Here is a 61,259-nt window from a genome sequence, read left to right as displayed (position 1 = left end):
TCACTTTAATGAAACAATATTCTCAGCCTTAGGGGGAGAGAAAGTGGACCTACATAAGAAAGAAATAGAAATTACTTAGAATGCAACACAACTGTTGATGCTAGACCCACGAACAAATATGTGTGAACAAGAAGTCAAGAAAATTGTTCATTTACAAAGTGTTGCAAATCAATTGCCTGATGCATTTGTAGACACAAAGAAGGTGACAAAATCACATATACCAGCAGAAAATGCCCATGCACGTATTGAAATCCCAACTGGTAATAAGGCCATAGAAAATGAATCTCAAGCACGCAGAAAGCGTGGGAGACCACTTGGTTCAAAAGATTCTAAGCCAAGGAAATTGAAAAGATTGGATAAAATAGAAAATGAGACTAATGATGTTCCCTCAGAAGGTCAAGAAAGACCAAATGTGGATGAAAGTAAAGAAAATGATGATAATCCAAAAGGGCACGAACAAGAAGACAACCCTACGGGGAATGAACAAGACGTTCAAAACATCGATAACGATGAAATTTCAATGAATTACGTCTCTACCAAGACTCAGTGGAATAGGAAAGATGTTATCGTGGATGAAATATTTGCAAATTCCATCGAAATCGACATTGTGTCTGATGGAAATGATGTTGAACCAAGAACAGTAGAAGAATGTCGACGTAGGAGTGATCGGCCAAAGTGGAAGGAGGCAATGCTGGCTGAGTTAAAGTCACTTGAAAAACGAGAAGTTTTTGGAAAAATAACCCTTACACCAGCAGGTGTAAACACCGTTGGATACAAATGGGTATTTGTGAGAAAACGTAATGAGAAAAAATGAGATAGATACAAGGCAAGACTCAGCCTAAGGATTTTCTCAAATTCCAGGGATTGATTATGAAGAAACATATTCTCCATTAGTTGATGCAACTACATTAAGATTTCTGGTAAGTTTGACAGTCACAAAAGAACTGCAAATGCGATTAATGGATGTAGTGACTGCGTATTTGTATGGGTCACTCGATGCAAAAATTTACATGAAAGTCCCCGAAGGACTAAAACTACTAAACAACCACAAGCCTAGACAACTGCTTTCCATAAAACTAAAAAGGTCACTTTATAGATTGAAACAATTTGGAAGGATGTGGTATAACCGTCTCAGTGAATACCTTATGAGAGAAGGATTCAAGAACAACCAAGTTAAATCCTGTGTTTTCATAAAGCGATCACAATCAGGATTCGCTATCATTGCAGTTTATGTTGATGATTTGAATATCATTGGAACCCCAAATGAACTCGAGAAAATTGCAAAATACTTTATGAAAGAATTTGAGATGAAAGACCTTGGGAAAACTAAATTTTGCCTTGGACTGCAAATTGAGCACTTGAGTCATGGTATTTTTGTCCATCAATAAATCTATACAAAAAGAGTTTTGAAAAGATTCTTCATGGACAAAGCAACTCCAACCAACTTCCCAATGGTTGTTCGTTCTTTAAATATGAAAAATGATCCATTCAGACCTCGAGAAGAAAATGAAAATATTCTGGGTCCAGAAGTACCATACTTAAGTGCAATTGGAGCCTTAATGTACTTAGCTAACAACACTAGACCCGACATAGCTTTCTCTGTGAACTTGTTAGCCAGGAACAACAATGCACCAACATATAGGCATTGGAAGGGAGTTCGACACTTACTCTAGTACTTACGAGGGACACAAAACCTTGGTTTATATTATCAATCGAAATAAGATGCTGCTCTCATTGTGTACGCAGACGCTGGATACTTATCGGATCCTCAAAATGCCAAGTCACAAAATGGATATGTGTTCACTTATTGCGGCACTGCTATATCATGGAAATCAACAAAGTAGACATTGACCGCGACATCCTCAAATCATGCAGAATTGATAGCCCTCTATGAAGCAGGACGAGAGTGTGTATGGCTGAGGTCGATGATCATTAATATCCAAAAGGAGTGTGGAATGAACGCAATAACAGAAAACTCAACCATCATATTTGAAGACAATATAGCATGCATTGCTCAAGTAACTGAAGGATATATTAAGGGAGATAAAACAAAACATATTGCCCCAAAACTATTCTTCACACATGATTTGCAAAAGGACGAGGAAATAGATATCCAGCAAATTCAGTCTTGTGACAATCTTGCCGACTTATTCACCAAATCACTTCCTTCGAAGAAATTTGAGCACTCAGTTCACAAAATCGGAATGCGACATTTTCGCGAACTATGCTGAAGTCAGGGGGAGTATTATATGTACTGCACTCTTTTTCCCTTCGATCAGGTTTTTATCCCACTAGGTTTTTCCTGACAAGGTTTTTAACGAGGTAGTATACCAAAACATATAATACAATATCGTTGTACTCTTTTTCCCTAGCTATGGTTTTTATCCCATAGGATTTTACCTAGCGAGGTTTTTAATGAGGCCCGTACCCCATTCCATATGAACGTTCAAAGGGGGAGTGTTGAGAAAAATACAAACATGATTGAAGTTCACATGAGGTTTTAACCGGTTATTTTAAGTTTACCAAGTACAATAATTTACATGTAATACAATAATGTATACAATAATTTGGCTATATATAAACAAGTTCACGTATTGTGACGTGGTTGCAAGAACAAAATCTTTCTATCATACTATTACTTGCTTTCTATCTTTATCTCTTCACAAATAAATCTCTTATCATTGGTAATATTTAACACTTGTTAAGTTTTTATTACCTTGGTTTTATATTATTTTCCATTTGTATCGTTGTTAATTCTTACTTTTGCATTGCAAAATTACCATTGGTAAGTTGAAAAAAAAAAAGTGGTAGGAAGAAGAAACTAGAAAACACAGGGAAGGGTCTAGCTCCGCGCCCACTGCACCACACCACATCGCACCGCAGTACGCTGCTCTGCGGCGTCTGCGCATCTAAATTTGTAATACAGGCAATAGGAGAGCGAAATTTAGAGAGAGAAAATAAGCCATGGATTCCGACGAAGAAGACTTGGTGTTCTTCGGAACTCCCATTGAAAGAGAAGAAGACCTCACTACTCGCAAGAAGAAGGCCCTTGCAGAAGCTTCTTCTCAACTTCGCACCCTTCCTTCTTGGAAACAAGAGGTTTTCCTTTTTCCTTTTTTTGGATTTTTGTTCGATATTTTCATCTTCTTTTGGATTTCATCATCTGATTATTCGTCGAATTAATTTGTTGTGCTCAAATTTATTTAATCTTAATTTTAATTTTTTTTAAACTAATTTTTAATTTTAATTTCAATTTCATGTTGTATCATTTGGTTGATTGAAAAGTCTGGAAAAATCTTATTGCGTTTGCAATTTGATTTTTGGAGTCATTGTTATTAAAAATTTGGCAAAATAGTCGATAAACCTTTAATTCTTTGGTCATAAGTTTAGTATTGTTCATTGCATCGAAGGTAGCTTTTGTAAAATTCAGTATATAAGCGGAATGTAATTTGATGCACTAAAGTTTGATGTTGTCTACGACATTTGCAAAATTCGCTTCGAGTTGTTAAAATTGGACATTGAGGTATCTTATACGAAGAATTGTGAAAAGTGAAAGTTGAAACAATTTTCGAGTATCTTATACGAAGTATTAGTTGTGGAAAGTGTGGAGTATTAAAGATCTAAAGATGAAACTGCATTCGATATCTCATTAGTCAGAATACAATGGCCTGCACATGTGTTGATAGTACTCTCTTTAGGATCAACCATGCTATATAGACGAACCAATTGTGTGACTCAGCTTTAGGAATGAAATTAGCATATTGTAAGCGTATTGCTGTGCTTTTAGGCACACATTCAGTTTGCGTAACAATGATTTCTTCTTTCTTATGTGTTTGATTTGTTCTGTGTTGGGTTTAATAGTCTGTAACTGATGTGAAGTTGTAACCTTTTCTACAATCATCAACAACATTGATAGTTTTTCTGAGCTTTGGAGTTCTGTCGTGGTCTGATCCAGCTTGATCCGATTTGATATGTGTGTAGAATTTTTTATTTTGTTTTTGTTGTTTGGCCTGATATGGGTCTTTACTAGTCCTGTATGCCCCGTTTGATGTAATGTGGTTTAGATATAAATAAGTAACGAGTATTGAACAAGGTAATAAGAATAACAGAACAATAGAACATAGCCTTAATCCATTACCTTTTCCTATATTGAAAGTGAACCTATAGAAACCTTCTTATGTGAGCTTTTCATTTACCTTTTTTTCTTTCTCTTCCATAGTTTCCATGTATATATAAATTAAATAGCATAAAATAGAATAGGCATGTATAAATTGTGAAGGTTAGAAAGGGCAGTCAACAACCACTAGTGCTTTCTTCTACTTTGTTGCTTAGAAGTGATTATGTTGCTCTTAGGTCAGAGATGAAGAAGGAAGGAGAAGATTTCATGGAGCATTCACTGGAGGGTATTCTGCTGGATTTTACAATACAGTGGGTTCAAAAGAGGGTATGTGCTGCTGCTGATGACCTTAATCAATTTTTTTTTTGGTTTTTTTTTTTTTTTTTTTTTTTTTTTTTTTGGTAGATAGATTTAATATTTTTTGTGTGAGTTGCTGTGCAGGTTGGGCTCCACAGTCATTCACATCTTCTCGGAAGAACAGAGCTGAAGCTAAAAAGCAGAGTATTTTGGACTTCCTGGATGATGATGAAAAAGATGTATGTGATATGCTTATATTATTCCTTATCTAGAATGTTTCTACTACTTATTAGCTATTACTTGCTGGATATTTTTCTTTGTTCGTTGGTTGAGTATGTGTCTAATGTTTACTATTGCATGTCTACTTTATGCATAGTAGCATTTGTTTATTGATGTTATTAACATAGAAATGCTGGACGGACAATGGATTATGTGAATCAAAATACATTAGCATTGGAGTAGATGCATAGCTTATCAATGAAGTATAATATATACTGAAAAATAAACATCATTAGGGGTGAAAGTTCGGTGTTCGGTTTGGATTATGTCCCAAACCGAAACCAAACCGAAATAATTTGGGTTTAGTTTTTTCAATCCAAATCCAAACCGAATTAAAATTCGATCCAATCCAAATTGATCCGAATTTTTAATTCTTAAACCGAATCCAGTACATAAATCGAATTTAAGTTCAGTTCAATCAATCCAAACCAAATTTCTTATTCTAAAACCGAATTTATTCCATAAACCAAAATTTCCTTCTTTTTTTTTAGATCTGCAATATTTCTAAGCAAATGTTAATAGTTTTAATTAATTATGAAATATCAAGATCTAACCAATAATCTCATGAATAAGATTAATTGACATACATAACACATGATAAAATTCATATCTTGTGCTACCTCGTATATAACTATGAAATTCAGACTTCCACCATCACCCAAAAAAAAAAAAAAAAAAAAAAAAAAAAAAAAAACTCTTGCTGTGATAAAACAACCAAGGTTGATGTTAAGTGCCAAATTTCAGTTATCAACTTATCAAAACTGCAATCATCAGAATATTGAGAAGGCAGAGGAGATGAAAAAAGGGTGATGTGCTAAAAACCCCTCATTTATGTGTAGCTTGTACTTACTCCCTTTGTAGTATGAAAACTACGTTTAAGAGAGTGAGATATTGAAAATTTAAGCTAGAAGACAAAATGAGAAAGAAATCAAAGGACAAGAATCAAGATGAGAGAGGGAAATGAAGAAGAAAAGGGGCGTATGAAGGAGTGAGAAAGACTGAAAGGGAAATTAGGGTTTTATTAGTTACATATATATATGAGGGAAGCTATGGGCTTTATTGGGCTTAGTTTACAGATTGGGCATGCATACATCTAATGTAAGTAGCAAATTTCGGTTTGGATCGGTTTTTTCGGTTTTGAGAAGTCCAAAACCGAATCCAAACCGAAAAACCGAATTTGTAATTTTTTCAATCCAATCCAAACCGAATTTACAATAAATCCAATCCGATATTCCGAATTAATAATTCGGTTTGGTTCAGTTCGGTTTGCGGTTTTAATCCGTATTACTTTCACCCCTAAACATCATGCTATAGCATAAGTTGTTCAAGATATGCATTTTGCACAGATCAATGCTCTTGAACGTCAGATATCTTCATAATAACATACCCATTTATAATGTTAGTTCCTATTAAATTTTCTTTGATAATTTTAGCTGAGCAGGCAATGCAATAATGCAATTTCACATAGATACTCTTTGTTTTGCCTTGCTTCACTTTTGATCCAAAACTACAGCAGTATCATTGCTATTACATGTCATTGTTATTGTTAATTCATGATCTGTTTTATTCAGGGTTTGATTCTCTTGTTTAAAAGCATGTTAAAATTTTGTAGTAACAAGTACGCAAATGCATGCGGCCTAAACAATATGGGAAATAACATAGAATGATACTGAGGAGGTAAATTGATGCAACTCATGCAAGTAGAATAGAAGAAAGAGAGGAAAGGCAGTACACTGCAGGTAGACAATTTTGCTGGGAAAGTTGGGTATGGTTAGAGAGGTTTTAAGAGGAGAGAAAATAAGAAGAGGATGTAAGAATAAATGATGGGAAAAAGGTCTGTGGGTAAGAAACTGGAGTATATCTTGCTTTGGTTTAATACTCTTTAAATTGTAGATTTTGGTTCAGGTGTCTTTGAATGCAATGTTCTTCCATTTGTCTGGGTTCAATTCATGCAATCTTTCTTTTAACATCTTTAAATAAAGCTCTAATCATGACTTTGAGAGTGATATACGTCTTTCAACTTACTAGGAAATGGGAGGCCAAGTTTTGGGAACATCATCACAATTTGATACGTTTGGATTTACTGCTGCAGAGCTTTCTCGCAAACAAGCTGAGAAGGAGCAGAAGCAGAGGTGAGTTTTCCTTGGTTCCCTTGTTAATTGCTCCATAATTATGGGTGTTCTTGAAGTTGCCTTTTTTTATTTTTTTATTTTATATATTAATCAAGTGTTTGAGATCCAAATTATGGTGTTGTGAAAGTTAGGAACTTATTTGCTTAGTTTGTTTGATTGCTAATTTAATTGAGAAATGTTGATGATTCTTCTTTTTTCAAATGCCTCAGTTATTTTGGGAAATGGTAGCTGGGTGTTTTTCCTTCTTTTTTTTTTTCTGTGGTGTAATTCTAAGGGAAATATGATTTTCTTGTATAAAGATACTTTGTTGGAACGGCAATGAATAACACTAGTAACTAATTGTTTTTGTGTTGCAGGCCATCAATTATTCCGGGTCCTGTTCCTGATGAATTAGTTATTCCTGCTACAGAATCCATTGGTTTGTTTTCTGATGCTGGTAATTTAGTTTCAAAGAAAATCTTGTACAGTCACTTAAAGCTTCTCTGTGTCATTTCTTAGGTGTAAAGTTGCTGTTAAAGATGGGATGGCGCCATGGTCGATCAATAAAGGATTCTTCTATTAATTCTCTCCATGGTATGTTTTTTAAGTTTGGATAGCTTGTTGAAGTATCTTTCATAGTCATTTTAGTTTACAAGTTTGTTTATGTTGTTATAGACCCCATTGAAAAAGAATTAATTTTTTTCACCTTGCATTTGTTACTGTATAGAAACCAATTCTAAAAAATTTAGGAAATTGCGAACTAGATATTGTAAATGAGCATTGGTCTTTCTTCCTAAATCGTGCTCACCACTGACTCACTGAGTTGAAGGCTTGTATGAAAAGTTTAATTTTATCAACTTTTGATAAATAACTAGACATAAATTATACAGACTTGTCTGTTAAATCGAGTTTGAGGTTGGTCTCCAGGTCATTGGATATCCGGGTAGGGTCGGTTCGGGTTACAAGTGTAAAAGTACTCAACCTAAGTTTCAGGTTTGGGTCAATTCAATGGGTTTAGCTTATATTGTTATTTTTTTTTTCAATGGTAAAAAGTTGAGTTTCCAAGTGTTAATTTTTCTAAAATAAATTTTCCATCAGGAAAAGATACTTATATCCTTTGGACCGTTATAAAGTGATTGAAAATTAGCTGTTTTCTACATTGCCCATGCACAGCTAGGTGACTAGGTTGATAGGGCTCTTGTAAATTAGAAATTCCATCAGGCTAGTCCATAGTTTGAGCCAAGCCTGGTAAATCAGATTAAAGGCAAACGTGCTATATCTCATATTATAAAAGGTTGCCTTAACTTTGCTTTCATTGGGTTCGTTGAAAAAGATACTTGATCAATATTATGGGGTGTCTAGCACTGCACATCATATATCAAAGGTTGGCATATGAGGGTAGAAATGTGGAGAGGTATCCCTGATTGTGTTTGAGGAAGATATATAGGGAATTGATTTGCTTCAAAGCATTGGCCTTAGATCTATTACAACTCATTTTCCTATTATAAACGAATTCATGTCTTCTGGGGCCCTCCCTCATCTAGGTTTGAAAAATATGTGAACTTCTCAACACGATCTTAGAAGAAAGTTCAAAGAATAGTGGGATAAGTGGGAAATATGAACTTGGGACTTAGTTGGGGTAAAAGTCTTTGGAAGTTAATTAAATAAAAATAAAGTCATCAAGAAGTTAAATTATGTAAAAAAATAATAATGGTGTGAGTTCATTGAATATTTGATGATGTTAGGGGAAATTAAGGAGAGACTTTTTTAAAGATTGAGCTACTGGAGGAAAAGTATATAGAGTAGAAAATTTTGTAGTTAATATTTTATGTAGAATGAAAAATTTACTGTCTAAAGGAGGAGATATCGTTCTGAATGTGTTTTCAAAGATTGTGATTAGTAGGCATTTCATGAGAAAATGCTTTAAGGGAGAATTAGGTCTTGAAAGACAATTAGGTTATTTCTCTTCATGCAAATTTCAATAGGGACTTATTGAGGATGATATTATTTCTTGATGATGGTTTGTAATGGAATTTTATTTATTATATGGTCAATAATTTGTTGCAATGCTCTTTTGAAGAGCATGAAACTAGGGTGGAAAATATTTGTTTGGAAAATTTACTGGTGCGCTATAAGGCATGTTGGGATACAATTAGAAGTGATATCAAGGATTTTCAACAAGTCTGTTATGTTGGAAGCATCGGCAAGTGTGAGCTTCAAATTTTATTTTCTTCTTAAAAAAGACTGATCTTGAAATGTGAGGGGATAAACTTTCTCATAGTTTGGCTAGCTAGTTCATTGTGCTTTCTAGTGCACTTTGTTTGATGCTAAGTGCTTTTGTAGATTGCTATTGAATTGATAACAGATATTAGTATTAGAGACGGGAAAGGTAATATTCTTAAAATTGGATTTTGTGGAAACATACGGTAGGGTTAGTCAGTTTTCTTGTTAGAATTTTAGGGCATTAGATATGAGAATTGTGGGAGGTAATGTATTTTGGGATATTTTCAAATGCTTGATTTTATAGGAAGACTAGTGCAGATGAACTCTAATACTACGTATGACAGAACACAGAAGTTAGGTACTTCTTTAACCATAATCTGGAATTAAAAGCTGCTTAGAGTCGTAAGGAAACTTCAAAATTAAGGCCTTCGGAACACATTTTAGATTTAGACCTCTTAATGGATCCATTGTTGTAATATTTTGCAACCAAGGACTCAGGAGCACGTTTTAAAGGTATTAATGTTGATGTATGGGAATAAACAACTAGACAAATCTCTGTTGAATTTCGTTAAAGTGGGCTTGACCTTAGATTGCACCACCATGCCGCTAACGCGAGTGGTCACCCTTGCATGCAAAATTTAACTTTGACGAGCGGTACAATAGAGCTTTTGTTTGAGGTGTGCAATTTACTGTTTGAAACTATTTTCAGTAGGAGACATAATGTGAACAGTGCAAGGTGTTGGTTCAATATTTTAGGAAATGACTCTTGGGATCATTTACTGTTTGGAATCATCATCTGTGTGGCTGTGTGTGTGTGTCTCTGTCTGTGTCTGTGTGTCTGTGTCTGTCTCTGTGTGTGTGTGTGCGCGCGCGCGTGCAGGCGGGCAGGTGCTCATGCGTGCGGGCGGCCGTGTGTCCAATAAGACATTTATTTAAATGTTTACAGATTTTAAACCATAAAGGCATGTACTATTGTTTACTTAATCTTTTTATTTATTTATTTATTTTTGACACTTTTTGAGTTGCAAGCTTGTAGGTTTCTCCATTGGGAATATACAACTTATATGGGACATGGGTAGATATAGACATCTAGATTTAGGTGTTTGTTTGGGTCTTCTTGGGGTCTTAAACGAGGTGACCTACTGTCTTCTTCCTTATTTAGTCGGTTTATTCAGTAAACTCCTTGTGAGACATTGCTCTAGCAAATAATGAGGTCTTAAGATGAAGGGATAGGGCTAAATTTCTCTCATTCACTATTTGTTGATGACTTTTCCTTGTGGATGCTTTTGACTATTTCTGAAAATAACCTTACTAAGTCTGGTTCTTATTTTCTAATCTCAACTTCTGTTCATATGTCCTTGGCCTTCTTGCTTCCTTGGCTGGTTGAGTGATTTAGAGTCTTCTTATTATAATCTTGAAATTACATTAAGGATTTATCCTTGAATGTTCTCCTTTTGGGATCTGGTGATTGAGAATGTCTCTAAGGTATAGGATTGATGGAAGCTGGTTTTTTACTCCTATGGGAGTAGGATGGCTCTTATTAAATGATGTCTTTTAATATTGCTCTTTATCACCTTTTCTTTTCTTCTAAATCTATTTACAAATAACTGCAACATTTTCCAACTTCATTTTAAGTTGAGGCCTTGAGGGTTTCAATAATGGTTATACACTTGTACCTTACGCGTGAGCTGTGGGAAGCCAGGTGGAAAGATTAAACTGTCTTGATATTTTGCGGAGCAGTGGCCAAAAAGAGCTTTGACCTATGTTTGTATAGTGTATTTTATGGATGGAAACTGATGTGGGGGAAATAAATGAATTTTAAGCAAAGATAAATATGTGATTCACTTATTAAAAAAGTTTAATGAAATCAAGGTTCTCAATCTTCAATTTCATGCAAAGTTTGATGTAATTAATGCAATCACAAACATTGATATGCTCACAAAGATGCAATAGGAGAGAAAATTTTATTGATTGATAATAAGCAAAACTTGTTCTTGAAAAATATCTCTCCTTCTTTATAGGTGGCTACCAATACCCTTTGATTGGTCAACTTTTAATAAGAGCCCTAAGCTTACATGTGAATGGTCAAGATCAACTGGTTAAATACAGAATAGGTTGTAAAATATCCATAGAAGTCTCACCGCAGGCATTTGTGGAAATTGAAAGCTGAAAGAAGTCGTTCCCTAGAGTGCTTGAGCATGGGGCAGGTCCCCCGAACAATCAGGGCAGGATTTCCTCGGCAGGGCAACCGAATTGACCAGGGGGGAAACTCTAGACTGCTTAACTTGAAACGCTTGTAAACTCTTTTCTCACTCATATTAGCTTTGGTTTATAACCTATTGATGGAAAGCCTTTGAATTCAATCCATATCTTCAAGTGGAATTACCTTGAATCTATTTGTAACAAAGATGATATTGCTATCCAAAATTGATAAACCCATAACGAATAACAACCGAGCACGTATACCTTTGTACATAATTTCACCTTTGCTTCTATTTTTTTAATGACTGACCATCACACAAAAAGTCTCTTATACCTAAGCCATGTCGTAAAGTTGGGTAACCATCCAAACAGTCGTTCTGGGCGAATAAAATACACCATTTCTAAACTTAGTCAAACATCCATATGTAATTCATGGGCATCATGGATGTTCCATCCTAAGCCATGTCGTAAAGTTGGGTAACCATCCAAACAGTCGTTCTGGGCGAATAAAATACACCATTTCTAAACTTAGTCAAACATCCATATGTAATTCATGGGCATCATGGATGTTCCCACATCATAAAGACTCAACTGAAGAGTGGCTGTGTGAAGGGCTATTTATGTGTCAGTAACTGAAATAATTAAGTAGTTTTGTTGTTAAGTTTGTCATTCTCTTTTAGATAATTTATTTACTACGTATTTATTTCTTAATGGATTCTTATCTGACTGAGCGGAGGGAGGAGGTTGTTTTCTTATATTGACATTTATCTATATGTACTGTCTTGTTGAAAGAGGCTCGCCGAGAAGCTAGAAAAGCATTTATGGCCCTTTCTTCTGCCGACAAATCTTCTGATACAGCTGGCTCTGAGCCTCATAAGAATGGTTCTGATGACCTTATGGAGGAGCTAGCTACTGATGATGATCAGTCCACCCGGAGCACACCAGTAAGTTTATAATTTGCAGTATTATTTGAATTGTCACCTCAAAGGAATTGGGCAAATTTATAACTATTTTGTGATTCACTGTTAGGTTACTTGGTCCTCTTGTTATATTTCTCTCTTTGTGAATCAATTAAATATTTTTCTTAGCATGTATATAAGAATGTAAGATATATGTCCATTATATATGGTGATTAGAGAATACTTCTATGTATTTTTGCTTATTTGCTGTTTTAAAGACAAGATGTCAACATTCAAACTTGATCATAATTGTTTTTTTTAATAAATCAAATCTGAACTAGTGAAAATAAACTGCTAACAGTCTTAAAACAAACTCTGTGCTTCTTAAGTGGTGAAGGCCATTAGCCTTTTTGACTTTTTAAAAACAGAGTCAAAGATGCTGACTTGTCTTCTGTTTCATTTCTGCACAAATTGCAGAATACCTGCGCTTAAAACAATGTAGAATCTAATCTGGTTGTGTTAAGATTTACTCAAAGAAAATATAACAGAATACAACTGTTTCTTTCAAGAGGTATACTGTCATAAAAAAAAGGTTATAGGCTAGGTTCTTTCTGCTAATGTTTCAAGGCATCTTTATATCTGAATTTTGTGCTTACTGTATCATGGAAACTTCACTGTTTGTAGCAATTTAATGATTGATGCTACATATTTATGGGAGAATGCAAAAAATGACAAGTATCAATATTTGTTGGAGTTGAATATTAACTGGCTTCATGGTTTGATAAATGTGCCCCTATCTAACATGTTTTGCTTGTTTTAGGTATATGTACGTCAGCCAAAGCAGGATTTGTATGGTCTAGGTTATGATCCATACAAGCATGCTCCTGAATTTCGAGGTATGTGATATGATTTTTCTTGTCTGTGTTCTTATCCAAGTCACGGTATTTACTGTCATGCTTGATGTGGGAAATCTGAAGTGTTTGGATATATTTTCAGAAATGAAAAGATCACGCTTATCAGGGAATAATGAAATTGGATATAGAAAAATTTCATCATCAAGACAAGAACCTCTTATTGCCAAATGTAATATTTCCCTTCGCCTATAGACTACTTTCCATGCTTTAAATCTTGTTAGACATTAAGAAAATGAAGTAACTAACTGCTACTTCTTACTTACAGCAGGAAAGCTTGCTTCTGGTTTTGGCATTGGTGCCCTGGAGGAATATGATGTCGAGGATGAGGATATCTACTCATCTGGTTAGTCTTATGTTAAAGATAAACACTATATGGGATTGGTGCTTAGATTTATGAGTTTTTCCCAATTTTTAAAAGATCTGGTTTTGTGGGATGGTTTTGACTTTGTAGATTACTTCTGTGATTGGAAATTGTAAATTTACATAGTTTAGAGTGGTGGAAACCATCATCTAAAGGTTAGATCATTTCCTTTGAAGAGTTAATATAATTTCTTGCTTACTTACCAAAATAAAAAGGTTGGATCATTTGCTCCTAGTGCTTAATGTCTTTGACTTTGTGGGGGTACCTGGTCCTCCTTGAAACTTGGAATTCCTTTCTAACTTTCTTTTTATGTAAAAAGTATCCCGATTGTTTGTCTTTATTTACTTTGCTTCCTTAACTTCTGATGTTTTCTTTCTTTTCACAGATTGCTATTAAATACTTCTTTCTTGCTCTAAACACTCTTTAAAAGTCAAATAGCTGGCTATACTCCATTAGTGTCCTTTATACTCATTGTCTGTTGGTAGATTTAATAAATAATCTCTCTTTTATTGAACTATTATTTCTTATAGGCTTGTAGATGCTATTGAATGGGATCTTGTGTTTTTTTTTTTCCCTTTATTTTATTTTATTTATGTAATTTTTTTGGTGGTGTTCCAATTGAGACACTGTGGGATCCTGTCAGCCGTTACCTCATTGAAATGGTTGTTCAGCATTTGTATTTGTGTTTCTATTACTGGTCTCATCTTTGCTTGAGATTTCCTGGACCTTATAGTTTCCTTGTTGACATTTTTCTCCATGCTTGATTTCTGCTGTTTAGGACATGATATCGTTGAGACTTATCTCCCAAATGATGATGACGAGCTCTTGAGACTTGAAATAGATGATGGGCAAAAAGCAGCTGAAGTGAACCAAGGTTCTGGTCTTAGATTCAGAGTTGCATCTAATTCTGATTATCAGCTGGAAAGGTACTTTCCATACGTAACAGTGTATGCATATCTCATGCATTGTTATCTTCTGTGCTCTATGGCTCTTTTGTATCATCTTCTTAATGATTATTATTTTTATCAATGCTTGCTTCCACATTGGATTGTTCTTCTCCAACCATGTTATTTGCTTGTAGGCTTTTTAAAGGATTTGTCGAATTATTTGCATGGTTTGAAAGTTTTTGCATAATTATCATAATGAATTTTCTATGTCGGTCTGTCACATCCATAATCGGCTACTTGATTTGCATGGAATGGCACTTACTAGGAAGGACTTTGTATTCCACATAGGTGCCCTTTTTGCCTTGGTTGGTAGGTGTAATGGACTGATATTACTCAACATAATAACAGTACAACGAAGGAGAAAACTCAGAAATTTGAGTAAACAAATTAATGGTTTCTTACAAACGATAGTAGTAGGTTTAGCCTAATAGTGACTTGAGGTCACAACTCTCCTAAGGAATCACTCCAAAAAATTTTGCCTATTTTTTTCTACTCCTCTCTACCTATTTATACTAAGGGCAATTAGCCTAGCAAACTAATATTACTAAAATACCCATACTACATCTGATGACTATTAACATACTAAAACTACCCATAATACCCTCCCCTAAGTTAGTTCATCACAGTAGGGTACAAAATCACAAATTTATATAGCATTGTTAAACTGACCCTACAAAAAGAAAGCTTAAAAAGCAGCAATGTAGGAGATATACACTAACTGGCAAAAGATTATTGAAGTTGACTTGTTCTGAGGGATTTGTTCCACAACATGATTGGCCAGACCTTTTTAATTACATCTATTACATATATACATATCGCCTTGCTGTAGTTTATTTGTTAAAGTTAAACTCATTTCCTGGCCTTGCCAGTGTTGCCACTGTAGAGTCATAATTGTTTCTTGTTTGTGATGAAGACAATTAAATTACATTCACGCTTTTTATTCATGAATTACTATTCTGACCTAATTATAACAAATTTTCTATCGATCTGTGTCCAGATTTGATCCTCCAATTATTCCGAAAGATTTTGTGCCACAACACAAGTTTCCTGCTCCTCTTGAAACAAACAACCTGATGAGCGACCCCCTTCCACCAGAGGTTGCACCTCCTGCTGACAATAACCTTAAAGTCATGATTGAGGGAGTTGCAGCTCTGGTGGCTCGCTGTGGTAAATTATTTGAGGACATTTCTAGAGAAAAGAATCAGACCAACCCACTGTTTAGTTTTCTTAATGGCGGAAGTGGCCATGATTATTATGCAAGAAAGTTATGGGAAGCGCAACAGAAGTGTAATGGTCAAATTAGAATGCGGCCAGATGAAAAGTTACATTCCGTTGTTCAGAAATTGACTGCTGAGAGTCGTGGGAAAATGTTAGGGGAAAGGCCACTGGAAAGGACATTACGTGATTCAAGTTCTGTTGCTGCTGCTGACAGTGATATTAATAATAATCAATCCAATCTGTCAGATACATTCATTAAGCCTGAAGTGATTGTGAGTGGTATTATATAATTATTGTTTTTCTAATTGTGATTGATAATATCATTAATGGCTTGATACTGATATTAGCTCTAATTTATTGGATATGTATGTTGGAACTTTTGCTGATGTTACTGGCAAAAATTTTGTTGATTGATCATGCACAGCACTCACCTGATCACTCATATCTTGCCATAGGCAGGTGTCTCATGGTATTGTCGACATTGTCAGGATGTGCTTGCTTGAATTTTATAGCATGTAAGGGACTAGGGTTAATAGAATCTTGAAATTTTTTATAAAAATTTACTTTTTCTGTATGTCCATCAGAGGGAACTCCTTGAAACTGCAAAGCCATACAAAGATGATCCAGCGAAGCAAGAAAGATTTGAGCAATTCCTAAAGGACAAATATCAGGGAGGACTTCGTGTGACAGATACAGGTAAATCAACTTATATGTCGGAAGATGCTAGAGCTCGTGAGAGATTGGATTTTGAGGCAGCTGCCGAGGCAATACAGAAATCCAGATCTGCCAACCAAAGCAAGCTTTCTGGCCTGCAGTCAATGGACTTCACTATGGCAACTGGAATGCAGTTTACGTCTGGTGGAATTCAGGTTAGTTTCAGGATCATTTGAAGTATAGTACCATAAACAGTGGTTTAACATTTCTAAGTATTCTCTCCACAGCTTGGGAAGGAAATCTCTACTGAAGAATTGGTGTCAAAGAAGATATATCCGAAGCGTGAGGAATTCCAATGGCGACCTGCCCCTTTATTATGCAAGCGTTTTGACATTGTTGATCCTTTTATGGGAAAAGTGAGTTTATTTCCTTTTTGCTTTCAATTTACATCTGCAATGTATTAATTTTTATTATACTTAATAGCTAGTTATTCCCTGGTAAGCAGTATCTTTTTATTTCTGAATATATATCCAATCACTTCAGGTTTCCCGCATCAAGTTTAAGATAAATATCATGACTTAGGTAAAGCATAGACCAAGAGAATATACACTACATACCATGAAATTCTGTTTATGAGCTAGTTTGTTTGTTTGTTTGTTTGTTTTTTTTTTTTTTTTTTTAAATTTTTTTAAATTTTTTTTTTTTTTTTAAATTTATTTTTAATTTTATTTTATTTTTTGCTACTCTCTATTTTGTCATTTATTGTCATCTATAATGTTTATGATCTAAATCATTTACGAATGAAAAACGATTTAATACTTTTTATTCTATGATTGTAATTTCATTTCCCTGTTTGTACTCAAGTAGCTTTTCTAATTTGTTTTATTATTATGTACTTTGCCAGCCGCCTCCTGCTCCAAAGATAAGAGGCAAGGTGGATTCTCTCATTTTTGCCCCAGATACTGCTAAAATAAAGAAGACAGAGGATGTAGTTATCTCTAATGAGCTGTCCATGGACATGAGTAGCAAAGAAGCTGAAGTTACTGTGGAAGTTGAAAATATTGAGCGACCAGTTGACCTATACAAGGTTTTTGTGCTTCTCATTTTCTCTCTTTGGTTGCTCAATTGGTAGTTAAGCTCATTTGTCCGAGTTACTGATTTTTTTTTTCGCTGCTTTAAGCATTATTACTCTTGAATTTTAATTTAGATGATCTTTCCCCAATCATGCTTGGCAATTGGCATAGTGAGTTGTACCACCATCTGGAATTCCACGTTTTTTTTTTTTTCTTGCATGATAAGGCATGATGTTGATTTTGCTTTCTTTCTTACTCTCTTGGATTGATAACGTAGCTTTGATTCTTTATCCTTTTAGCTGTTTGCTTCTGTTTGACATGACTGGCATACATATGGTCGTATGGAGTCAGGATTGGCAAAAAATCAGTATGCTTACTCCTGGAGATGTCCAATTTTTTCCTTTCTAGTATCCTAGAAAGGGTTCTGCACATGCATAGGAGGAGCTCAATTGGTAGTTAACTCAGCCTTTAGGCATGTGTGGGACCAAGTCTCACAAGTGAAATTTTAGGGGGTATCTTTTTTCTTTGTTTCCCCTCTTGTTTTGAGCTGTCTTTGGCTTTAATTTTTTGGACTCTGAGATTAACCCAGCAGAGGCTTACCAAAGGGAGTTCCCACTAGTATGCTTATTGCTGTGAAATAATTACTTTCAACTCATTCTCTGAGGATTTTGTTTAACCAGACATTCTGAATTTTGTTCTTATCTACAATATTTATTTGTTGTTGCAATTGCATGTTTTTGGTCCAAATAAAGTGTCAAGTATCCAAATCCATATCACACTATTGAGTATTTCACTTGTGTATTTGAGATGAAATGAAGAGTTAATCATAGTGTTTCGTTATAGAGAACAGGATCTTTTTCTTTCTTTGTGAGAACATGAAATAGGCTAATATTTCTCACGCTATTAACAGTAAAATAAAGAGAGATTGGCTCTTTGATTAGCTAAATAATCTGATTTTTGGATAATTGATCTATGAAGAAATAAGAAAGATGGAAGCTTGACTATTGATTGAAAATGGCAAAAGGTTTACAAAGGATAGGTCAATAGTTTTAGGCTATCACTCTCTAACAATGGCTTGAAGCCATAACTCTCTCTAGGTGTCCCTGATAAATTTCTGCCTACCATTTTCTTTCCCCTCCTCTATTTATACCAAGGACTACTAACCTAGTGAACTAATATTACCAGATTACCCATACTACCCCTCCTTAGGTTAGTCTGTTACAGAACATTGTACTTTCATTTCCTGTATCACCTGTCTGTTGCTCTTATTTAAGATTCATGCAGGCATCTCTAATTGGCAATATGAGAGATTTCCCTTTTTTGTCTAGAGTTTCTAAGTTGAGACTGAGTTGTCATCTTGTAAGTTGGGATATGACAAGTAGACTGTATGCTGGAGCCCCTGGAGGGACGTTAGGTCATAGGAACACTGGTTTTCATGTGAGGTTCTTTTTTGTAACCTTCATATGCAAAGGAGCTCAAGCAAAGGTTGAACTGCTCCAGAGCAGCGGAAATTCTTTCCTTTTCCCTTTTTTAATGGGCAGAAAAGCTGAAACTTTTGTGTGACCTTTTACATCTAGATTTTTTACTATCTCTGGTTCAGAGTGTTCAGACATAGGCTTTAGTTTTTCACCTTTTAAGCTGTTTTATGCACAGGCTATATTCTCTGATGACTCTGACAACGAAGAGGACGTTTCTGCTTTAAATGAAATGGAAGATCCACAGAAGAAGACTGAAGCTGCTAGTGCTGCATTTAGTCGCATAGTAGCGGGTGACTTTTTGGAGTCTTTGGGCAAAGAACTTGGCCTAGAGGTTCCGCCAGATCTACCATCTGCGACTACTAAAGCTGGGATTTCTGCGCCTCATAAAGATGTCACTGATATCCGGGCAAAGGATTTGCCATCACCTCCAGCTCTGGGTACAGTATCTGAAGCTCGGGACAACAAAATCTTGAATCGTGTGGTTGATGACAAGGATAGAGTGCAAAAAGAATCACCTATAAGGGGAAAGGAAGTCGTGACTCCAAGTTCGCATAGTGTCAGCAATAAAAAACTGGAGAGGGCAGATCGAGGGAACAGAAAAAAGAAACATGAGTCCAGTACGTCTTCAGAAGATGAAAGGAGTAGGAAACGCTCTAGGAAGCATCATCGTCGACACAGTAGTTCAGATGATGACTCTTCTGATGATTCCAGAAGTCGGCATAGTTCTAGGTCGAGAGATGACAAAAGGCGGTCTTCTCGGAAGAAGCATCGAAGGAGAAAGCATTCAAGGCATAGATGACAGTGGGAACTGGGAAGGTTACTTGGTACATAGTGCATACAGGAGAAATCTGAAATGATGCCATAGATTATTGAGGCCAGCTATTCAGGAAAGAAGAGTGCTGTTCGAGAATTTGAGACTGATGGGTCATAGTTTGTCATGGCTAACATTGAAGCATGAAGAAATGAATGAATTTTATGTACCTTTCAAGAACAGTGATTCCTAGGGACAGAAATATAATTGTATATTCTTTTGTGACGTTGAAATTGATCATGATTACATGTTCTCTCTAACACCTCAACCTCGTCTTTGAGACTTGAAATTGAGCATGAAGAAATTTTTGTGATGCTTGGGAGTTGATACAGGGTATACAGCGGTATCTTGGGGCTATTTTGGGATGTCATACACCGTAGTTAAAAATTTTGGGTATCTCCACCTTTCTAAGAAGAAATAGTGTTCGGAAAAAATTACATGTATTCCCTCCGTTTTTAAATACTTGCTCCACTTTCCTTTTTCGGCCGTTTTTAAATACTTACTACATTTCCTTATTTGGAAATCTTTTACAATATTTTAATCAATTTCTCTCACCTAGTGTATTCAACATAAATTATATTTTATTAATTTCATATTCTTTCTCCTCTAATTCTCTCAACTACTTTTGCTTTTTATAATTTTTTTATTTTTCCTCATACCCTACCATCTCCATATTTTATTACTTTCTCCAATTTCTCTTAAAATTCCGCACATGGAGAAATGAGGCAATTATTTAAAAACGAAAAGAGTATATGTTAGGAGTTTGCTATTCTGATCCATAGCTCTTTTGAAGTGCTGCAGCAAGGATGAGTAAATTTAACGCTCTATTTACTTGAGATACTCGATCAAATCTTAATCTGAGTGAGCTTGACTTCATCAAACTTACAAACTCTATTCAATTAAGCTAAACTCAACTTGAGCTCGATTCGATTCGATTTTTTTTCCCCAAATTTGAACTTGGCACGATCATAAGCTCCCATAGATGTACAGTACTTGTACACTCTAGCCTTTTTCACATGTGAATAACGATGAATGGCGTTACTTAGCGTATCTATGGAGAATTGGAGACATATCACATCACTGGCATCTGGCGGGCCTTCATCCACACAACGACACAATAGCAAGGAAAGTTTCTCGTCGTCATTTATTTACTCTTCCAATCACATTTTATCATTTAATTTATTTATTTTGCTATAAGGACAATAATGTAAACGAAATTTAATCCCGATTAGGGATTACCTATCGCCTATATTGAGTAATATCCAAGTATCATTGGTCGGGCTTTCTCCCAATTATTTGGGGACATTTCTTGTCCTATTAGCATTCTGATTCATTTAATCATTTTATCCTGGAAGATGAGAGAAAGCAACCCATATTTGGCAATTTCCCTTGAGTTACCTTATCTAGAGTTCTGTAACGGAGTATAAAATAAAATCAAGATTTCATTTTCAAAAAAAAAAAAAAAAAAAAAAAAAAAAAGCAATCAGTGGTTCTGTTCTTCAGCTGACATGAGAAACTTGTGCACAATCTTTAGTTCTCAACTACAAAAGTCAAAACAGGAGGTAATCAACTATTCACCTTGTGTTGTCTGTATTTTACTTTTGTATATTAAATTTGTACATTTATTTTTTATACGTGTTCTTCCATTTTTCTTTGATTGTATTAGTCAAATCATGTAATCTTCTCACAAATTCACAATCTTCTAATATGCAGCTAACTTTTCAAAAGGCGCTCTTTTGTTGTTGAAGAATTTGTATATATGTCTGATGTTAAAAGCAGTAGATCTTTGCTTTTCTGGTATTATCAAATGTTTGCCTTTTTTTGCTTAGTTTTGTGATATTTGGAGAACTGATGTTAGAAGGTGAAGTTACTGGCAATTTATGTGAGTTTTTCCTGTAAGCCGAGGCTCCTCGAGTATTGTAGGATCTTTAAGGCAAGGAATAGCTTTAGTATTACTGCTGGTTCGAAATGGGTCGAGTTAAGAAAAAGCAGCAGCATTTTGGTAAAATTGATCCCTTATCATTGGAGAAATTGTTGTCTAAGAGTCCAAGTGATCGGTCTTTGATCGGAAAGCCTGGATTCTCGAGGTTAGTTTATTGCAATGATCCTGAATGTCTTGAAGCTGAACAGCTTAAATATTGTGACAATTATGTTACAACTACTAAGTATACTCTTGCTTCATTCCTCCCCAAGTCGTTGTTTGAGCAGTTTAGGCGGATTGCCAATCTATATTTCCTCATGTGTGCATTCTTGTCATTCACTCCGATTGCTCCTAATCCACCAGTCAGTAGTGTTCTCCCTCTTGTGGTAGTTGTGACTGTAACAATGGTGAAGGAATTAATTGAAGATTTCAAGCGCAGGAAGCAGGTAATGGAAGTTTTAGCATTGAAGCAATGTGCAATTGAACAAGTCTAATGTTTTTCTTATATATTTAGGCCGGGAAGAAGGGGGAGGGCCGGAGGGGGTAATGACAGGGATTTTATGCTCTAATTCCATATGTTGCAGTGTTACTTTTTTTTCCTAGTTTGTCTGAGTTCTAGTTCATATGCTTATTCTGACTGCAATTGTTACATGTAGAAGTCAGTAGAACAGCACATAAGGTGTATCCTGCTATGATGTGTGTGCTGTTTTGGGGGCGGGATTGTCCTAAGTATGCAGTCTTAATCCTGCTATTCTGAAATAATATTGAAATAAAATAAATTTTTGAAGTTATTTCTTGTTGAAGTGTTAGATGTTGATCAACATCCTTGAAAGATTTATGTCACTACTTACAAGAGTAGATTAATTCCTGCATTTGATGTTAAATGGTTTGTAGGCTTGTAACTACAACAGTACTTCATCTGATAAACTAGTGTTTCTTCCGTATTACATTAAATTCTACTTAACAATATGTGGATGTAATGATATGGAAGTAATTTTGAAAGTTAATAATGTCAGGATAATGAGGTGAATAATAGAAAGACTAAGGTTCATCGCGGTAATGGCAACTTTGAGGACTCAAAATGGATGAACTTAAGAGTTGGAGATGTAGTGAAGGTGGAAAAGGATGAATTCTTCCCTTCTGATCTTATCCTACTTTCCTCAAGTTATGACGAGGCTATATGCTATGTGGAAACTACTAACCTTGATGGGGAAACTAATCTGAAACTAAAGCAAGCACTGGAAGTAACTGCAGGCTTAAATGAGGACTCGATGTTTCAGAACTTCAGAGCTATTATTAGATGTGAAGACCCAAATGCTAACTTATATTCTTTCATTGGGAATTTGGATTTGAAAGGGCAACAGCACCCCCTTTCATCTCCGCAGCTGCTTCTGAGGGAATCCCAACTGAGGAATACTGAGTACATTTATGGTGTTTCAATCTTCACTGGTCATGATACTAAAGTCATCCAAAATTCAGTGGACCCCCCTTCAAAGAGAAGCAAGATTGAGAGGAGAACAGATGTAATAGTTTTCTTCTTGTTTTTCTTGCTATTTTTGCTTGCTACTTTCGGATCTGTTATTTTAGGGATAGTCACAAATGAGGATATCCTTGATGATGGTATCACTATGACAAGATGGTATTTAAGGCCTGATGATACCACAATATACAATGATCCAAGAAATGCTTCACTTGCTGCTTTACTGCATTTTTTGAGTGCTGTTATGCTGTATGGTTACCTCATTCCCATCTCATTGTATGTATCAATAGAGCTGGTTAAAGTTCTGCAGACTGAGTTTATTAACAAAGATATACACATGTATTATAAAGAAGGTGACAAGCCAGCACAGGCCCGTACCTCAAATTTGAATGAGGAACTTGGTCAAGTTGATGTGATATTGTCTGATAAAACAGGAACTTTAACATGCAATTTGATGGAGTTTGTTAAGTGTTCTATTGCTGGAACTGCATATGGCCAGGTGATCACAACAGTGGAACGGGCTATAGCTAAGAGAAAGAGGATACCTTTGATTGGCAAGGTGATAAGAAGAGAGAAAGAGAACGAGGATATTGAAGATAACGATATTGTAGATCAGTCAACTGTTAGAGGCTACAATTTTGTGGATGATAGAATCACAAATGGGAACTGGGTAAATGAAGAAAGGTCTGATGTTATACAGAAGTTCTTTCGAGTTATGGCTATCTGCCATACTGTTATACCTGTAACGGATGAAGAGACAGGAAGTTTATCATATGAAGCAGAATCTCCAGATGAGGCAGCACTTGTTATTTCAGCAAGAGAACTTGGTTTTGAGTTTTATGAGAGGACTCAAGCAACCATCTCCTTGAGAGAGTTGGATCCTCTGTCTGGTGCAAAGGTTGAAAGGTAACTTTCTTGCTCAGTCAAATTATATTTTCCTTCCTGTAGTTCTTCATTTAGCTCTTAGTTGGTTTTCTAGAGGAGAGTGCTGGATAAAATTAATGGAAACAGTCTTAAAATCATGGCTGATGTATTAAAAAAAAAAAAAGGATAATGATATATTAGGGCTATGTATAAGCATTAAATATACTTCTTAAAATGGAATTAAATTGGGAATTCATAACAAAATCACACGTAGATCGTTTATCATTTTCCTTAAAAAAAATCAATAAAATAAGCTAATCTTATCTTGTCCGAGTAAGTTTAAGGTCTTAGTTTGCGAATAAAGAGTTAGCCTGTGAAACGTATCAGGGTTTAATCTTATACTAGCCTTTTTTGCTAATAGGATGTACCTGCCAAGGTACTTGACTTAAGATATTGTCTTGCTTGTTTGTGCTATGAGAGAATTTCTAAGCTGTCTTTTTTACAGGACTCTTGAACTTCTGAATATCATAGAGTTCAGTAGCACAAGAAAGAGAATGTCTGTGATTGTGAAAAACGAGGAAGGAAAACTTCTACTGCTTTGTAAAGGTGCTGACAGGTTTGTAAGGATTAAATGTTAGAGCTCTAGTATCATGACATAATATGTAGTTAGATCAGTTTTTAGCAGTTAATTACTGGCTTTACTTCCCTTTTTCCTTGTTTATTTTCCATGCAGCTAATGTTACACGGTTTATATTTTAGCTTCCTGTTGGGTATAAGCATTAGAGGATACGAAGAACTAGGAGAGTAGGGAGAACTAAAATCAGAAATAAAAGGAGATGAAGGTTTAACTTCTTCCATGCAGATATCAAATGGCATGTTTTACAACATTTAATCCTGCTCTCCCCTCTCTAATCTAATTTTCCAGATAGAAAAAGTATATCATGCTCTTAATTTCCTATCATTCATCTTCTGAATATAGCCGAATCTCTACTACCTTGTTCTCCTAGATCAATTTGCTGATATAAGCGATTGCATGAGTCCATGCTCATCAGCTGACAGCTGAATTTAATAGTCTTAACTGTGTGGATCAGTGTTATGTTTGAAAGGCTAGCATATAACGCAATTAGTGATACACGTTTCCTTAACTGTCCTGGATCAGTGTTATGTTTGAAAGGCTAGCATATAACGGGAGGGAGTTTGAAAGGCAGACAAGAGAACATGTTATGGGGTATGCTGAAGCTGGTTTGAGAACTCTAATACTTGGATATAGAGAAGTAAACGAAGATGAATATGTGACGTTCAATGAGGCATATACAGTGGCCAAAAGCTCTGTTAGTGCAGAACGAGACAAATTGGTTGAAGAAGTGGCCGAAGACTTTGAGAAAAATCTGATTCTTCTTGGAGCTACAGCCGTAGAAGATAAGCTCCAAAAAGGGGTATGTGGTATTCTGAGGATGATATATCTGGAGTTCCTCATTAATATTTTGCATTGCCATTGTATTTATGTGCAAGAGAGGTTGGTTCACAATTTTCCAATTCATCCTTTTATTCTTTTTCACTAAACAGGTTCCTGAATGCATTGAAAAACTAGCACAAGCTGGAATTAAGTTATGGGTACTAACCGGGGATAAAATTGAAACAGCTGTTAATGTTGGGTATGATTTTTGTTTGAAAGTATTGCTTTCTATCTAAAATTGTACCCTTGTCTTTGGTTTTAATTTTTGTTCATTTTACAGTTATGCTTGCAGTTTGTTGAGAGAAGGGATGAGGAAGATAGTAATCAACTCTGAGTCACATAGGGCAAAAGCATCCGTTAAGGTGTCAGATAAGACTTCCATACACAAAGTAAGTTAAGGCGTCTTCCAAGTGGTGTTGTGTCATATTGTTTATTTGTGTGCTGCGTACTTCTAATGTTTGTTTTTCTTATTCTGTTTGAGGATACTGTATTAATTGACATCGCTTACCAGTGATCCCTTTTTTAGGGGTGACTATCTTCTTGAACAACCCTGTTGCTAAAATTCAGATTATTTAGGTTTTAAAAGAAAGGGTTGTCCAAGACATAAGAGAGGGGAAGGAACTGCTTTGTTTATCGCATGGAAGCTCAGAGGCACTGGCTCTAATTATTGATGGAAGGTCACTCAGTTATGCATTGGAGGATGATGTCCAACACATGTTTCTAGAGCTTGCTCTGGGTTGTGCATCGGTCATCTGCTGCCGTTCATCTCCTAAACAGAAAGCACAAGTAAGTTATGTAATTTAGTTTTCATCATTTTTTGCTATCAATTTATCACCATGTTACATGTATCTTAATGCAAAACTTGATTACAGACTAAGTTACAAAGATACACTTTCTTCCAGAAAAAAGAATGACAGCATAATAGAAGGCACTGTATGTGTATAATAAAAATTGAGTTATTAATATCCTGCAGGTCACAAAACTGGTCAAAACTAGAAGAGGAACAACATTGGCGATTGGTGATGGTGGCAATGATGTAGGCATGCTCCAAGAAGCAGATATTGGGATCGGTATTAGTGGCTTTGAGGGAATGCAGGTACATGTAACTCCTTCATTCATGCCACATTATAATTATAAATAAACAACATAAAAAAAACTCAACTCCTTTGCTTGCTGTAACCTCTGAGATTTGGATTGTTTGAAGAATAGGCGGTCATGGCAAGTGATATCGCAATAGCTCAGTTTCGGTTTTTGGAGCGTTTGGTACTTGTTCATGGGCATTGGTTTCACAGAAGGATCTCATCAATGGTATTTTTTTTTCCACCTGTTTCCTTCTTCTGTTTAAGTCCTCTTGTCACTGGTAATGACATATTGTACCTTTGAGCATAAGTGTATGACTAGTCAAAGTTGAGCACTTGAACTGCTTTATAAGTTTGCAAAACTTTGCAATTGACTGTTTATCCTCTTGGTTATTTTCTAGATATGTTATTTCTTCTACAAGAACATATTGTTTGGCTTCACACTCTTCTATTACGATGCATACTCATCATTCTCTGGGGAACCTGCTTACAACGACTGGTTTTTGACCCTCTACAATGTCATCTTTACATCTCTCCCTGTGATTGCTCTTGGAGTTCTTGATCAGGATATTCCTGCTGAGTCATGTCTCAAGGTAACTAGTCTAAACTTCCTGTACTTGCAACTAGCCAGTGCGCTTTTGCTCTCCTGCTGCTCTCATAACTGATGTGATTGCTTTTCAGTACCCTCAATTGCACCAAGAAGGTGTACAAAACATCCTATTTAGCTGGAAAAGAATATTCGGTTGGTTACTCAATGGGATAGTTAGTGCAACGGCAATTTTCTATCTTTGTATTTTCACATTGGAAAATCAGGCCTTCCGTAGAGATGGTGAAGTAGCTGGATTTGAAGTTATTGGAGCCGTACTCTACACTTGTGTGTTATGTGTAGTGAATGCTCAAATGGCTCTTTCCATAAAATATTTCACTTTCATCCAACACTTGGTCATCTGGGGAAGCATTCTATTTTGGTACATATTTCTCTTAGCATACGGAGCCATTGATCCTTACATATCAACTACTGCATATAAAGTCTTTGCTGAAGCATGTGCATCTGCTCCATCTTTTTGGGTTGTTACGCTTCTTGTTTCCGTGGTTGCATTGCTTCCTTACTTCATATATGCTGCTCTGAGTATGGAGTTTTTCCTGCATTATCGTCAAATGCTAATGGCTAAACTGAGAGTCCAAAGTAATTTTTCTTTGTATGACAGAGAACATTAACACAGAATATTAGGCTGTACACTGCATTTTAATTAATTGTAGCATTTCTGAGAAGACAGAGCTCCAAAGGTATTTTATAGGTTTTAAGTCTTACTGTGCAAGAATTAGCTGCTGCTGTTTATTATTCTTATTTTGATGATCAAGATTCCATTACATTGAATTAACATATGGGCGGAAGTTCAACACATCAAAGGTGTCAGAACTCGTAACAGTTAGGAGCCGAAGGTCAGAGTGAAGTACAAAGTTCATGCTCACTGTAGTATATGAAGCTCCTCTGATATGGCTCTGGATATCAGAGCATTCAGATATATAGATAATCCTCTCCTGAATAAGGGAAAGCAAGAGAAAAGGAGAAGAAAATTTCATAATGTTAAGATTGAAAGCTCCAAAAATTGTTTTATTTTTTCGGAGTCTTTTATGAAAAGGCATCCTTAAACATTTTTTGTTAATCACCATATGTATGTGGCAGTTAATGAATAATTTATCGACATTACATGCTAATGTATAACTTTTTCATGGCCTTCTTGATTCTTACTGTGTTACAATGAGCATAGTAGCCTTCAGATCAGAAATACATTGCAGAATATTTTAACTGCAAACTTTTCCAGGTCTTCATCTTTATAGCTGTCGAAACATTTAGTTGATCCAACAGTATTTAATTATTGCAAAACATTTAAGATTTCTGATTTTGTCGAGATTTATTTTTTCAGGAGGTATTTCAGTATCCTCTTCCTTTATATCCTTTGTGATCTACTGTTATTTATTTATCTGAATTTTATGACAGCTGAAATTATGATACTACACGGTAAATCATGCAAGTATGGAAGCTGGAACAAGAGAAATTGAATAAGAATCTTCAAAATTGGGACAAAGATTTCCTTATATCCAAAAAGAAGCTGTCAATGAAATCCTACAACCACTGCATGAACGGAGGATGGAATCATAGAAAGTCTTGTACCCGCCGATCAGCAAAAAGAGCTGTGATGTTTGTCATCTCAGCGCGTTAATAAATCTCCCTCTCTTATCAACCTAAGTTATAAAATAGAATAGAGAGAAAATTTGTTTTTTGCTTGTTGATCAACTCCAAATAAGTGAGACTAATATGTTAAGTTGAGAAATGCAACAGTCCTCTGAAACAATGTCTTGTACAGACAAACTGAATATGGTGACCAAGCGGCTGTTGGAGACTGTACTATGACTCCACGAGTCGTGCAGTTTCCATTTTACACCTGGTTTTACGGTAAAAAGTCATAAACCTATTGCTAAAATTATGCTCATCTGCTCAATTAGGAGTTGGGAAAACTTCAACTAAGAAAGAAAATGAGTGTGCATGAATCGTGTGCTTGGTACATCCGAGTATATAATAGACACCAAATCATGGTTATATTGACAGAAAATTTTGATTTTTTATAATATAAAATATTATCTGTATCATGGTTAGATGTGCATGTAGTGTACTTGAAGCACTTAGTAAGCTATTCAAACTTATATACCTTAATAAAGACATAAATGATTGAATACCATGTGCAGTGAACTTGTCTTGCCCTCTTATTAATTAGGTGGTTGGCTAAATCATAATCATGATTCATGAACACTATGTTACGTGCATTGAACCTGTCTTTTTTATTAAAATATTTTAGAAAATTCTGAAAACTAGATCTGTAAAAGAACTAGACAAACTAGTAGAAATGTCAAATGTACATAGAATAAGTCAAAACAAATATTTCACTGAATGAAAAAAAAATATAGAAAATGTCAAAATTCCCCTGTTTTCTAAGTTTTTAGATCTCCCAAATCTATGAACATAAACAAATGAAAATGATAAGATAAAACTTTCTGAAATTTAGCTTATAGTAGCAGTGTAATATGCAAAGGATTAAAAAAAAAAAGAAGTTCAGTTAGTTCACACCCAAAATTAAAATGGATGAAGAAAAAAGAAAATTAAACAAACCAACTAATTGTCACATAAATCTGGCTATTATGATACAGGAAGACCAAGAAAATTAGCAGCAGATTTAGCCATAATAGAAGCAAACTCATGAAAACTAATAACTCCATCACCATTCGCATCGGCTTCATTGATCATCTCTGTTAACTCTCTGTATGTCAATGGCTGACCCATTTTAGCCATTGCTCCTGCAAGTTCTGCAGCTGTGATAACACCATTACCATCGCGGTCGAATATTCTGAACACTTCCAACAACTGCCCTTGATTCACTAGTATTTCTTCCTTCATATCAGGCATAATTGCGCTTACTAGCTCATCAAATTCGATGCTTCCGTTGCCATTCGAGTCCATTGAGGCTAGCATGACCTCTAGCTGATCACCTGATGGCTTAAGTCCTAAGGACCTTAGTAATGCAGCTAGCTCTAGCACTGTTATGCTGCCGTCTGAGTCCATGTCGAATCGTGTAAATATGTCTCTTAGTTGCTTAATTTGATCAACCATGATGTGTTTTTTCTATTTTTGTGGGTGATCAAGTTGTTATGTATGTGTAATTCAAACAAGAACAACAACAATAACAACAATCCAGTATGAAACTCGTACGTACGTTGATGTACGTTTATCGAAAATGACGGGGGTGGTGCCGTGGTGGTAGTGGTGGTGAGGAGAAGAGATAAAGGGTTGTCCCAAAGAAGGGAGGAGGAGCATATAAAGGATGAAATTTTGAAAGGGGAGGAAGTGGTTAATTCTGTTATGATAAATATAGGGTGTTTTTTGACTAAGTGTAAATAATGTAATAATAGTTGTTTGGATAAAGTATAACATAAAGCGCGTTCGGTGGTTATTATGGGTTGTTTATTATTTATTTAATTTTATGTTTTTACTTTTGGGTATTAAGTTGGTTGAATAGTGATCATTTTTGCACTAGTTGAGCAACTTGGCAAGTTCCTTGAAAGAAGTCATATTCTTAAAAATGTATTTGTAAATAGTGATCATTTTTGTCTGGGTTTATTTTGTCTAAGATAATAGAGGAAAGGAAGGATGTTCATGCTAGGAAATAGGGATGATACTTCCCTAGTGGCTTAGTTCCCTCCACTTCATCAAGATAATTTTGGTGGATTTTTTTTTTTTTTCTTTTCGATATGTTATGTACTAGTAAGAAAGATACATTTAACTATATAAGGACATTCTTATTATTAATATGCATTGTAGGACATACACATACAAGTGATAGAACTGTATTACTAGGGCGGCTAACATATAAACAATAAACATTGTCAAAGGTAGGTCAAGTAGATAGTGCAAAAAGTGCTAATAGAACACTTATTATTACTAGGGCGGCTAATATGCGCGTTGCGTGCCGTAGCTATTCATGTCTGGAGGCTCTTTCGATTTGGATTAATATCACAATTTCAGTTCCTAGTAGTATAATAAATGAGGGAACTTAGGTAAGCAAATATTTTGTAAGGTATAAATTTCCTCACATTATTCTTAAGAGTTCAAAAAATGAGACAATTAACATTAATGAGGACAAATAAATAAACATCTATATCTATACTCTATACTTCGTATTTAAAAACTCAAACCTAAAAAGACATGTTATCATTCTATTTAGGGGTGAGCATAACAGGGTACCCTGTAAAAATTCCAGGAACCGGAATCGGAACCTGTTGCAACAGGTTCCTCAAAATGGAAACCGGAACCGGAACCTGTTGAACAGGTTCATGGAAATTGGGAACCAGAACCGGATTATAATATACTCACTAACTTTTTCGCGGATTTTTTTAATAAAAACTGGTTGGTCACTAATTTATAATGTTTGCAACTTGCAAATAAGACAAACTAATAGTAGTTGTCTAACAAATTTAATATATATATTTTTATAATTGTAATTTTGATATTTATTATTTAAAAATTGAGTAAGAATTAGTGTATAATTTGAAATTAAGTGATAATTTTATCAGGTAAGAGTACCCTATAGGTTCCGGTTCTAAAAAATTGAGAACCTAAACGTTTTGCTCACCCCTAATTCTATTACACTTACCTATCTTCTTTTTCAACCCAATATGTCACATGTCGTCATACATTTAATTTCTAATTTCACTATTTTTCTTAAATCTTTCATTAAACACTTCATCTTCATCTCCCTAGCGTCTTCAATTCAACCTTTTAATTTTCTCTCTTGAATTTTAGTACCTCCATCTTCTTTCTATCAAGCCTCATTTTGAATTAAAGTCTCAAAAAAAAAATTTAATTCTGTAATTATGTTTTCAGTTACGCATTAAACCGATAATTTTTTATGGAAAATTTGTCAGAAACAACCTTTTAAAGTGTCCACTTTACTAAAAACAACCTTTTAAATTTTTTTTTGCAACTTCAGACCACATTATAAAATTTTTTTATCAAAGACAACCAAATGCTACTTTCCGGTGTTGACTCTATTTTTCCTGATGTTGACCATTAGTGTGCAACGCACATGACCTCGTATATTGCTTAATACACCAATTTTCCCTCCAATTCACTCGTACAAAAAGAGGGATGAAAGAGAAGCAGGGGTTTTAATAGGAGTTAATTGGAGGGGAAAAGGGGTGTATTAAGCAATATAGGAGGTCACGTGACTCGCACACTCGTGGTCAACATCGGGAAAAATAGAGTCAACGCCGAAAAGTAACATTTGGTTGTCTTTGATAAAAAAAATTTATAATGTGGTCTGAAATTGCAAAAAAAATTTTAAAAGGTTGTTTTAAATAAAGTGGACACTTTAAAAGGTTGTTTCTGACAAATTTTCCATTTTTTATTGGTATTTCCTCACTCATCTCTCAATACTATTTTCTATGAACAACCCGTGCATTGTACGGGCCAGAAGGCTAGTTATATATAATATATTTATCCAAACACAATCTGTAAGAGTTATCTTAAACTTTTAAAAGGTAAGGGAAAAAAACACCCGTATCTCTGGTGCATAACCAAGCATTGCACAATAATTAATCCAAAAAAAGTCACAAAGAATATGTTCTGTATAAACTCGACCTAAAGTATATTTTCAACACAATACATAATACTTATCCTATTCACGCATTTATAATCAAATTAAGCACATCTATCTTCAAATCCATCATAATCTTCAAGCATTATATAAATTTACATAGACAATGTTCATCATATCATTGCAATAGATAACCCTACATCTAAAAAACAATGCCAGATCTCAAGCAGTACAGTAGGCAGCTTGCATTGGTCTAGTAGAATTCCTAACTTGTGACTAGTGAGTCAGTGACCTTGAAATCAAAGTTCGAAACCTTGATCTTCCCCATACCCAAGGATCTAGCCTCCTAATCTGGATTGAGTTGACATGTGAGGGTTTCATCGCATTGTGATCCTTCATCTTAACCTCCAAATGAATTCACAATGAAAAATTCTCATGTTGCATCCTTTGACATATTGGATACATTTAAAAACAAAACATGTAACAAAAACTATGTTTATTTTGTTACTAAATTAATCATACCTTGAACCATCCATATACATAACACATTCCTTAGACTCTTCATAGTTCTCAATCTTTGCCTCTCGTCTAATTGCCATTTTCATCAGCAAGTGGAGGAGCAACAGCAGCCACCTTCCCACCTCTAACACCTCCAACTTCAGCACCCCTAGCAAAAGGCCAACGACAACTTCGTTTAAGCCACCCGAAACAGGATCCCCTGTACTTGATACTCTCTAGGGGAGTCTCCTCCTTCCCCAGCCAAAACCTACCAACAAGACATGAAATTATTGCAAGAACAGCCAACACAGACATAACAGCAAAAAATGGACCTATCGATCCTTTGTTGTTGTTGTTGTTGTTGTTGTTGTTATTATTGTTACGCCACACGTTGTTGTTTGGTACAACTTGTGTATATGGCACATCCCCTTGCATTTGGGGTTGTTCTTGATTAGGTAAATTTGATATTGTTGTTGCCATTTTTTCTGTTTTGTGTAAAAATAAGATTATTTCAATGAGATTTTATTGCCTATTTATATGAAACTTAGATCATAAAATTTTAAAGGTCAATTTTATTTTATTGTAATAAAAAAGTGGCAAAAACAGACTTTATATTTGTTAACTTTATCTTTATGATGGGAATGGAACACCACATGCATGGAGTTACATATCTAAGTAAGTATCATGTATCAAACTATCTTTATTATCCACTTTTCTTTTTGCTTTTGCTAGCTAAGTCTCATGGATTTCAGCTGTTTTTCTAACTTGAAAAGACAAGAAAAAATTTTAAGAGAATATTCCATCTTTTATTGAGTGAGGTGGAAATCTATCCTCCCATGTGATTAACTCACATTGATTACTCTCTCCCTCCAAAGTCCAAAGTAGCTATGGAGTAGCATAATATAATTTAATTCGGCATATATGTCAATACGCCAGTAACTTACACTATTTATAATGAATCTTTTTTAACTACACTGTAAATTTATGTGTACATGTATGTTTAACCATAACTTCAATTCCTTTTTATAAGGGGCGAAGAGGTTGTGAAAATAATGAAACTATGTTCACGAGTACTGTAAAGAATATTTTAGTGAAATTAAAATAATATATCACTTTGAAGTATAATTTTTTTGGGAATTCTAATAAACAATGTGATTACTAATTCCAGATGAGTTAATTGAAGGAAATGTGATAGATAATTGGGATTAATTAGTTCAAAAGATAGTTATGTCCTTTATGTAAGTTAACCTTTTTATTTAACTTTCTTCTTGTGTATGTAGTTTTATCATGTTTCATGTTAGTGGCTAAGCAATTAACAATTAACAGTTTAGCACTTTCCTAATCAAAAGAAATATTATTGGACGTGTAAAGGGAAACTAAGGCACCTGTTGTCTTTACTTAGCCATCACGATTTTACTGTATACATATGAAATCCTTTCAAGTTTTTGAGTTTCTTTATATCATCATTATATATATATATATATATATATATATATATATTCTTTTTGAGACCATTATGTCATTGTATGTATAATACTACCTTCGATTTTTTTAGTTGCAACTTTGGGGTATTATTTGAGAGATATAAAATATTTTAAAGTTGCAACTAAAAAAAATCGGAGGTAGTATTAAGTATATTAATTGTTAATTAGATTATACATCAATTATATTGTACGTACGCTTTATAATCCTTGCCAATAGAACTGATGGATTTTAAACCAAAAATAAAAACCGGACATCAATATATTTGAGGAGAAATTAGTTAAATTTGTGAATAATATCAAATGTCAAAGCTCAAAGCCATAAAGAAATCAAAGAAATTGAGGAGATACGTTTTGCAATTTGCATAACGCCGGGAGACTTTGGGCCTGTTCTCATTGACTGAAGTGAGCTGAACTGAACTAAACTAAACTTATTAGAGCTGAATTGAATTGAACTGAACTGAAATAAATATTTTATAAGAGAAGGAAATTAGGAGCTGAATTGAACTGAAATAAAAATAATCGTATGAGAACAGTTCCTTTATGAGGTGCTCATTAAGCAAGAATTGTAAGAAAACAATCCCTTCTCAAAATATGTAACGTCTTTTTTGGTGTACACATTACAAAAGAATGCTGTATCAGCTCATGGATTAAAGGCAGCACTTGCATTCATCGTTTTTGTTGGTGAATTCGATTAATGGCCATTTCCATATCAAATTCTTAATTATTAGATTTTGGACACAATTTATCGTTTATTTCAACTTTTTCTAATACTATGTACTTCGATTTTGAGCTGATTAGTATACGACTTGTTTTTTATTGAAAATTTTCCATTTATTTTCCATTAATATTTACAAGGGGTTGTTTCTTGATTTAAAAAAACAAAATAAATGTTTGGCATCATTTTTTGTTTTTAGTTTTCTGTTTTTACCAAAAACCAAAAATAGAAAATAAGAAAAAGGTGTTTCCACTTTTCTATAGTCAGTTTTCAAAATTATTATAATTTTAATAAGTTGGGCTAATTTTTAATTCATTATATGACATATCAATAACTTAATACTAAAACATACACCAAAAGTGACACGTGTCACATCCTGATGCTGTTTTTCCCTCCAAACCCTCCTTCCCTTTTTAACTTTTTTTTTGTTAATATTTGATTTTATAATAATATCATTCTATATCTTTTATAGTATTTTAATGACAAATATATTCCTTTTTACTTGGTCAATATAATTTTTCTATACACATTATATACCTGAATAATGATTCCAACTCATTTTTAATTATCTTTTCAATAGAGTATCAGCTCCAATCAGTTCAGTTCAATTTAGCTCTAATCAGTTCATTTCAGCTCCTAAATTTCCTTCTCTCATAAAATATTCAGTTCAGTTCAGCTCCAATCAGTTCAGTTCAGTCAGTCCAGTTCAGCTTCAATCATTTCAGTTCAGTTCAATAAATGTGAACAGGCCCTAGATATTTCCAAAAACATAATAATAAATTGATTCATAAAATAGATGTTAAAGAAATTACTTTAAAACATCACTTAATTTTTTTTTTCAAATACCTCTAGCTAATATTTTATTTCAATTTCAATATAACTATATATTGAAATTAATTACAATTTTGTTTATGAAATTTTATTACTGCGTATATATTATCACAAATTAAGGATTTATAGAGTTGGTATAACTATAAAATAAATGTAGTCTTTGACAATTATATCATATGTCGAATTCTAGAGCAAGCAAAAATATCAATTAGATTTTTTTAAAAAAATTAAGTAATTATAAAAATCAATATCTTAGTAAAAGCAAAAAATAAATAAATAAAAAAAATAAAAAATTATCTTTTGCCGAGACACTTGATTGAGATGATAAATTTATTACACCCGACATTCATATATAAATAATCTATATACCAAAAGACACGTCAGACGTAGTGATAATTGATCATATCTCCTTTTAACTTTTTTTTTTTTTATACATATCTATTATCTACAATTAAAATTTTATGACAATAACCAAAAAGGATTAAACTACAATTATTAGATAGCTTCAAACACGTTTTTTAAAACAACAAAGATTGATGATATGGTATATGTAGAGCATCAATCCATAAACAGAAACTGTAATAATATAGATTAGTGTTGCCCAGTTGTTGATTGTTCTTGCCTTTAGTCATCAGAGTAGTATTTTTTTTCCATTGAAATGATTTTTTAGATACAACAGGTGATATATTATTTGTAATTAATATATATGTGCATGTTGTGCAGTTTTGCTAATAGTTTTAGTGGAGAATTAGTTTGTTGTTTGATTAATTTTTGATGTTTATTAAAAATACATTTTTAAATTTTCACCAAAAAAAAAAATATACATTTTTAAATTGGTATTTACTAATATGGCCACTAGACTTGATCAAACCAAGCCCCACCTAAAAAAATTCTCGGGTTTGGGCAGTCCAAAAAATCCGTTTTTGTTTATTTTTTTTGCTTTGCCTATTAATATAGAATATGATATTATAATTTTTATACTACCTCCGTTAATTGTTATGTGCAACTTGAAAGTATTATTTGTGAGATATAAAATATTCCAAAGTTGTACATAATATTTAACGGAGGTAGTATATTTGATGTGTATGTTTAATCAAATTTTATTTGTTGAAAATATTATTAATTTTCTTTAACAAAATTAAATTTATCGTGCATGGCACGGGACTTAAACTAGTATCATATAATTTTAAAAACCAAAAAATTGAAAATTGAAAATTGAAAATGTTTCTCAAATTTTGTATGTGCCCTTGGATATTGGATTCAATTTGTATTTGTCGTTCTAATACTAATTGCAATGTTGAATCATCATAGAACTAACTCAGGCTGTCGCCTCGAGTTATTTGATCATCAATCCGTCATGAAACCGTCACTGAACATCTTTGATCCCAAATTGCATGTAAATTTGTTACGAAAAAGATGAGAAGATCCCTTTGCGTATTAAGCATTTTGCGTCTCTTGTTTATTGTTTTCTTTTATTATTTTAACTTTTATCCTTTTTAAAAAAAATCATAACCTTACGTGGCACTATGTGGTGCTTTTTAGTAAACACTAGATTAAATCCTGTGCAATGCACGGATTTAACAAAATTTTATTATGAATTATTACAATCTTTGAAAAATACTATAAAATAATTTACACAAAAGAGAGGGTTATAGTTTCTTTTTATAATAATTACTTAGGGCTCGTTTGGCATCACTGTGGTTTTCTGTTTTTTAGTTTTTTGTTTTTTAAAATCATATGATATATATCATATAAAGAATAAAAAATTAGTCAAACTTATTAAAATTATGATAATTTTGAAAACCGACAACCAAAAATTGGAAACACCTTTTTCTTGTTTCCTGTTTTTAGTTTTTAGTTTTCAAAAAAACAGAAAACTAATAACAAAAAACGAATCCAAACAAGTCCTAGTTTTATGCCAGTTCTTAATGTAATTAACAAAGACACCAAGGTTAGTACCATACTACCTTGCAATACTCTCTTAATTACAGCCTTTAGTTATTTCTACAATAATTTACAAAAAAATAAATACGGAGTAAATTAGAGAGAATCATAATATTTATAATATGCATAAAATAACTTGATTTTTTTTTTTTTTTTTATCAAAGTTATACATTAGAACAAAGACATCCAAGTAACTAATACAATAGTCTCCCGTTACCACTTTAATTAGTTGACAAACTTTGATCGACACATGGTTTGGACAATAATAATGAATTACCTTAAATAATAAAAGGTATAAAAGATATGAAATGAAAAATATGGAATATATATGTTAACTAAATATAAAAAAATCATCTCGTTGGTATAATAGAAGATTGTTTGAGAAGATTTGACAAAAAATAAAAAATAAAATAAAAAGAAAAAAAAATGGTGGAAAAATACAGAACCAGAAAATGACACGTGACATTTCTGGTGTCTGTTTTAGTATTATATTAATGATTACAATGGCGAATATGAATAGCACCCCTATTAGTATTTAGTAGCCCTATATGAGGTTAGGAATGTTGTACCTTTCAATTGGATACTCAAATAAAACAAACACAAATAAAAAAACAAATAATAAAAAAATAAAAACAACTCAACAAGCAGTGTTTTTCAAAAAGGTCCAACGATCAGAATTTCCCAATTTTTAGAATGAGGGGAAAAAATTATGCCAGGAAAGACCACAGAATCTCATATAATAAGATTGCCATTAATAGATACTATGTTTGTTATATATAAATATGCCCCAAGTATACACAAATGATAGCAACAAGATTCTCCCTGGACAAACTGTAGTTTTCACTATACTCTAAGTTCCCAAACTTCTCAGACTTCCTCTTGAAGCTGATTTCAGCACCCGAACAACCTGAGCAGGACATAAAGATGCAAATGTGCAACATATGAAACCCAGAAAATGACAGTTCGTAGAATTATCTTTTTGTAAAGGTTTACAAGCTATCACAATTTATTTTGTGCACAAGGGTGTACCAATAATTGTGACTCCGTTCAGGTGTGTGGAGGGGTGTGTCTTGTGTGCAGTGCCGCCAGTACATGACAAACACCCCTCCAGATGTGCATGCTGCGCACATGCCAAACCAGAAGCACCGTTCTTGGTACTCCCTTTGCTCTCTGTTTCTCAAATGCCTTAAATCAATTACTGCACAACTCAACTAATTCTAATTCTAAATCAATTCAAGAATGAGAGCAGCACGAAAAATATTCAATCCTACAGTTATGAACAAGAATACACACCACATTATGACTGCTGGCTGCAGCATCTGAAGTTCAACCATTTCTCTGCTCATCAACTTATTAGATTTTCCAGTAAGCTACAAACGCACAGCTCGCAACATATATCAACTTCATGCCACTGACCTGTTCCCCTCTTTTCATTCTCAATTGATCTAGTAATAACACTGATTATAACAGATACTGAAACTCATATGACTGGGTAAATCTGTATTAAGACAAGGCTTGATTCACTATGAAAACCCAAATTCAATATGAAGTTCAAAGTACTCCATAATATAAACAAATCAAACAGAGTGGTCCAACATAATTAAACATTTGCCAAGATTCAGCCAGATGAAATAGAATAAGGAGACTTCAACTAGCTTTCAAAACTTCATTCTAGAGCGGATCTTAAAACAGATAGCCTAGCCTGTCCACCAAAATCAGACCAAGGCCAATTCGAAAAACTAGATGTTTTTATTGAAGAGATTCCTGATTGTAGCACTAATTTGTTATGTTCATTGTTTGATCAACTATATAGTATATGTTAATGGCATAAAGTTTGTCGGGTAAGCTAAATGAAACTGACAAATATCATCAAGGACAATGGCTCAACTATGTACACAAAAACAGATCAAAATCATACAAGAAGAACCAATACAACCGATTGTACAGGTCCAAACCATACATTCCTTAGATCAGCCACCAAGTAGCAGGAAAACCATGAAAAGAAAGCCTTTAGAAGCTCCAAACATGATAACATATAAACATATACTTCATATTTAATCTCGATTACATATCAGCCTTCCTCCCCACACGGCCGCACCTCCTCAATCATATATATCATAGCTACTTGTACAGTTGTACTGCAATGGTCTCTCACATACCTCATTACAAGCATCAACTGATTCAAGGTAAGGACACATACATGATACATCTAAACCTGCCAAAACCCGGAAACGAAACGATTGGATCCAATACAAGGTTTACTTCTTGTCTAGGCTACTCCAAAATCAAGATATTAACAAACCCAAACCAAATCCAATAATTCTAGTCTATCTAGACAACCAATAACATGAATATCAAATGGTCCTAAAACAACCAATACTAACAATACTGTTAACTAATCAAAACTATTATGATCATCATTGAATAAAATTATACTATTCACAACATCATAACATAAAGGATTTCGACTGAAATACAGAATTAAATTCCTAATTAACCAAAAACCCACCAAAATAATGCTATCTAAGATTAATTAAAACAGTTATAAAGCGCTGGATGCAGAGGTTTATCGATCGATTGCTGCAATGAATGTAAAAGAATACCCAGTTCAGGAACAGATCGATGAACCGCTGCCTCCAGTGCCCTTAACTCAATTTTATCACAGAATTTCAAAAATTAAACCAGTAAAAAAAAAAATTTAAAAAGTTAAACCCAATGCAAATTTAATTGATCAACAAAAATCATCTTCATAAACCCAGATCTCATAATGAAAATTAATAAACATGATAAGGGATAAAAATGGAACAAATTATTGTAGAAGATTAAGCTATATAAAATTTAATAGATCAAAGCTTATAAAAATAATAAAGTCAATAATTATAAATTTATAATGCTAAATTACAACAAAGTGAATGAATTGAGAAAAGAGTCCTATCTTGATTATGAATATTAATAGGAGGGAAATTAGAATAACCAAAGAATGAATCTTGATTCTTGAAGGTGGGAAGTGCGTTATTTCTTTTTCTGCTAATCTTTAAAAATTAAAAAATTACACGAAAAATAAAGAAAAAAAAGATGCTCTTTGCCGAGGGAGGAGCTGAGGTGGATTATAAGGGCAGGTGCCTTACCTTTTTAGGGTACCTTCTAAATTTACCAAATTACCCCTTGTACCTCTTATATTTGGTGTTGTTTTTGGCTTTGCGTAATTTTTTCTATTTGAACCAACCCTTTTATGCTAGATTTGGGTAACGAATTGTTTGGAAGAGTTATGCAAATTTAGGACTCGTTCTCATTTACTAAATTGAACTGAACTGTTTATAAGAGAAGGAAATTAGTAATTGAGCTAAACTAAATTGAATTAAAATTAAGATGAAGAGAACATACCCTTATTGAATTAAAGACCTAACATTTAGGTGTAATTGTTTGTTTTAGATAACTTTGCTTTTGGATATATGTGTTGCAAGTTGCAACTTTAGTGATGTTTATGAAGTATTGTTTTACATAACTTTGATTTTTGGTAAGGGAAGTTACGAAGATTACGGAGCATTTGCGAGTTAAAATACTTTTCTATGTGGCTTAATATTGTCGGTTCACATCATCACTCTCATTAACCTCTTTCAACCTTTTTTTAAAGGAATAAAGGGTAGCTTGCACCTAGTAATTAACATATTTGCAAAATAACTAAATGATAGAGTTGGAGAAAAGGGTCTTATCTTAATTTAGCCCCTATTTTCAATATTAATAAACTTAATTATGAAAATCCATAGCATTTTTTAAGGTTGTTGGTTTTGTTATCATTCTTTAAATTATTTTTTTTTAAAATAAATGTAAGAGAAGGTTTTGTGTAAAACGGACTCACGTGAGACCGGGTTCAGCAACAGAAAGGCGCGGGTTTGAGAAACCCGATGATAAAAATTATCTTATTTCTGACTAAAATAGTCTTATTCCTGATAAAAATTATCTTATTCCTGACTAACATCTTTATTTTGTTTATGATATTCCTGATAAAAATAATTTTATTTCTGACTAAAATTTTCTAAATCCTGACAAATATTAAACCAATTAATATTAATTTAATACCTGACAATACTAATCTAATACCAAACAATAACAATCAAATACCAAACAATAAACATCTAATACCTGACATTATTTTCTCCTTCACCAATAACCTTCTTCTTCTTCCATGACTACAATATTTTCTCTCTCCTCAACCTTGCACCAACTGAACCGAAACCACCACCCCATCACCCTACCTTAATTGCGACCACCACCCACCTTAATTGAAATAGCTAGATTTTCGGCGACCAAGATTCACGCATTTCTGGGTCAAGTCGAAGTGGAGGACGAGGTGAGCGATTATGGTCAGGGTCGGGTGGGTGTTTCTGGTCAGGGCCGAGGTCAAAGTCGAGTGGGTATTTTTGGTCAAGGCCGAGGTGGGTGTTTGTGAGTTGGAGTCGAGGTGTGAGTTTCTGGGTTAAGGTCGAGGTAGGCTGGCTGCGGGAGATCGTGGTGGCGCGGACTCACGGTGAGTCCATCTCACCCAAAACTTTACCTTAATTAGGTTTCCAAACACATTCACTTAATTTAAGTAAATGTTTGTCAAAAAAAAATTAAGATAATGAACATGATCACAAAAGTAGTTGATTATGATTACCCAAACCAATCTAAGGGTTTGTTTCATTCAACTTAATAGTTATAAAAGTACGTAATAAGTGCTTTTAATTATCCAGACACCTCAATAAGTCACACACAAATAAGACAATTTCATACAAATGAGGCCTACATTTGAGGTTCGTAGGTGGGTTCAGATGAAAGAATAAGTTTTAAAAAGTTCATATAATTTCAAATCAATTCAAATAAGTAAAGTAATTAGACAAACTAAAATGAAAATTGTGTAAGAAGAGAATAAAGGATTCTTTATAATCTACGGTATTAATCTAGAAGGAAAATCTGAACGTCTAATTTACTTAGTTGATTAGACAAAGTTCATTGTTCCAACTTCCAAGTATTTAATATGTGTAAAAGCCTGTCAAAAAAAAAAAAAAAGTGTCTAAAGATTTTTTCCTTTATGCCACTATAAGAGCTTTTGTAAAATTTGACTCTGAAAAAAAAAAAAAAAGTTTTATGTACGTAGTATATGTTTGTGGGATAAATTCACAATGTGATTGACACAAAATTGGAGATAGCCCCCATTAATATCTAAATTAACATCTCTTGTTAATATAGTGGCATTTTGAAAAATAAAAGCATTTCCCTCTCCCCCCTACCATGGCCTTGCCGACCATCCCCTCTCATGGCCACTCTATTTTGTCTCTCAACCCCTCCCATGGCCACCATTCCTTCTCTCTCCTCCCCCTCCCATGGCCTTGCCGACCATCCGATCACAATTACGAGTCTATACCGGCTGGCCAAACACCTTAGTAAGACAAATGTAAAGTGGGCCCATACTAACCCCTTAGGGAAAGGGTGGTGCTCGCGAAGGTGTGACGGTCATCTAGCGGTACTAATGGTTGTGCAGTGGTAGATTGGTGGTGGTAGTGGTTGTACGGTGGTCGGATGGTCGTGCGATGGTCGGATGATGGTGTTAGTGGTGGTGCGGTAGTCTCTGGTGCTAATGGTGGTTCAGTGGTGATAGAGAAGAGAGAAAGGGGATGTTTGCTTAAGAATTTACCAAAAAAAACCCTTGATATCAACAAGTTATGTTGATATTAGATATCAACTTGTATTTACTCCGCAAAATTGTTCACTGCTAGTATAAGTTTTGTCCACTCTCTTTGTCATGGGCGGATCTAGGGGGGTTCATTGAACCCACAAATTTTTCGGAAAAAAATTATAAGTTTTAATTTTTTTTTTTTAAAAAAAAAGAAAAAATAAAAGGGTTAAAAGAAATTTATGTGAGATAAATAATCAAATGTGAAAGCCTGGCAAATTGGTAAGGGAGTGACTGTTAGAGCATTGAATCTCCTTCTAGGGTCTTGGGTTCGAATCCAGCTGCCCTCATTTTATGTTTTTTTTTTTTTTTTTTTTTTTTTTTTGTTATTCTTTTTCGAGCTGAGTTCTTCCTTTCTTCGTGAGTTTGTGAGACTGTTTATTCCTCTACTCTTAAATCTTTATTTTATGGTTAATCTCATTTTATGTTTTTATTTTTTTTTGTTATTTTTTTTCGAGTTCTTCCGTTCTTCGTGAGTTTGTGAGACCTCTTATTCCTCTACTCTTCTTAATTCTTAATTCTTTATTTAATGGTTAATCTCATTTTATGTTTTTATTTTTTTTTGTTATTTTTTTTCGTGTTCTTCCGTTCTTCGTGAGTTTGTGAGACCTCTTATTCCTCTACTCCTCTTAATTCTTAAATCTTTATTTAATGGTTGCCCTCATTTTATGTTTTTTTTTTTTTTTTTGTTATTCTTTTTCGAGCTGAGTTCTTCCTTTCTTCGTGAGTTTGTGAGACTGTTTATTCCTCTACTCTTAAATCTTTATTTTATGGTTAATCTCATTTTATGTTTTTATTTTTTTTTGTTATTTTTTTTCGAGTTCTTCCGTTCTTCGTGAGTTTGTGAGACCTCTTATTCCTCTACTCTTCTTAATTCTTAAATCTTTATTTAATGGTTAATCTCATTTTATGTTTTTATTTTTTTTTTGTTATTTTTTTTCGTGTTCTTCCGTTCTTCGTGAGTTTGTGAGACCTCTTATTCCTCTACTCCTCTTAATTCTTAAATCTTTATTTAATGGTTAATCTCATTTTATGTTTTTATTTTTTTTTGTTATTTTTTTTTCGTGTTCTTCCGTTCTTCGTGAGTTTGTGAGACCTCTTATTCCTCTACTCCTCTTAATTCTTAAATCTTTATTTATGGTTAATTTTATTAAAATTAGTGATAATTAGTTTAATTACATACTGATTTGTTTAACTGGTTTTGATATATTGTTGAATACTTGAATTGTTGACAAATTGAATTGTAGAAACTTAGAATTTTAGATTTTTACTTGGTCTTTTAATTGATAATTAGAAGAAGTTTACATTGTTAAATTTGTGTTTATTGGGGACTTGGGATTATTTTTTTTTTTTTTTTAAATGTGTCATATTGATTCTTTGCAATAGAATTATAGATTTATAGAAGTAGTAATGTATTAACACGCTTTCAAAGTATGAAAACTCGAAAAATGTTTTTTTTTTTTATTTATAATTGTGAAATCCATCCATTTGTAATTAAAAATAAAAAATAAAAATTGAACTTATGTATTGAATATTTAGTTAATATATGATCATCGTTTTTTTTTTTTAAATTCCGAACCCACAGTTCGGAATTCCTGGATACGCCACTGCTCTTTGTATTTCACAAGCTGCATGAGTGGTAAGACAATCATACACATTCTGACCTGAAAACTCCTTCTAAGCCCGGCCGGTCGAGTCATTTCAGAAATCCAGTCTAGCAGGGAGAAGGTGAATCAGAGAGAAAGGGCAGGTATAATTATATGTACTAGTATATGCTCCTAATATTAGGGGATACAAAATTTCAACGGCCACAATGCAAATGACATGGTTTAGAGTTTAGACAAAATAGAACTCTTGTAGTCTTGTAGTATGATTGAATACAACACCCAAGTTGGGTTCCCTTAACAAAACTAGAAACCACTGGACACAAAATTCCAACTTCCAAACCCTCTCAAAAACGGAAAAAAAAAAAAAAAAAAAAAAAAATTATTATATCTAACCATAAAATCCTCCCTGCCACGTGGCAGCATATCAACCAATGCCTAAACTACTTTTTAAATTTGGAGCCATTCAAATTTCATCAGTGAAATATGATTCACAAAAATTCTCAAATCACCAACATTTTACACTTCCAAGTTCCAACCCCTCTCTTTTTTTTTTGAAGACAGTTCCAACCCTTTTCTCTCTCTTCTTCACTGTGAGAGTTGAGAGTTGGCAATGGAGATGATGGCCATTAGAGCTTCAGCTTCAACTAAACCTACAATTGCTCCATCTTCTTCTTCCCAAAAAACCCTAATTTCTAAACAAAATTCAAAAATTCAACTAAAACATGCTCAAAATCTCATCTTTCCTACCTCAACTTCTCTGTCTCTTTTGACTCTTTTTACTACTCCCTTTGAAGCTAAAGCTGTTGCCCTCCCCAAAGAACAATTAGTCACCTCTCTTACTCAAGTATGAATCTTTACCCAATTTTACTCTTTATTTTTAGGGATTTTAGTGGAATTAATAGTGGTATTTGATTGATAAATGTGGAAATTTGATTGACCCATTTGCTGATTTTTGAATTTGATTAAAACCCATTTTAGAATTGTTCAATTTGATTGATACCCATTTGTTAATTTGCTTAATTTGAAGATAAAATTGTGTTTTGCTGGAATTTGATTAAAACCCACATGGTATAATGTGTAATTTGATTGACCTAATTGCTGAAATTTGAATGTGAGTGATACCCAGTTGCTAATTTTGGAAATCTCAAAAGAATTTGTGTATTTTGGTGAATAATTTTTTAGGTGGAGCAAACAATTGATCAAGTTCAGGAAGTGGGTTCGAATGTTCTGGACTCTGCACAAAAAGTTTTCCAGGTTGTGGCTGACGCTTTGAAGCCTGGCATTGATGCAGCCGCGCCGGTTGTGCAGCAGGCTGGACAAGAGGCATTGAAAGCTGCTTCTCCATTGATTTCTGAGGCGTCGAAGAAAGCTCAGGAAGCAATGCAGAGCTCTGGCATCAGTTCTGAAACCATGTCTTCTGCTGCTAAGGTTTCTAATATTCTTCTGTTTTGTTGATTTGAATTGTTTGGATGATAATACCACTTTGTAGACCTACAATATCTTCTTAAGCATAGATAACATGATTGCAACATGGAGATTTAGTTTATTAAAGTAATTGTTTTGTCAAGTGAATGTAAAGTATGATGAGTGTGGTTTTATGAACAAACACTGTTACATGTCCAATTTCATGTAATATGAACTTGTGAAGTATGAAGTATCCATACCAATTTCGGAGTAACAATTGATCCAAAATAACATATTGCTTTTTGTAATGACAGACTGTAACAATTGCTGCGGAACAGACAACAAGAGTGATAGAAGATGCAAAGCCCATTGCATCGTCGACAGTTGAGACCATCTCAAACTCAGACCCTGCTCTATTAGTAGAAGGTGGTGCTGCGTTGTTTCTTGCCTACCTCCTCCTTCCTCGAGTCTGGTCTATTGTCTCATATAACTTTCGTGGATACAAAGGTAAACAATGTTTCTAAACAAGATCTCTTAGCATACTTAAATTGTACTAGTACTATGCTGCTACTTTGGGAAAGTGCCAGAAATTTTTGCTTGAACTCATGAATTCTATATGAAGAATCAAGAATTAAGAGCAAAAGGAAAATATTTCTGCTTCATTGTGTTAGCAAAATCGGGAGATGTAGTCATGTCTGAAAACGCATTGTCTATTTGTCTTACAAGTTTGTAAGGACATAAGCCTATTTTTTAAGGTTTCTGTTTATGCACGCCTGTATGATATCATCTGTTCCAGCTGAACTGTATACATTTTATCTTTCAAACTTTTTACATGATCGTGTATCCTCGTTTTCATTTTCTTCCTTTTTTGTGCTCTAGACTGCCAATTTTCATAGCCTTTTTATTGTCGTTTCTATCTATTTGAAACCAACATGAGTTTCTCATTGCTGAATTGCTGATCAATACACTGTCACAATTCAGGTGGGCTTACTCCTGCTCAAACCTTGGACATGATGTGCTCTCAGAACTATTACTTGATTGATATAAGATCAGAGAAGGACAAGAACAAGGCTGGCATTCCCCAGCTTCCTCCAAGTGCTAAAAGTCGGATAATTGCAATTCCGTAAGTACCACTTTTCTTCGTCACCTAAATTTCACTTCTGATACTGAGGTGATCAATTTGTTTGTATGAAATAGGGCCATCCGCCATTGTAATGCTAGTTTGCTATGTTTTTTTTTCCTTTTCGGATGGTTCCTTATGACAATTCATGTTAGCCGACCCCAAATCATTTTTGGACCAAGGAAAAATTATTTGCCTTATCATGTTATGCTTCTGCCTTAATATGACAGCAAAATGCTGTAATTTTATTCCCATGTCCAATTATGCTGAAGAAGTGATGTTGAGTTAATATAAGTTGTAATGTGCTGGGAAATTGTCTTATTCTGACATGTCCTACTGACTTTATATAGGCTTGAAGAATTACCAAGCAAGTTGAGAAGTCTTGTGAGAAACTCAAAGAAGGTAGAAGCCGAGATAGTTGCTTTGAAGATATCATATCTCAAGCGTCTATCAAAGAGCACCAACATCGTTATAATGGACTCGTAAGCCTTACAGATCATTGCTTAATTGTAGCTTCTTGTCTACTTTGTCAGTAACTGGCTGAAATGGATGTTTAATATTATTATGGAAAACAGGTACTCAGACTCTGCAAAAATAGTTGCAAGGACTTTGACAGGTTTGGGATTTAAAAACAGTTGGATCATGGCAGATGGTTTCTCTGGAGGCAAAGGTTGGTTGCAAAGCCGCTTGGGTACTGAGTCATACAATCTGTCTTTGGGCCAGATATTTTCACCATCGCGTATTATCCCTGGTGGCACAGGGCGTTTTGGCACTACAAGCTCAACTGTTCAAATTGGTAGAAAATTGCTTCCAGAGTGATGCAAAAAGGGTGTTAGATTCTGTACTTCAATTTTGAGTCTTATGTAAAAAGCCTCTAATTCTTGAAAATGCAAGGCTGATTTTGTGATGCATCAACTTAAGCTCTCGTATTTACTGTGTTGTGTGTGCAATTGATCACGCTGTATGTATGGGACGTTAGATGTTTGTAGATATAAAAAAATTTCAGCATTACAATCTCATACAGTAGTGTCTCATTCCAAGTCTGGGAAAAGAGGCAACTATACTGAAAATTTATGCTGAGTCTTTCTTGGTGCCCCTAAGTCGTAACTTATGAACCCTGTTGTTTAAGAAGAGAGTGTTCCCTCCATTTTTTAAGCACCTAGCCATTCTTACAATTACATACATTGTGCGCTTTGAAGCGACAATCGTACCTCTGTATCTTCGAGTACAAATATAGTTTGTGCACTTTGAAGTAAATAAACGTATACAACTTTCAACATGACCTTTCATTTAGTTCTCTTTTGAGAAAAGGGGAAAAAGGGCAGGAGAAAATCAATTTGTTCAAAAAAGCCTCAAATTTAGAGACTACCTTACTTTTAACATGTACTACTAATGCGTATAAGACCATCTCTAATGGTGAGACTCTAGTAGTATTTTTTAGGAGAGAGAGAGTTGTGTTTGCAAAGAATACCAATAAGTTGGTATCTAAACTTAGCAACTCTAAAAGAAAGTTGCTAAGTTTAGATATTCAACTTGAGTCTCAATTGACAAAAAATGTGGGTCTTAATTAATATTATAACAATTTTATATTTATTTAACTTGTTTTTAAATACAAGCCAACAATCCCTCAAATAAAAAAGATGGAAACAAAATAATTGCATATGATGGGTCCAATGGAAAGAGACATAAGTATACTTAAATGCGAGTCTTACCATTGGAAAGTTATAAATCATATGAGTTGCTAAATTGAGAAGTGGGTTGAGTATTATCATTGGGAGTGAAAAACAACTCAACTTGTATTTTAATACTCAGAATTGAGTCTCACCATTGGAGATGGTCTTAAATTGAAGGTCTGTTGCTCTAATAGTACAAATGTTTAGGAAATTTAATGTATAAAGAAAAAACGATTAATGACACAAAGTATTCCGTATATAGTCAATCTCTACTCCAAAAGTACAACCAAATTTGTGGCATATAACAAGCTAAGCAAAGACTATGGGCTTGTTCTCATAAGCTTATTTTCATTTCACTTCAGTTCTGTTCAGCTCAATTCAGTTCACGAGAACAAGCCCTAAGTAATAAGAATTTTAGAACGTAAAAATTAAGAGGAAAAAGCTTATGTTTAGTACAAAAAACATAAAGGATTAAGGGCTTGTTCTCGTAAGCTAAACTGAACTAAACTAAACTGAATTGATTGGAGCAAGACTGAACTGAATAGAATAGAACTAAACTGAACTGAAATATTTAACTATGGATTAATATATTATTATTAGTATTATTATATTTAACCATATGAACAATTATTATTATTATTAATTATTAATAATTTTTTATTAAATATTATTATTAGATATTATTAAAATAATTACTATATTTATTATTATTACTCCGTATTATTAATATTAATTATTAATAATAATAATTAATAATTATTATTAAATTTAATTATTATTAAATATTACTCTCTCTATCCCTAAAGTAATGGCCTAGTTTTATCATTTATTACTCACATTTATTAATAACTAGTCCCGTTCCCCACATGCATCATTTAGTGATACTGTGGCTGCATAAACTATATTGCAATTTGCATCATTTAGTCCCGTTCCCTGGCGCATCATTTACCGAGAAGTAATATGGCTGCGTAAACTATATCGCAATTTGCACCATTTAGTGATACTAATTTGAAACATAGGAATTTGTTGTGATATAAATTAAAATTAGGCTTGTATTATGTTTGTAAAAACAATAATTGTATATATTTGTACAATTGTTTTTTTTTGTAATGATGACTTTATTATTAAATGAATTTATAACATTAGTGAAGAATGAGTTAGGTCCAATCCAAGTATTGAAATTCATAAATCTAAAGTAATAAGAATAATCTAATTTTGAGGCCCAGGCCAAGTGAGCAATATCATTATGGAAATTTATAGTCAGTTTGTGTGAAATTCTACATTTTTGTTGAGATGAATTGTAGTTCATTTTAAATTAGCTTATTGATATAGTAGTATTATAATTGGAAGAGCACCTATTTCTAGCCAACTTTGGTGAAGTTGAATTTGCTGTCATCAAGGGTTGGAGAACCTTATCTATTTGGAATTCAGCATACCTTTTCTTCAAATGACGGGCCCTCATTAAGCTAAGCTATTGTTACCCATGATGATATATCAGTATCACAAACCATAAGAATTAAATTGAGAAAACTGAAAGAATTTCTTGCTTGAAAATACTAAAGTTAAAGAGGTAAGCTTCACTTACTTGAGTATGGTAGAGCACCTGCTCTTCTAGCCCAACTTTCGTCAAGTTGAATTTCCTGCCATCAAAGGGTTGGAGATTCTTATCCACTTGAAATTCAATTAAGCGGGTAATAATTCTTGATGAAGCTCAACACTTATTTAAATATATGAAGCTCAACACTTTTGCTACTTTGCTAAACACAGTAGTTAACAATTACGATAGATATATTATATTAGCTTACCAAAATAAAAAGCGGAACCATATACAAGAATAATAATACTTGCTAAAGGGATCAAGTAGAGGCAATAGCTGAACTGCTGAAGCAAGCAAAATTATATTTTTCAATCAAATGCAGAAAATTTGGGGAAACAATAGAGCTTCAGCCGTACGTTTGGAGCCTCAACCACTCTCTTGTTCAATATCTAAATTAACAAATTTACAAGATTTAAATTTCAAAATAGAGAAACTCAAATTTTACCCAATCCACAACTATACCCGGTCAGACTACTCGATTCAAAATTCAGGGGGGAAATGATACTATCAAACTTTTTTGATAAAAATTTGAACCTGAGAAGAATACCATAAAGTAACTAAACTTCATTTTTTAGCCTATTTCAGTGAATTCCATGCCATCTCAAGCGACAAGAAGATAAGATCATCAGATACACATATTATAAACAGAAATCCAAAATGAGCCAAATCTTGCCTCAGCAATTGAAACTGTCGAAGCCAAAGTTAAGCAATTAGCCAATTACAGGTTAAAAATTTCATAAGACTCACAGTAATTTAAATGGGACAATCCCCCAACACTTCGGTTTTCGGTTTATAACGGGTTGAAATTATAAGCGGTTCAGGTCGGTTTTACAAATTGTCGGGTCGGTTTTACAAATTGTCGGGTCGGTTCGGTTTTGGTTATTTTTATTACGGTTTCTATTCGATTCGGTCCTAATCGGGTCGGGTTATAATCGGTTCGGGCCAAAATCGGTTCAGGTTGAACTCGATCGGTTTTAAAACGGGTTTTGCCAGTTTAAAGCGGGTTTTGGGTCAAAACGGTTTGGGTGGTAATCGGGTCGGGTTGTAATCGGTTCGGGTCATAATTGGGTCGGGTTGAACTCGGTCGGTTTGAAAACGGGTTTTGCCAATAAAACGGATTTTGGGTCAAAATAGATCGGGTGCTAATCGGGTCGGTTGTAATCGGTTCGGGTCATAATTGGTTTGGGTTGAACTCAGTTTAAAGTGGGGTTCAGATCAAAATAAATCGGGTGCTAATCGGTTTGGGTCATAATCAGTTCGTATATAATTATATAAGATTAGACGATATAATACTTAAAATGAACAACCCATACGGGGCGTTTGGCAAATGGGAATGGGAATTTGGGGAATATAGGGTGGGAGTGTGATAAGTGTTTTATTTGTCCACTTATCATGGTATTTTTAGCACAATTTTGTTGTCATTTTCCCCTCTTTATCCCCCTTTCCGACTCCTTTTTGTGTATGATTACAACTTTTGGCTTCCCCGTTCCTTTTTATGTGTGTGTTCGTGTTTGTAGATGCAAGGAGAAATTGGTCACATAGCATGAACATGAAGAACTATATTGGAAGCAAAGCACAAGAGGAGAGGGCGTGCAGCCTGTTAGGAGCGGGCGCTCCTGCCTGAACTGCCACATTCTGCCTCCCCTGCACTTTTAGGAGCGGGCGTGCACCTATATAGGAGCGGGCGCTCCTCCCTGTTTTCCTACAAACTGCCTCAAATTGCTGCAGGAGGAGAGGGCGCGCAAGATCCAGGAGAGGGCGCTCCAGCCTGAGGAGCGGGCGCTCCTCTATCCAGGAGAGGGCGCTCCTACATGCAGACCCGACTTTTTGGGCGGATTTTACAATGTTATTTCGGGGTGTATAAATACGACCCTTGGCTTCAGTTTTCTGCATCTTCTTCCTTGGAGAAGATCATCTTCTTCCCCTTTAGTTTTCTTAGGCTCTTAGTTCTTCTCAACCCTCATTAATTAGCTTAGATCTTCTCAAACTCAATCATTGTAGTAGATTAATTGAAGATTGTTCTCTTGAATTCAACAATTTCTCAACTTTGAAGCATTTTAAGTAATCTCTTTCCTCTATCTCTTACTCTTTAATTTCAGTTTTTATTTACTTTTAATTGTTAATTTCTCTCTTGATCTTGCTTAATTGTTGTTGCATGTCCAATCTACCTTATTCCTACTACTCCTCTTAACTTATTAACTTAATGCTTGGATTAGAACTTGTTGTTTTGATGTCCCTCACCATGTTTAGTGAGTAGTTAATTAGCTAGGGGTTGGGTGAAGACCCAACCAAGCCATGGGTTGATTGATGTTTGTGCTTGCATGTTCATTTTGGATTGATGATTGATTGTTAAAGAGATGGTTAATTGCATGTGTAATTGGATGGCCACTTATTGCTCATGTATTCACTTCTATGCTTGCATTGAGAGATGAAGTCTAGTTGTGAGCCTTTTCTTATTATGGTTATGCTAATCTCCTCTTGATTATGGTTCCTTGTTTGAATGATGTAGTAGTCTTAGTTGCAACAATTAGGTGAGAAATCTCAATTGCTTGTGCTTTAATGCTTTCTTGGACCGATCGAAAGACAAACCCGAGTTAGTAGTCTACTTCTCATTGTTAAGACTTGGTTGGCCTATCTTGTTAGTTGAGTTTGGCTTAGGAATGCTTAGTGTTGTGGCTTCGAAAGAAGGTAACATTGAGTGCCCCCTCTATCACCCAATTTGTGTTCGTGCTTGCCTATTGATTTGATCCGTTGGTTTGGTTGGAGTCGATCCCTATTCCCCCCTAGTGTTTGTCTCCATAGTAGTTATCTAATCAAAACCCCCAATTTGTGACCGAACTAGATTGCAACCGTTTCATACTCTCGGTGTACTTACCCATTCCCTGTGGATACGATCCTCTACTTACCCTAGACTTGTCTTAGGTTGGTTTAGGTAGAAATATTGTTTGGTTTTAGGGTGATCGTCCAACGACCGATTATTTCCCTCTACCAAAATGGCGCCGTTGTCGGGGACTGGCGTTAAGCATTGAGTTACTTATGAGATATGTGAGACTAGTTCATTTGTATAGCTTTATTTTTCTCTGTTTTCTTTGACTAACCTACTAATCTCCCTTCTAGTCTTCTTTGTTTATGCCCAAACGCAGCAATAGGACACTTCCTCTTGTGCCGTTGAATCTTGAGCTTGAAAAAGTAGTAAGGGCAAATCGAAGAAAAGAGGGCGATAGCTAGGGGTGCCACATTAAGTGAGGCACAAGTGGTAGTTGAGTCCGATCATTCCAGTTCTAGTGAGTCTAGTGGAGACACCATTCCATTAGAGTCACCAAGGACAAATTCTCCAACTTCTCCACCTCTTCACCAATTTGAAATGGCCGCTCCGAACAAGACTTTAAGAGAGTTTGGTGTTCCTCCTCCATATCAAGAAGCAAGTGGGATTGCTACTCCCGCTATTGAAGAAAACAACTTTGAGATAAGGCCCGCCCTTATCACCTTGATTGAGGGTCATCAATTCTCCGGGGCAAAGCATGAAGATCCCATTGCACATCTCAAGCAATTCACACGGTATTGTAGCACCGTGAAGGCAAATGGGGTGACTCCGGAGTACATTCTCTTAAGCATGTTCAAATTCTCTTTAACGGGCAAGGCAAGTGATTGGCTTGATAGATTGCCTCCAAACTCATTGAATACTTGGAATGAGGTGACTTCGGCATTCCTTGGGAGGTTCATTCCTCTTGGGAAAACGGCGGAGTTAAGGTCCAAGATTTCGAACTTTCAACAAGAGCCCGACGAATCCCTCTATGATGCTTGGGAGAGATTCAAGAGCTACCAACAACAATGCCCCCACCATGGCATGGAAGATTGGCTCTTGCTCCATGGGTTTTATAGAGGACTCTTGAGATCGGACCGCATACTCTTGGATGGAGCATCGGGAGGACCTATCATGAACAAGCCACCCACGGAGGCACTAAAGATCATTGAGGATGTAGTTCAAAACTACACCGATTGGAGCCCCGATGAGAGAAGCACTTCCAAGAAAGGAGGAAAGTATGAGGTAAATGCTATAAACATGATTAATTCAAAATTAGATGCTTTATCTTCTAAGTTTGATCAATTGCAATCCTCTTCTCTATCCCCTTCCCCACGTCATAATTCACATGCGTCTAGTTCATTGAATGAAAACATGTCAATACAAATGATGTCTTGTGATGCTTGTGGAAGTGATGATCATGTGACTTCGGAATGCTATTTGCTAAATGATGCATGTTCCCCTTCCCCTTCCATGGAACAAGTAAATGCAATCAACAATGGTCAAACCAATCCTAGGTATGACCCTTATTCCAACACCTATAATGAGGGATGGAAACATCACCCAAACTTTGGTTGGAAAGGGGGCCAAACCCAAGGAAATGGTCAAGGTCAATATAGTGGCCAAAGAAATGTTCAAAATAATCAAGGAAACTATAGGAACCAAGGTAATGGTAACTATGTGTCAAACAACCAAGTTAATCAACAAAATGACAATAGGTATCACCAAAGAGGTCAATATTCGTCTAATCATAACCCACCCGGTTTTAATGGAGGAAATAGACCTACCCTTGCTCCTATCCCTCAACCTCCTCTCCAACTTCAAGCTCCCCCTCCTAAGTCAAGTCTAGAAGCAACAATGGAAAAATTTGTTAATGCTCAAACCAAGAAAACCAATGACTTAGAGGAGTCCATCAAGCAAGTGCAAGTTCACAATAAGATGCTAGAAACTCAATTAACTCAACTAGTTAATGCACTTAAAAGCAACAATCCTAGCATCTCTTCACCTAGTCAAGAAGAACATTGTAAGGCAATCATGACTAGATGTGGGACTAGCATAGATGAAACTCCACCCATGAGCTTGCAAAAAGAGAGTGAAAATGAGGAGGCTAGAGAAGAAAAACAATGTGAGGTGTCTAAGTCAAGTGAGGATGAGATGGTTGTCATGAGTGAGTCCACCACGGTGAGCTTAACCGAAAATTGTAGTGCAATTATCAAAAACCACTCTCCCACTAAACTAAAAGACCCCGGAAGTTTCTCTATTCCTTGCTCAATTAAGAACATTTCCTTTGAGAATGCCCTATGTGATCTAGGAGCTAGTGTGAGTTTGATGCCTTTTTCGGTTTATGAGAAGCTTGGTATAGGTGGTTTGGTACCCACTAATGTCACTCTTCAACTTGCCGATGGATCCACCAAATTCCCTAAGGGTAAGGTTGAGGATGTCCCTCTCAAGGTAGGTAATTTCACCATTCCCGTTGATTTTATTGTGCTAGGAATGACGGAAGATGCCCTCACCCCTATTATCCTAGGTCGGCCTTTCTTAGCAACGGGTGGTGCAATCATTGATGTTAGGGAAGGAAAACTCACATTAAATGTGGGTGATGATGAATTTTGTCTTACCATTGACCCTAAGAGAGGATGTCCTTCCCCCATGAAAGATTGCATGACCTTAGATGCTATTAATGATAATGATTTGCATATGTTGAGAATGCTTTGTGCTACTAACCCTCTTTTCAATGTCCATGAGTCAAAGCAAGGTTTGGATAGGTTTGATGAGGTGATTTCCATGCTTGCTTGCCTCAAGACTATGCTTGAAGATGGTGAGCCCGACGCTCACAAGGATGAAGAGGGTGACATCAAGGCTTCCAAGAAGAAGAGGAAGGGAAAGTCAAAGAGAAAAAGGAAGAAGGATTCAAAGAGAGATGATAAAAATGAATTTGTTGTAGGTGTTAGTCAAGAAAACAATTTGGTTTTGCCCAAGATGGCAAGTTGTAACAATGAAAACAATGGTGACAATTTGGTTTCGAACTTTATCCCACCTTGAGGATACTTTTCGAATTTGCGTCAAGCTAGTGACGTTAAAGAAGCGCTCCCGGGAGGCAACCCGAGTATTTTTGCTTTTACTATAAAAAAAAAATAAAAAAAAAAATAAAAAAAAAAAAAACGAGAGAGGGAGATGAAAGAGCTTAAACTAACACTTAACATTTTGAATGCTTTGTTTAGTGTTTTGTTTTGATATAGGTAATTTGCTTGGAGAAAAGAAAAAGAGGCAGATTCGGAAACTCCAGATAGGAGCGGGCGCTCCTACCCGAGTGCACGCCCGCTCCTACTAGCAGCAAACAGGCAGGAACTCCAGCAAATTGAGGAGCGGGCGCTCCTGAAGGAGTGCACGCCCGCTCCTCTATATCAAAAACTGGGCAGAAACTTTAGAAAATGTGGGAGCGGGCGCTCCTAACACCCTGCACGCCCGCTCCTACTGACGAAAAGCAGGCAGTAAGTTCCTCCAAAGGCAGGAGCGGGCGCTCCACTCTACCGGAGCGGGCGCTCCACCCCTGCCGTGTTAAAAAAAAAAAAAAAAAAAAAAAAAAAAAAAAAAAAAAAAAAAAAAAAAAAAGAGAGATTTTTTTTTCCTTATCTCTTTTTACTCTATCTCATTCTCCACCTCTCATTTACCCATATTCATCTTCTCTTTCCTCTTTACCCACCTCTTTCTCACTCTAAAAACCCCATCTTCTCTACCTTCTCTCATCAAAATCATCATCAATCCTTCATTTTTTTCACTCAAAATTTACAAATTCTTACTCTCCTTCCAATTCTCTTTCTAAAAATCACAAAAATTCACAAATTTGGTCAAAAATTCGAAAACCCACAAAATCTCCATTGAAGAACAAGAGCAAAAAGGTGAAAGCTTGAAGAAGGAGGAGCAAATTTGGGTAGCCTTGGAGGATTTTAGAGTATTTTCATACTCTATTTGGTATAATCCACTTCTCTACTTAACTTTCTTTTTCAAATTTTCATAATTATTGTTTATTTCATATAAATTGTGTAGTTGATTGCATGATTGGTTGGAATTGAACAATTATTGTTGTTTATGGAGAATTGTTGGAGAAAATTGTGAATGATTTTTAGAATAGTTGAAATTGTGATTGAAAATTGCTTAAACATTGTGATCTTGTGAATGTGATTTGTGTGAAATTAGTGAAGTACATTGTTGTTGGGAATTTGTGTGTTGGAATATATTGTTGGTTGTGTCGTGGAACAGGTACATTTGGATTTTTAAAGGGGGTTTGAAGTTAAGGGTGTGTGTGGAGTTGTTTGTTGTTGAGTGTTATTCCTAATTACCTTTTTCCGAACTAAAAGAAAAAAAATAATGAAGAAATTCATTGGAGGGATTAAGAAAAGAAAAACAAGTGAACCTCAAACATCCTCATCCCCTTCACAACGAGAAAACCCTAACCCACCACCAACTTTAAAAATCGATAAACGATTTAAAAAGCCTTTCGATGACCTTTCCAAACGAAAAATTATTCCAACCCGATTCTATCATCAACATTCAATTCGACTTCTAGGGGTCGATGAGGGAATTAGAAGAGTAGCCGAAAACTTCGGTTGGCTAGACTTCTTGGACCTTGCGGAAGAAACCTTTTCTTCCCTAACTCTTGAATTCCTCTCATCGGTTTCTATGAAGCGCATAAACCTTGAGGATGAGCCATTGGAATGCGAAATAAAATTTAGAATGTTCAATGTCGAAAAAACCTTAACTTTGACGAGATTGAACGAAATTTTTGAATGGCCCACCCTCAACCAAGTCTATGACCCCAATGGTACTTACTTCTCAAGTTATGAGGAGCAAGTGTGGTGGAATACCATTGCGGGGTATCCCAATTTCACAACCCGGTCTAGCCATGCTAGCCACATTATCCACCCCGTCCTTCGAATCTTCATGCGAATCATGAGCTATGCTTGTTTTTCTAAACAAGACTTAGGGAAGCTAACTAAAGAGGAGATCAAATGCCTCTTTCTAGCTTCAAGATTCGAAGGAAATGTGGAAGGGAATGTGAACATGGGATACTTGTTCATCAAGAGATGTATTGAAATAAGAGAAAGTGGAGAGATGAGCGGAGAGATTAGATGCGGGGGAATGATTTCAATTATTGCGAGGAAGTTAGGGTTTGGGTCTTTTCTAGACCAAATGACCCCGGTCCAAAGTTCTAACATGCTTGATCTTAAGGCACTTAGTGATATGAAGTTCCTTAGTGAAATTCCGGGCCGAAATCTTCGCTTTAGTTGGAAGGTCAATGGGGTGCATTATTGCACTCTCCCAAATCCGGCGGTTAATAACTCGGTGGGGGACACATGGCAAGTGCCAAGAGATCAACTCCCACGAGGTATGGCCGGTGGTGGCGAGAATGTACCCGTACCCCGTCGTATGAGTACATCCTCCATTCCCCAATCTAGGGTAGATGGTTCCTCTTCCTCCTCTTCTCTCTTTGATGTGGAAATTGCTTTCAACCAATTAAATCTAACCAATCAAAGACTTCTTGAACAAAATGAGTACCAAAGTTTTGTAGCGGAGAGAAGCTACCAACATCAAGTTGAGAGGGGAGACTTTCTCCCTTACCTCAACTATCCCAACCGTCCCGTTCAAGAAGGGCCGGTAGCGGGTTGGAACAATGGCCAACCCACCTACCCCTTTTGGCAAGGCCCGCGTAGTTCAATTGAGGAGCTTCGCTCCTTTCCCCCTTATGACTACACACAACCCGGGGGAAGTGATTATAGGGGCGACCCTAGCTATTACTATGTCCCCGAGGTTAGTGGAGATAGTTCATCTTCGGAGGTGCTCGATCCCCCCCTAAGGGGGCATTACGGGTTTCCACCCGGCTATGATGGTGGTTGGGGTGAGCAAGGTGTGCCGGACTTTGGCCATTACCGCACTTGCCCCAACTATGATCTACCTCCTTATGTAGACGCCCCGGCCACTTCTAGTGATGTAGATATTAACTACAATTATCACTATTCGCCGGGACGCCGACATAATTAGATGGTCTAGGCATTCTAGTCACCGTTTCATTGCCCCTTTTTACTTCTTGGGACACCGAGGACGGTGCCAATCCCAAGCTTGGGGGGAGGTTACTTCATTACCTATTTTGTTTCATTGAAACGGTGACTAAATGTCTAGCTTGGGGGAGTATTTAGGCCTTGCATAGAGTTGGGATTTGATGTTGCTAGTTTTGTGCTTAATTTGATTATGCTCCGTTTGTCTTGATTGGTTAGTTAATGGTTGAATGTTTGCATTTTGATGAGCTTGGTTTGGTTTATGTGCTTCGTTTTTGATGATGATATTTGTTGATGAGCCTCCTCTCCTTCCCAAAAAAAAAAAAATCCAAAACCCAAAAATCCAAAGCCCTTAATCCAAATTCTTTAGTTAGTTTCTCCTTCCTTCCTCTTCTCCTTCCCTCTCCTAATCTTCTTTAGTTAGTTCCTCCTCCCTTAATCCAAATTCTTTAGCTAGTACCTCTTTCCCCTCCTCTAAAAAAAAAAAAAAAAAAAAAGAAAAGATTGTGTTTCCTTTTAAACTTTGTATATATTATCTTTGCTTGTAGTCATTTGGCTTGATGATTCGGCTAGTGTCTTTGATGGTAAAATGAATTCAAGTGAGCTTGTGATATAATTGTCCTAGTTTTGCAAATGACGATTTATTTATGAATTGTGGAATGATTGTTTAACTCGTATGTGTATGATCCACTCATAATAGTCCTTGTTTGCTTTGCTACTAATCACTACTCTTTTATCACCTTGTATATAAGAGACACTACTACATCAAGATCAATGGTAACTCCTTCCCTTCTTTTCTTGTTTATATTTTCCTTTTAGTCCCTTTACCCCTTCTAAAAAAAAAAAAAAATAAATAAATAAAATAAAATAAAATTTGCTTTTAGAATAGTCCTCAATGATGATATTGGATTGCATGTGATGGATATTTGCTTTCTTTTGGTAATAAAATTTCGAGTATGGTTTAGATGCCCTTGGTTGAACATAGAATTGGCTAGTTTAGGCTAGTGTGAGAATAACCTTACCGAATGTACGAAACCAAAAGTCTAGGATTGTGGTAAGAAGGTGTCGCCCATATCGAAGGAATTTGAACCCCGAAGGGTAGTAATTGATCCCACATTGTTCCCAAAAGTGAGGTTGTAATATTTTTCAAGCCTACTACATTTTGAATGAGTGGCAAGGATCCTCTTTGATTTAGTACCTAGATCGAGAATTTGAGTCTTAACTCCCAAGATCGCGGCCTAAACTACTCTTAGTGATTATGAAGGTTGTTATGTATTGTTCATT

At 35.0% G+C, this 61,259-nt stretch overlaps 5 protein-coding genes, 1 non-coding gene and 1 pseudogene across 6 annotated transcripts; 4 read left to right on the top strand and 3 right to left on the bottom strand.

Annotated features, from left to right (window-relative positions):
* Positions 1 to 2,790: 2,790 nt before the first annotated feature.
* On the top strand, positions 2,791 to 19,897 carry LOC145567382 (G patch domain-containing protein TGH-like). The gene is made up of 16 exons (XM_081626645.1): positions 2,791 to 3,099; positions 4,354 to 4,444; positions 4,559 to 4,653; positions 6,722 to 6,825; positions 7,182 to 7,243; positions 7,324 to 7,398; positions 12,022 to 12,173; positions 12,949 to 13,024; positions 13,125 to 13,211; positions 13,308 to 13,385; positions 14,182 to 14,329; positions 15,348 to 15,840; positions 16,153 to 16,437; positions 16,510 to 16,638; positions 17,127 to 17,309; positions 18,949 to 19,897. The coding sequence occupies exons 1-16, from the start codon at positions 2,965 to 2,967 to the stop codon at positions 19,570 to 19,572; spliced, it is 2,817 nt and encodes a 938-aa protein (XP_081482771.1). The 5' UTR covers positions 2,791 to 2,964; the 3' UTR covers positions 19,573 to 19,897.
* Positions 19,898 to 20,507: 610 nt separating this feature from the next.
* Positions 20,508 to 28,123, top strand: LOC145567381 (putative phospholipid-transporting ATPase 9). Its single transcript, XM_081626644.1, has 12 exons — positions 20,508 to 21,146; positions 21,298 to 21,951; positions 22,522 to 23,891; positions 24,355 to 24,465; positions 25,009 to 25,285; positions 25,416 to 25,504; positions 25,586 to 25,694; positions 25,882 to 26,091; positions 26,279 to 26,401; positions 26,515 to 26,613; positions 26,786 to 26,977; positions 27,066 to 28,123. Exons 2-12 carry the CDS (start codon positions 21,553 to 21,555, stop codon positions 27,600 to 27,602), a joined length of 3,516 nt encoding a protein of 1,171 aa, XP_081482770.1. The 5' UTR covers positions 20,508 to 21,146; positions 21,298 to 21,552; the 3' UTR covers positions 27,603 to 28,123.
* Positions 28,124 to 29,421: 1,298 nt separating this feature from the next.
* On the bottom strand, positions 29,422 to 30,288 carry LOC145568553 (putative calcium-binding protein CML16 pseudogene; annotated as a pseudogene).
* Positions 30,289 to 33,121: 2,833 nt separating this feature from the next.
* Positions 33,122 to 33,511, bottom strand: LOC145566277 (uncharacterized). Its single transcript, XM_081625743.1, has one exon. It carries the CDS (start codon positions 33,509 to 33,511, stop codon positions 33,122 to 33,124), a length of 390 nt encoding a protein of 129 aa, XP_081481869.1.
* Positions 33,512 to 45,840: 12,329 nt separating this feature from the next.
* On the top strand, positions 45,841 to 48,868 carry LOC145567380 (calcium sensing receptor, chloroplastic-like). The gene is made up of 6 exons (XM_081626643.1): positions 45,841 to 46,169; positions 46,508 to 46,753; positions 47,044 to 47,236; positions 47,711 to 47,852; positions 48,200 to 48,331; positions 48,425 to 48,868. Exons 1-6 carry the CDS (start codon positions 45,936 to 45,938, stop codon positions 48,666 to 48,668), a joined length of 1,191 nt encoding a protein of 396 aa, XP_081482769.1. The 5' UTR covers positions 45,841 to 45,935; the 3' UTR covers positions 48,669 to 48,868.
* Positions 48,869 to 54,483: 5,615 nt separating this feature from the next.
* LOC145566276 (uncharacterized) lies at positions 54,484 to 56,964 on the top strand. The gene has a single exon (XM_081625742.1). The coding sequence runs from the start codon at positions 54,484 to 54,486 to the stop codon at positions 56,962 to 56,964; it is 2,481 nt and encodes an 826-aa protein (XP_081481868.1).
* LOC145569529 (small nucleolar RNA R71) lies at positions 54,862 to 54,968 on the bottom strand. The gene has a single exon (XR_014096126.1). It is a non-coding gene; the product is annotated as a small nucleolar RNA R71 (small nucleolar RNA).
* Positions 56,965 to 61,259: the final 4,295 nt, after the last annotated feature.

The sequence above is a fragment of the Chenopodium album genome, chromosome 11 (assembly GCF_948465745.1).
Source record: "Chenopodium album chromosome 11, dcCheAlbu1.1, whole genome shotgun sequence".
In the NCBI taxonomy this organism is placed as follows: Eukaryota; Viridiplantae; Streptophyta; class Magnoliopsida; order Caryophyllales; family Amaranthaceae; genus Chenopodium; species Chenopodium album.
Note: the sequence above shows the minus strand (reverse complement) of the source record. Positions and strands in the feature narration are given on the sequence as shown.

Bases quoted from the DNA above. Each gene is read 5' to 3' on its own strand.
- LOC145567382 (XM_081626645.1), top strand. From the start codon at position 2,965: ATGGATTCCGACGAAGAAGACTTGGTGTTCTTCGGAACTCCCATTGAA. The intron at 13,025-13,124 runs GTATGTGATATG...ATATATTTTCAG, and splicing joins GCATGCTCCTGAATTTCGAG to AAATGAAAAGATCACGCTTA. The intron at 14,330-15,347 runs GTACTTTCCATA...ATCTGTGTCCAG, and splicing joins TCTGATTATCAGCTGGAAAG to ATTTGATCCTCCAATTATTC.
- LOC145567381 (XM_081626644.1), top strand. From the start codon at position 21,553: ATGGGTCGAGTTAAGAAAAAGCAGCAGCATTTTGGTAAAATTGATCCC. The intron at 23,892-24,354 runs GTAACTTTCTTG...TCTTTTTTACAG, and splicing joins TCTGGTGCAAAGGTTGAAAG to GACTCTTGAACTTCTGAATA. The intron at 25,505-25,585 runs GTATGATTTTTG...TTCATTTTACAG, and splicing joins GAAACAGCTGTTAATGTTGG to TTATGCTTGCAGTTTGTTGA.
- LOC145566277 (XM_081625743.1), bottom strand. From the start codon at position 33,511: ATGGCAACAACAATATCAAATTTACCTAATCAAGAACAACCCCAAATG.
- LOC145567380 (XM_081626643.1), top strand. From the start codon at position 45,936: ATGGAGATGATGGCCATTAGAGCTTCAGCTTCAACTAAACCTACAATT. The intron at 46,170-46,507 runs GTATGAATCTTT...ATAATTTTTTAG, and splicing joins TAGTCACCTCTCTTACTCAA to GTGGAGCAAACAATTGATCA. The intron at 47,853-48,199 runs GTAAGTACCACT...GACTTTATATAG, and splicing joins AGTCGGATAATTGCAATTCC to GCTTGAAGAATTACCAAGCA.
- LOC145566276 (XM_081625742.1), top strand. From the start codon at position 54,484: ATGGCCGCTCCGAACAAGACTTTAAGAGAGTTTGGTGTTCCTCCTCCA.